General features: G+C 33.3%; 4 protein-coding genes across 4 annotated transcripts; all 4 read left to right on the plus strand.

Annotated features, from left to right (window-relative positions):
* The first annotated feature begins 1,340 nt into the window (after positions 1 to 1,340).
* On the plus strand, positions 1,341 to 2,542 carry LOC134254064 (angiopoietin-2-like). Its single transcript, XM_062736630.1, has 2 exons — positions 1,341 to 1,907; positions 2,034 to 2,542. Exons 1-2 carry the CDS (start codon positions 1,493 to 1,495, stop codon positions 2,249 to 2,251), a joined length of 633 nt encoding a protein of 210 aa, XP_062592614.1. The 5' UTR covers positions 1,341 to 1,492; the 3' UTR covers positions 2,252 to 2,542.
* Positions 2,543 to 28,974: 26,432 nt separating this feature from the next.
* Positions 28,975 to 32,887, plus strand: LOC134254063 (fibroleukin-like). Its single transcript, XM_062736629.1, has 5 exons — positions 28,975 to 29,281; positions 29,581 to 29,720; positions 30,317 to 30,413; positions 30,834 to 31,001; positions 32,376 to 32,887. The coding sequence occupies exons 1-5, from the start codon at positions 29,044 to 29,046 to the stop codon at positions 32,636 to 32,638; spliced, it is 906 nt and encodes a 301-aa protein (XP_062592613.1). The 5' UTR covers positions 28,975 to 29,043; the 3' UTR covers positions 32,639 to 32,887.
* Positions 32,888 to 61,676: 28,789 nt separating this feature from the next.
* Positions 61,677 to 63,706, plus strand: LOC134254061 (carboxypeptidase A4-like). The gene is made up of 4 exons (XM_062736627.1): positions 61,677 to 61,940; positions 62,261 to 62,394; positions 62,632 to 62,761; positions 63,566 to 63,706. Exons 1-4 carry the CDS (start codon positions 61,836 to 61,838, stop codon positions 63,704 to 63,706), a joined length of 510 nt encoding a protein of 169 aa, XP_062592611.1. The 5' UTR covers positions 61,677 to 61,835.
* A 3,707-nt stretch (positions 63,707 to 67,413) lies between these two features.
* On the plus strand, positions 67,414 to 71,975 carry LOC134254062 (fibroleukin-like). Its single transcript, XM_062736628.1, has 6 exons — positions 67,414 to 67,844; positions 67,932 to 68,080; positions 68,935 to 69,031; positions 69,879 to 70,046; positions 71,371 to 71,481; positions 71,965 to 71,975. Exons 1-6 carry the CDS (start codon positions 67,766 to 67,768, stop codon positions 71,973 to 71,975), a joined length of 615 nt encoding a protein of 204 aa, XP_062592612.1. The 5' UTR covers positions 67,414 to 67,765.
* The last annotated feature ends 114 nt before the right edge of the window (positions 71,976 to 72,089 follow it).

The following is a 72,089-nucleotide window of genomic DNA, read 5'->3' on the forward strand; positions in this document are numbered from 1 at the left end:
TGTAATCAAACACAGTACAACAATATAATATGCTCTGCCAAAAATATAGAATATGCCTTTAAAAAATAGAATAAAAATACGTATTTTTGAAAAAAATTATGTAAGCATGCATCCAACCACTTCAAAACTAAACATGGCGAATACCAATTCGAATATCATGCAAGTACATGTATTTATAAACAAAAAGAATCAAAATTTCAATTGCCAAAATGTAAAACATGCATAAAAGACACATTTATACATCTTCTGATGTCATAAAGCAATTCAAATCAATTTGGGGAATTTACAGTTCCAAAAACAATCGAAAAAAATGAGACTGTTTATTAGGATACAATACCTCATGAAAAGTAATTTAAGCGCATAAAAGATAAATTTGTTCCTAAAAAGGACGGGGTTTGTTAAATAATATATACATTTTCCTCTGCTACAAGTATATAAAATGCTTGTCTTTAAATATTGTGTAAACAATGATTTCGTCATGGTCAGTTCTAGTAAGATCAGCTCAAATAAATTGCATTTTTAAAAAAAAAGATAAGGAAATAGAGAGTGGTTTTGTGGCTGAACAGACAAGATACTTATTACAAGATTATCGATTGTCAAGAAACACGCGGCGGGTGTGACCGGTCATCAGGGGGTGCTCACTCCTCCATGGCACCTGGTTCCACTCTGATGCTTTGGAGGCCTGTTTGCCCTGATCCTTTTTTATAATGTTTAATGGTCTTTTGAGCTGGAATATTGTTCTTTATCTCCATACATTTCATTCTTTATATGAGGCCATTCTATAAAACTGTGGCATTGGTACCTTTTGAATAAACTCATATTCGAATTGCTTTTGAGAATTGAAAATAAACCTTTAAATTATTCTTTAGAATTACAACCAATCTTTAAAAAGTATTAAAGATTCCACATGTGTGGTAATTGTAACTTCAAACGATTAAAAAAGTGAATATAAAGAAACACAAAAGACTCAATAAGTATTTATATTTATCAAATAAAAATATAGTATTAAAAGCAATATGTCCATTTTTATTTTTTAAAATTGGTATACTGTAGAAGTATTTTTTTCCGCGTGGTATTAATTTACGCTATGTACGCGGTCACAAATTTCCGCGGAAATTTGTCCAAGCGTACTTAATGTTAATGTAAGGCATTAAGTGACAGGCTAAGAAATCCGCGTAATTTTCTACCCGCGGATTAAACAGAAATTGAGATTCCGCGGAATTATGACCCCGTGGAAAAAAGCACGTCTACAGTATACAAAATAGTGTTTTATAATGCCATCCACTACCAGCATTACTTTGTATTCGACCTATGACCCATGCATCCTGAATATTTTATTTTTTCTTGAGTGTCGAATGAAATTCCCTGCTGAACGACTAAGTGTTGGGGTATAGTCATATTTTAGGGAAATTTTTAATTTCCCGTTTTAAGGGTATATAAACTATGGATTATTTTAGGGAAGCTTATTTTCAGACAGCGCGCAAGAAAAATCATGGCAGGATTTTTGGCGGCTATCTTCGTGTACGTCTTGTTCGTTTGTGCGGCTAGTTCTCAGCAAATTCATCTCAATGAAAAACATGACTGCGACCGTAATGATCAGACGATTAAAATATTGAATGAAAAGATTGAGTACCTAAAACAGGAGAACGCGAGACAGGCAGATTCCTTAAAACGAGAAACCGCCAGACAGATTGAATCATTAAAACAGGAGATCGCGAGACAAATGGAGTCTTTAAGAAGAGAAAATGCGAGACAAATCGAGTCCTTAAAACCAGAGAATGCGAGAATTAAAGTTAATCAAACAAACATTCAAGGAGAATTTTACGAGATGTTTAATATCCTGATGAAAAATGTAACCAACATCCACGAAGGTTTGAAGAGCAGTATACTGCAAACCATCAAGTCAGGTATTTATCTCTATCTCTATCTCTCGTTTTCTCTCTCTCTCTCTCTCTCTCTCTCTCTCTCTCTCTCAGAGTAAATTTTATATAACGATTATTATCATATCATGTATTTATTCTTTTCTCTTTCAGAGTTACACAAATATAAAGATTGCAAGGACCTCTATAATAATATAAATACAGTATCTGGTGTGTATGCGATCTATCCATTTGGTAATAACAGCAAGGTCAGCGTCTTCTGTGACATGGTGACAGAAGGTGGAGGGTGGACAGTAAGATATTTTATCCTTCTCTCTCTCTCTCTCCGTTTTACTCTCTCTTTATCAGTTTCTCTGCCCCTTTCCCTGTGATAGAAGGTGGAGGGTGGACAGTAAGATCTCTCTCTTTCTCTCTCTCTCTCTCTCAACGATCAATATTAGCTTTTATTTCTTGTACTGTACGTGGAGAGTGAACAATAAGATTCCTCTCTCCTTCTTTCTCTCTCCACCTCCCTCCGTTCCCACTTTCTCTCTCCTAATTTCTCTCTTCTCTTTTTTCTTTATCTTTCTCTCATTCCCCTCTCTCCGCCACTCTCTCCCCCTCTTTTTATTTTCCTCTCCCCATCTCCCCTTTTCTCTTTCCGTTTTATGCCCAACGATCAATTTAAGCTGATATTTCTTTAAGGAATTATAAATCTTTTATTTGATATTAAATCTCTTTGCTGAAATCAACAAAAAATGGCGATGAATGAATGTAACCGGTTTCAAAATGGAGTGAGTTCTGAAAAAGGAGGAGGAGACAGTATAAATACAAACGACGTTTATTGGCTCATATATCTTGAATACAAAAATTATTATGAACATTCTTGAACACATTAATTTCATATATGACTAGAGACTGATACATGTAATAATCAAATAACAATACAGATACATGTACAAATGTATGTGGAAAGTAAACAGTTAACTTGTAATTTCAATGTAAACAAAATATTGACTAGACATGTGACTTAATCTTTGGTAATCCTGAGACTTTGACTAATGAACTAATGAACTTGACTGACACCATATGACTGACAAAATAATACTGACATCTTATGACACAAAGTATCACAACCACAGAGTAGCTACCCTAAACTTAATACAGATTGAATTACTATTAATAATCACTGTGATCTGATGCACTGATAAACATAACTCTGAAATATTACACTAAGATATCCTACAACATCAACTTGACTTATACATGGCTATAATTATATTGATGGTGATGTAAAGAATAACATGCGTATGGGCGCAGCCATCTTGGAAATACCCGGATGTAGAAAGTGCGGGAATCTTGACATTTCACTTTTACATCAACTACAACCTAACTCAACTTAATATTATGCTATTAATAATATTACTTATATGACTTCCCCAAATCATAAAACTAAACATGAACTGACATAAATGTATGCATTTTAGCTATACACTGTAAAACTCTTATCACGTGACCTAAAACACATGGTTTTGCACTGATCGCTTCGGAAACTAAATATGCAAGATAAACCTCAAATGCATCAAAAATAAACATGTACACAATTAGCGAAGTATCTAAAATATCATTTTGTGCAATATCAATCACATCTAATATAAAATAATCTGATAATTACCTGAAAAAGGAGGAGGAGACAGTATAAATACAAACGACGTTTATTGGCTCCGACTCTTGAATACAAAAATCAAGTCGTACCAGGAATCGTCGACAACCATCCAACCGTGCTATATTGTTAAAGTGGTATACATTAAAAATAATTGTACCCCCTTATTTTCTACAGTATCACACTCTCCCCCTACAAATTAAATGTCGTCTCGACATTTGACAAATACCAAAAAATTACAATTAATGAAAAAAAATTTGATTACAGATCATTTATAAGTACATTTCTCAAAAATCCTTACTCTTAATCTTAAATCAAACATCTGATCATCATCAGGAAACTTGAACCATATATTCCAACATATACTTAATACAATACATGTACTACAAATACATTTACACTGCAATTATGATCTAAAGCTGACATATCATAATCATTCATCGACATGGTTCCACTTGTATTAGCATCAAAATCAGAAATTGCAGTTGATAACCATTAGTTGAACACTAATATTTTCATTAAAATATGTACATATCAGTTGGCCACCTGACATGAATACAGAATAAAACAATTCTGAAAAATATCTCAACCCATGAAAAAAATCATTCTTTCTGACCATAATACAAAATACAAGTTCATGTATAAACTGAAGGTATAATGACCCTAATGGCACACCATAGTAACCCTACATATACAGTTTTAATTCAATGTTAATATCTCGTATACACATCACTCTAGACCATTATTTCCTGTCCGCATAAGATAACATTGGTCCAGGGATAGGAGCAGGTTTTTCCCATCTGATCGTAAGTCAACCGTGAAGGCGGCCTTGACACTCGCTGTCCCCTACCTCTGCGTCTACCATTACTGTCACTGCTGTTGTCACTGTTAGCCTCTTCAGTTCTCCCTACATCTTCCGGTGAATTCTGAGAGTCCTCGTCATCATTTGACTCAGCACTGATGAATTCGGATGATGATCTTGATCTACTTGACCCTTCAGAGTCCTGTATGGTAACATGTCCTGGGTCAGTCACATCCATAATAATTGGTTCAGTGTCTTCATCATTCGTTGACCCTCCAGATGTAGGTGGTGCATCACCAGGTGAACTTGGAATAAATGTCTGAGCATGCGGATTCAATTCACTATTGATGACGATGTAGTCACTATTGATACTGGAATCTGACACAGGATCCTTGTGGTCTTGTGACTGTGTTGTTCTTGACCGTGCAATGTTTTGTGATGATTTCTTAGACTTTCTGTTCTTCTCTTGCTTCTGCTTGGACTCGGTGATCCTCTTAGCACTCATTGTTGAAAGTAAATCATTACACTGAAGAAGAAGGTTTCTGTGAAGGCGACGAATAGGTCCCTTTCCGTCTTCAGATTGGATTTCATAAACAGGGGATGTGCTATTCATCCGACCAATAACTACGTGCACTGTGTCCTCCCAGTACGATCTCAACTTCCCTGGGCCTCCCCTCTCTTTGAAGTTTCTGACAAGGACTCGGTCTCCTGGAGCTAGTGCTGCACTGGTAGCTCTCTTATCATACTGCTGTTTCCCCTTTTGTCCGGCATTCCCAGCCCTCTGACACACAACGTTGTATGTTTTCTCCATTTCTGAAATCCAATTGTTGACATACTCTGTATGTGACTTAGTCTTCAGGCTTTGGTCCCCATGTGCTTCCTGAAAAATGACATCAATAGCTAGTCTAGGCTGTCGTCCGAATAGCAGGTAGAAAGGCGAGAATCCTGTCACATCATTCTGTGTGCAATTATATGCATGGACTATTTTGTTCAAATGTGACTTCTAATCGGCTTTTGCATCAGCAGGTAACGTACGCAACATCCCGAGGAGGGTGCGATTTAAGCGTTCCACCTGGCCATTCCCCTGAGGGTGGTAGGGGGTAGTCCTGGATCGTCGCATGCCACATAATTTCTGAAGAGCATGGAAAAGTTCATTTTCAAATTCTCGGCCCTGATCATGATGAAGTTTATGAGGGAATCCAAACCTCATGATAAAATCCTGAAATATTTTGTCTGCAGCTGTTTTCCCAGATTTGTTACGAGTTGGATATGCCTGTGCAAACCTGGTAAAGTGGTCCATCACCACCAGTATATACTCATAACCCCCTTTGCTTTTCTCCAAATGTAGAAAGTCTATAGAGACAAGTTCAAATGGAAAGGTTGTTGTAATGGGCTGCATTGGCGCTAACTTCCGACGAGTAGGTGGTTTATCCTTGATACAAGAGCACACTCTGGTAATGAAATGTTCAATTTCAGCTGCCATACCGGGCCAGAAGAAACGTTCACGGATTAATGCAGTTACTCTGTCAGTACCTAAATGTCCCATCTTAGAGTGTAACTCCTCTAACACCATTCCATGGTACTGTTCTGGAAGTACAATCTGGAATCTTTGCTCCTTATCTGGTCCTCGAACCACTCTCTTTAGGATACCAGTTGAGTCTATCTGCAGTTTGTTTTTTTCACGTAGTAGTTTCTTTGACCTTTCTGGAAGACTAGAAATCACTTTCCCTGAGATACTTGTCTTATCCTTTATCAGGTCTATCACTGGGCTGATATCTGTATCTGTCCTCTGTGCTTTTACCAGTTCATCAAGTGGTATCGACTTAACATCGTCTTCACCTGACTTTATCAGCTGGAACACATCTGCTGTACAAGAGAGTGATGCAACTAATGGCCAGTCCCCATTGCCCTTGAACGTAGCACAATTCACAATGGAGTGGATTGTCCCAGGAGACAGTTCCTCTGTATAGTCCATGATATGGTCCTCAACTAAAGGCATTCGGCTAAGACCATCTGCATCCTTGTTATTCTGGCCAGGCTTATAGCGAATCTCAAACTTGAATTCAGCGAGTTCTGATACCCATCGCAGACGAGTAGCGTCGAGCTTTGCTGTGGTCATGACGTACTGTAACGGATTATTGTCACTATACACAGTGAAGAAAGGTGCATAAAACAGGTAGTCACGGAACCGCTCTGATACTGCCCACTTCATGGCTAAGAATTCAAGCTTACTAGAATGGTAGTTCTTCTCAGCTGGGGTCAATGTTCTCGATGCATAGGCGATAGGAGCTAGTCTTCCATTCTCTTGTTTCTGGTACAGAATTGCTCCAAGGCCTTCTCCTGATGCATCAACATGCAGGGTGAAGGGTTCCGCGAAGTTCGGATATGCCATGACTCTCGGTTCCAGCAGAGTCTCGATGAGACTATCTAATGTAGATTGGTGTTGTCCAGTCCAAGTAATATGTTGACTTGATGGTGCCTGTCCACTCTTCTGGGGTGATTTCTTCTGTTTTCCACTTGATTGTTTAGACCCTGAACATTGTAGTAGGTCGTATAGTGTTTTGGCACGACGCGAGAAGTTAGGTATGTACTTCCGGTAGTATCCAATGAAGCCAAGTAGTTGCCGTAATTCACCAATAGTCTTTGGACTTTTGTCTTTCAGCTTCAGTACAGCGTCCTTATCCTTAGGATCCATCATGTAACCTTCCTCTGTAACCAAGCACCCAAGGTATCTGACAGACTTACGAAATAACTCGCACTTCTTTGGTTTCAACTTAATACCCTTATCCTTTAGTCTCCTTAAAATTGCTCTGAGATGTTCCAAATGCTGTTCAAAGGTCTGGCTGTAGATAATGATGTCATCTAGATATGGAATACAGAATCTATCACGATAGTCATGAAGGATCTCATTCATGTATTTCTGGAAAGTTCCAGGGGCCCCAGTAAGACCGAACGGTATGCGATTCCATTCATATAATCCCCATGGAGTCACAAACGCTGTCACTGGCTTGCTCGATTCAGACATGTTTCCTTGGTGATAGGCTTTTCCTTGGTCCAGAACTGTAAACCATCGACTTCCTGCCAGCTGGTTTAACGTATCTTGTATTCTTGGAATTGGTTCTGCCTGTTTCACTGTCTTGTTATTTACCTTCCGATAGTCGATACACAGGCGAAGGGTACCATCACGCTTGCGCACACATACCATTGGACTCGAATATGGTGAATTTGACTTGCGTATGAAATGTTTGCCAATGAGATCAGTTAAATAGTCCTTCACTTCCTGGTAAAGTGGGCTTGGGATCGAATTATATGAGGCCTGTACTGGAGTAGTATCTTTCAAAGGAATGTTAAGTTCCAGGTCAGCAGCATGGCCAATGTCGTCGTCTCCCCTAGAGAAGGCGTCACATTCCTCCCTGAGCACCTGACGGATCTTGCCTTCTTGTTGTGTGCTAAGGCCTAGTCCTTCTAAGCTAACAGGTGGATCCCAGTTCTCCTGTGACTGGTGTGTAACTTCAGGTACATGAGGTGACACAGCAAGTTCTATGATTGAACTAACACTATTGACAGTTCCCACCACTGTTCGCTTCGGGATCGAAAGTTCATGGTTAGTCTCGTTATAAAACATCAGCTTTACCCCTTTCTCCATTTTGACAACACACTCACATAGATGAAGTCCTTCAGGTAAGTTTTCTACAAACGGTTCTAAATGTCCAACGGCTTGATCAATGTTATTATTGGTTCTCACTTGAAAACGCACTTGTTTCCAACTCCTCGCCGGAATTGTGACAGTTCTGTTTCTTGTTTTAACAGGAATCCTCTCTCCACTAAGGTTTTGTTTGATTGTCTGTACTAAGGTGACAGATGCAGTAGAGGGTAGTGAAGGAAACGCCGTGCGGAGATCAGTATCTACGTTAGAATCACTATCACGGATGTATTCCTCAATCACGTTGTAACCAATAATGGGATAATCCTTTGCGGCAGCTGACGTAACCAAAAATGGAGTAGTAATCACTTGGTTTCCGATTGTCACTGCACACTCGACCCAACCACTGAAGTGAATGCTTGATCCATTAGCTGAAAGTACAGTCAAGTCCTCACTCATAAGTTCTTTCAATGGCCTCACTCGGTCCTCAGGGAATGCATCCTTCCACCACTCTTCATGGACCAGAGACACTTGAGCTCCTGTCTCCCAGAGAGCCTGCACGCTATGGTGATTCAATTTGCAGTTGATCAGACACGTTTTTCCAACAACTTTTGTTATCTTAGACCGGAAGCGAGGTGAAAGTCTATACACATGGCCAGTCACTGAACTATTACTCTGTACTTGAACACACGGAGAACTCTGGGACTTTTCATCCGGTTTTACTGCCCGTCCCGTGGCAGCAAACCGAGTCCGTTTTCCGAAGTTGGTTGGTCCTGACGACGGGATCTTATCCTATTGCGGCATCCTCTGGAAAAATGTTCACTGCTGCCACAATGCCAACAATGGTTACAGGTAGGGGCATTGTTGTCTGAACATGTCCTACACTTCCTAGCCTGTGACTTTCGTGACCTTTGTTGAGGTGTCTTGGTGATTGCTTCCCTTAGCTCATGGATCTGTGTTCTCAACTCCTTGACTTCTAATGACAATTTTCCTTCTTTAAAGTCTTTTTTCTTTTGCAGCTCAGGTGTTTCGCTTTCTTGCATGCAGGCGATTTGATATCCCTTTTTCTTCACCAGTTTGGCGGATCTTTCTTCTTCCTTCATCGTAACTTTGCTCATGAACTGGATAAGTTCTTCTTCTTCCAGATGGTGCATGCCTTCTAAGAATCCAGTCACTTCCTGCCTAATGACTTCATTTGTTAGTCCGGTGTCCAGAGTACGGTAAAACACCTTGTCCACTAAGTTTTGTTCATATTTCCCTTCCGCCTTTTCTTCCTTTGATGCAAAGAGAATTTTCTGTCTTAAATTTAGAGCACGCAACAAAAAGTCATTCGGTGATTCCTTGTGATGTTGAGCCAGCTGACACAGTTCTGAGTATAATTCTGTAGCGGATTTTTCTTTATAGTGCGCTCTTAAAATCTGTCGCAGTGATGGTAGGCTTAGATCTGACTTGCCCTCCAAGTAGCACCTCATCCCCGTGCCCACAGGAACAGCTCTGATGACAGCGTCTGTTATCTCCACTGTTGAAAAACCCTTCTGTAATCCTGTCTCTATTTGTCGCACTAGAGAAACGAAAGATAGTCCCTTCTGTAAATCTATCTGGCCATGAATCTTAAACTCCTTTCTGAAAGAAGTAACTGCAGACACGGTTGGTTTCACATCTGTCTTCAGAAAAAGATTTGGAATGTCTTTTGGTTCTGACTTTTCCGTTTTAACCGTAGTCTTCCCTGATTTTACTTCTTCTGCAAACACTTCCAGAGCCAGAACGGCAACTTGTCCCTTAGTCTTATCTTTGAACTCCTCTCCTAGCCAGTTCTCCACTGCCTTGATGGCCTTGCTCCTTGTGTCTAGACCTTCCTTCTTCATGCCGACATCTTCACAAAACCGTAAGATGGCCTCCAGGGTCGCTAAACACAACATAGACCTCCCCTGCAGCAGACGATCTTCAAACTCTGGTGTCTCCATCCCGGACGAGCCCCCAAAAAGTGTAACCGGTTTCAAAATGGAGTGAGTTCTGAAAAAGGAGGAGGAGACAGTATAAATACAAACGACGTTTATTGGCTCCGACTCTTGAATACAAAAATTATTATGAACATTCTTGAACACATTAATTTCATATATGACTAGAGACTGATACATGTAATAATCAAATAACAATACAGATACATGTACAAATGTATGTGGAAAGTAAACAGTTAACTTGTAATTTCAATGTAAACAAAATATTGACTAGACATGTGACTTAATCTTTGGTAATCCTGAGACTTTGACTAATGAACTAATGAACTTGACTGACACCATATGACTGACAAAATAATACTGACATCTTATGACACAAAGTATCACAACCACAGAGTAGCTACCCTAAACTTAATACAGATTGAATTACTATTAATAATCACTGTGATCTGATGCACTGATAAACATAACTCTGAAATATTACACTAAGATATCCTACAACATCAACTTGACTTATACATGGCTATAATTATACTGATGGTGATGTAAAGAATAACATGCGTATGGGCGCAGCCATCTTGGAAATACCTGGATGTAGAAAGTGCGGGAATCTTGACATTTCACTTTTACATCAACTACAACCTAACTGAACTTAATATTATGCTATTAATAATATTACCTATATGACTTCCACAAATCATAAAACTAAAAATGAACTGACATAAATGTATGCATTTTAGCTATACACTGTAAAACTCTTATCACGTGACCTAAAACACATGGTTTTGCACTGATCGCTTCGAAGACTAAATATGCACGATAAACCTCAAATGCATCGAAAATAAACATGTACACAATTAGCGAAGTATCTAAAATATCATCTTGTGCAACATTAATCACATCTAATGTAAAATAATCTGATAATTACCTGAAAAAGGAGGAGGAGACAGTATAAATACAAACAACGTTTATTGGCTCCGACTCTTGAATACAAAAATTAAGTCGTACCAGGAATCGTCGACAACCATCCAACCGTGCTATATTGTTAAAGTGGTATACATTAAAAATAATTGTACCCCCTTATTTTCTACAGTATCACATGAACATTGAGTAATTTTTTTCTTATCTAATTTACATGAAGAAAATAATAATAATAATAAAAATAAATTTAAAATAACATTATTTTTTAAATAAGATTTTTGTATGAAGCTTCTTTATTAAAAAAAATCATTACGTAAAAATTGATTACTGTGGTTTCATCAATTTTCGTTGGCATCAATTTTCGTGGATTTTGTAAAACAGACAGTTTAAAAGGATACGTAATTTCGTGGACAAAAGCATTTCCTATAAAAGTGAATGTCATATTTCGTAATTCGATGGACATTTGAATTCGTGGATCTGCTCAACAACGAAATCCACGAAAATTGGTGCTCAACGAATATTGATGAAACCACAGTATATTAAAAAAAAATAAATAGGTTTTGAGTGATTGTTTTAATGAATACCCTATTTGAAACATTGTTCACAGTAAAACATAGCATAAAAACCACTCTTCACTACTTTTTTTTAATAAACCCGACATAATTCATAAATTCTTAGGCTATACAGAAACGTGTCAGTGGTGTAGTGTCATTCGACAGAAACTGGACGGACTACAAAACGGGATTCGGGAATCCTAACGGATCCTACTGGATTGGTAAACTATAAACAGTTATAGAATGACTACAGAGGACATAGCAAATTTATGGCTCCCCAAGGGTTAATTTTCCAGATGTAGAAATATTCCCCTCCCTCGGGAAACCATTAATTTGCTATTTACATAGTACCCATTTTATAACTCTGTAATATTTAATGTTGTTTTAGGGGATGATAATTCTTCTAATTATTAACAGTTTAAATTAGCATTTAATTTTTTAGCAGTTAAAATGAAGTTTATAACAATTTATGTAAAATACAATATATAACGATTTCCCTACTTTGATTTCAAAACATGTATGTTCATTGCTGCATGCACTACACAATTAGAAATTTCTGCATACCTTCATAATCATATGTTGAATTATATGACAACTTGAAATAAATATGTTTTGCTTTATTAATTCTTTATATATTATACGCCGATAAAATATTTAAGGAAATGACGTTATACATCATCTTACTAAGAGAAGTAACACCTCCCTCTACGTATCTATCACACTGACTAATGGGACAAGGCTCTATGAATTATACAACCAGTTCTCTGTTGCTGACGAAACCAACAACTACCGACTTTTTCTTGGCGGACCAGCCACCAGGACCCTAGGTAGGTAAACGGAAAAAAAGAATGTACGAATGACGACCTATATTAAGGAGAGAGAGGGAGAAAGAGTTTAATTTCTTGTGACAGATAGACAAATGCCAGTTTTTTCTGTGAGAATCAACCCTAGAATTACGTAATTAATGGAGGGGGATGCGTGGATATCAATATTTTGAAAGTAAAATTGTCCTTGTATATTGAAAATCAAGAGTCCCTACTGTATGGGCCAATCAGTAATAAATTGCTAAAAGATTGAACATTTTCACGTCATAAACATTACATGCATACTTGTACGTAATGTTGTCAGATACATAACTCATACAGAGAAATCAATGAAGGTGTTAAACGATTATTGAATTAAAAAAAACAACTTGCATTGGAAATGTAATTAATTACAGTCGATAACAATGACTTTTTGTAATTATCCCGCTTTTGTGTTGCAGATATGCATAGTAGACTTAAGAAAAGCAATACAACAATAAAGAAAGAAGTTAACTACACAAATTGTATCTACTTGTAGTCGCACAAATTTGAAGAATTCTAATGATTAATGTGTTGATAAAATGGAAGAAAAGCTATTGTTTCCTGTACTGTTAAGTTAAAGAGGTGCACCCCCCCCCCCCAAGAAAAAAATCAAACCGTTATTTTCTTGTGTTATATCAATTGGCCAATATTTATTGGTTCATGAAATTATTTTTTTGAATATCCCTTCTTCATATGTACGTATATAGGCTTACCCATTTCAATGTTAAAGAAGGCTTCACATGAATGAAATAATAATAATTAAATTTATTGACTCATCCGCGTGGCGCGGTGGTTAGATCTGCGAAGTAAGGAATCTTTACGTCGCGGGTTCCAATCGAACTGTAGGACGTACAGACTGGTCCTTCGGATAAGATAGTATAAATCAAGGTCCATTGTCGTAGTTGATGCTGGCACGAAAAACATAGCGAACTGCTCAATTGCCGTGTATAACATGTATTATAAAACAAAATTTCTAGTTCTCAACCGGCAAGTAATGGCGTCACCATATGAGTGGAAAATGCTCGAGAGGGACGTTAAACTACATACATTCAATCAATCAATCAATCAATCAATCAATCAATCAATCAATCAATCAATCAGTCTTTTATTTCTGTTGAGACTCATCAACAAGTTCGTATACAAAAAGAAATCAAAATGACGACAAAAAACAACGTTAATATTAAACGAAAACAGTGTTCATCTATTGTAATTGAAAGTAATGCAATTTAAAGTAATTCAAAAAAAAGTTTTTATTGTTGAATACTATAGATGCTTTAAGCTTTAAATGTTTAGTAAATAATAATGATCTAATCTGAAATAGGTGTTCATGTTATATTTTTCTCTGATAATTTTACAGGTGACTCTATGTTAGACACTGGTTACCCCAATGACTACGATCTGTCTGGGATGTCCTTCAGTACCCCAGACAGGGATAACGACGGGTGGAGTGGTGGTAACTGTGCTGCTGACAGTTACTTTAGAGGAGGCTGGTGGTTTAACTTCTGTCACTTAGCCTTCCTTAACGGTCAATGGTCCCCGGGGTCCTGGCGCAAACCATGGTATCCCACAGTGACTGATAGTAAACAGATAAAGGAGACTCTAATGATGATCAAACCTACCTGACTTTTTATATCTTTATATCCATACTTGTTCACGCATGATATGAAAAGTTAAATACTTTTATTATAGATGATGAAAACTTAATTTTTAGACATAATGGGGGTTTCTATAATATATACATTGTAACAAATATATAGATATAATGTTATTATGTGTAATGAGTTTATTCAAATGTGCTAATACGTATTATGTTTAAGATAGTGTTGTACATGTAACGTAAATTACTAAAAACAAGAAAATCGCATTAAATATTGTTACATAATAAAGGTTGTGTTTTTATTTTATTAATTGTAGTTTTATAATTAATAGTCTAATGATATAAAGTATGTTAACAACAAAGACAATGTTTTTTTAATACATTCCTTGAATTTCAACTGATCTCCGTGAAAGGTCACATAACTGGGTAGAAGTAGTATCCATCAGTCTGTCATCTCCGTACATGTGTGTTGATAATTAGAATTTCATTCTGTTATAGTTTATAAATGATGTAGAGATGATAATTACGTAAATTTTGTTTTCAAACACCAATATTTCTCGTTACCTGTTCGTGTATTTTATATATACAGTGTGTGGAAAAGGCTGCATGTAATGTCAAACCAATGAATGGGAAAACAAAGTATTATATGATGACTTTTTATCACATTAACGTTGAAGGCCTTCACAGAGTAACGTCATAAGCGAAAATCAAATTCCCCGCTCTTCTTGAGCAGTTTGAAGTTTTATAAGCCACCTTTAGAAACCTTAACGTCACACTGAAATATATTTGAGTCTCTTAGACAAAAATGCTACAGATCCCTTGAAGCAAATGTTATTCATTTTACGGCGCTAAATTTTGCGCATGGATAGGGATATAAAAAATGCATGGTTATTGTCTTGAAATATAAGCGATATTTCGAGGGTGAGAAAACGTGATAGAGGGCGAGGCTGGCGTTTTCGACGCTATTCCCAAATATCGCTTATATTTCAAGACAGTTATCATGTATTTTGTTTATCCTGCAACAAAATTTTACATTTGAACGTCCAAAACAAGCTTTTTCCGACTGATTAAGGCACATGTCTGCAGTTGAAACTACGAAGCCATGGCGTAAACATTGCAATAAATGTGACGTAACAATGCTTTTAGAACGTCGGAATACATGCGCGATGCTTTATTAGGGCAGTGACCGGATAAAGCTTTGGTTTATTAGGTTAGCTTTATTAGGTCAGTGCAAGGGGTAGTTGCAGGATAATTTTTTTTTTACTTTCCTGCATTATTTTGTAAACCACCTGTCCTTTCCTAATTTGAGAAACACTCTTTAACAACCTGTATGTTATATCTACCTTCTGACCCTTTATAATCGTCCATTAAACTTTATTAAATCGTTTTTTTATTGATAAAAACATTTTTTTTCGGGGATCGGGTCACAGGAGAAGCCTATAAAGGGAATGGGGGCGGATACAAAATACAGGTTGAAAAAAGAATATATCTTACATTTGGGAATGAAAGGTAATTGATCGTTTAATGCTGAAATGAAGAAAAACATATCCCCAAAGTTGGCAGAAGACGTCGTTAACTACTCAATACTTACTTTAGGAGATCGGTTGCGTTTTCATCAATAATAAAATATAAAACATAACCTTACGCTTTCTGTAGCTAGAAGTAGATTCATGTTTCAAGGCTTTTAAATTATAAAGTATTGTAGACAAAATTGATAAGAGAATTGAGAAAAAAGGTACAGTTTCAATGCTGGAGGTATAAAAATAAAAATGTTCGCATTTATTTTTTTTATATCTTCCAAAAATATGCTTAATTATAAATCATCTTATAAATATTTAATGCCCCCAGCCCCCTCCTCCCAAGGATTTTTTTTTAAAAAGCGTAAATATTTACAAACTGTTACCCGCGTTCAATGGAATGGCTCCATTGTACTGAATTCTAGTCATGTCATATCTAAAGTGTATTAGTTCTAGTCAATTGATAAGTAAAACACGCTCGTGTATTAAGGAAATAATGCCATTTTGTGTTCTTATCTTACTGATATAAATGTTAATATTGCCTGGTGTATTACATTTTGTGTTCTTATGTTACTGATATAAATGATAATATTGCCTGGTCCATTAGAAGACTTTATTCATAGCCTGAGTACGTCTTGCTTACCATAAAGTTGGCATGATTACAAAAAAGTATATGTCTAATAAAGTTTTAAAATTCTGCCATTGCCACATGTGTATCATCTTCTCCCTTCAGTTCTCCAGGTAATACTTTAACCGGATAATGCATATTGACTTATAGCGACACAATGCAATCAATATATATGACTATATATGGTTTTCCTTATAACAAAATTATAATAAATAGGCAAAAACATAGATCATCAATGCTGTAGATATTCTTTCTTATTTATAGGTTTAATCTTGCTCAACAAAAAAAAATTACATAATAAAATTACCTAATTATAATACTTTAAGTGGACAAGATATATTGACTTATTAGGACATAATGCAATCAATATTTATGACAAGATATGGTTTTCCTCAAATCTAAATTATAATAAATAGGAAAAAACATACATTATTAATACTTTAGATCTTCTTACTAATAGATTTAATCTTGCTCAACAAAATTGAATTACATAGTAAAAAAAAAACAACCTATATTCTCTCGAACTCTTATGTAAATACTTGGCGCAGCCATTACGTTTGAGGTTAGGGTGCACAATTAAGGTCAAAATTACTCAGTAATCAAATAAATATCAACATTTTTTTTTTAATTCCAAATCACTTAATGCTATTAATTAAATCTATATTCTCTGTCACTTTATACCTAAAGAGCCATTCGTCCTAACAGAATATATATATGTAAATACATATGCATCTATAAAAATGACAACACTTGTGTAACCACATATAAGCAACTGTTTATTTGCTCACTTTGCAGTCTATAACACTAATTCATACATTCTCATATCGAGTCACAACATGTTCCTAACATAAACTTCAATCTCGTTCCATAGATAAAAGACGTAATAAACTGAAAATAATAGAATATCACCTGAAGAAGATGACATATATGTGACAATTGGAGATTTATTTAACTTGGGGATTCACCGCTTCTAGTCAGAGGAGTTATTCCGCTTTCTCCAAATATTAAAATAAGTCCCAGTCGTACATTAAACCATTATCAAATAAACGGAGTCCTCTCTGAAAACTGGCTAAATAATTAAGAAGAGAGAAATGATAACAGGCTAAATAAAGTTGTAGAGAAAAATGAAAAAAAATATTGCTGAAACATTTGTAGAAAGACAAATTCTATTATATTTTCTAAAAGTAAGAAATATGAATTAGAAAATATTATTTTTAAGTTGTTGTAGGCTAAAGGCAATTGACAGAATCCATTGACAGCATGAAGTCAGTTATATCGTATTATAAAATATTATATTTTTTTTACTTTAAGCAATAACATTATAAGTTAATGTATTCAGAAAATAAGGTTTTGATTTTTTAAAGCCTTATGAGACTTTGTATTTTTGCCTCAAACATGTTTTTCCGTTTAAATTGACACAGATGCGAAAGAGTGCATATTTCCGATAATGACCCAGAGACCATGATTTTAGAACAGAAAAAGATTTTTAAAAAAGAGTTACACATGTAATATCTTTTCCGTGTAAAAATAAAATGTAATCCATTCATGAAAAAAAGTACGAAAATGATATTGTGTTTTGTTTCCAATAACATCAAGATTGGAAAATGTTCAAGGTACGCCTTTCGTATTGTAAGTGAGTTATTGCTATCTGGATTTGTAGTATATATTATGTTTATGCTATTGTGTAATCTTTTGATACAAATGTACGTAGGTATAAAATATTAATGTATTCTATGTTATTAAGCATTTATACAATTTGTAAGAAACAATGAAAAATATATAAATATATGTGTATTTTTCTTTGATTCTTTTTATGTTTTTATCAATGATTTAAAAAGAAAGTTTTAATTTTGCAGACGTACTATTATTTACCTGTTCTCTGTAAATCATGTTTTTTTTTAAGAAAGCCATTATAAACATGTAACGCCTTAACTTCAGTACTTGTACTTAGAATAGAACATTTTTGAGAATGTTTGTTTAAGTAATGAGTGAATCACGCAGTGGAGCACGTGTAAGATTATACAATAGAGGAAAATCGGCGAAAAATAATATATGTAAAAAGAGGAACGTTTAAGATAAAAAAGGAGAAAAAGCAAAATGATAGTTATATCAAACTTTTGCCCCTGGTTATATTATTTTCCTTTTTCCATGCATGCTATCATCAAGTTTTCATAGACCATGCAGTTAAATAGCAAAGATATTAATAGGATGTCGGTGAACCATTTATTACTTTTATTTATTTTTTAATATGCGCCTGCGCGCCGCAGTGTTTGGAGTCTAAAGTAACGAAGTAAGAAGTCCCACTGTGTGACCTGGAGACCGGTCCATTGGATGAGACTGTATAAAACGAGGTCCCGTGTCGCCGTATGCACTGACACGAAAAAGATTCCTCCCTGCTTAATTGCCCTTAGTACCGAGTTTAGGACAAAATTCGCAGCTCTCAACCGGCAAGCTGTGACGTCACCAAATGAGTGGAAAATACTAAAGAGGAAAGTTAAACAATTTAATATTTATCATATTTAAATAAAACGCTTATACAGGCAACATCAATTCAGTATATCAATTTTATAATGCTGTCATGGTTACTCTATCGTTTTTTTATTCCTTCAAATTGTTTCTACAGTCTTGGGATTTGGTTATACTTTGTAAAGAAAATACAATCCTTTTCTATCATATTCATTCTTATTCATATTTTAAGATTAGTTGTTTTAACCTTCTTTGTGTTGCAATATATGAGTATCTGTTGAATTATAAAGGTTAGGAAGTCAAACACACATTCATGTTTTCGGTCACATCCTTCCTCGTGTTTTGACTTCGAGCAGCGTCGCCTATGGTTAAATTTTCAAATATGGAGAACCCTGTGTCAAAAATATATCATGGACGAATCCTTTGAATTCATAACACCTTGAAGTAGAAAATTACGAATAGGGTACAGTCTACTAATTGTTTTCCCATAGGCGACAATGTCAACGTTTCTTCTCATGGCGATGTCCCTAATTTTCGTGCAGCAGTGAGTGACCCCTTAGATCAAAGCACGTCAACTTGTCTTTCCTTGGTTGAAATCTCGAGGTGGCATGTCAGATTCATTTTCCGGCAAAATGCGTCTGCCTGCGGTTACTTCTAAAAATGAAAGTGAAAGTAGGGGAATTTCAGAGTTCTCACTGTGGTTATAAAGCACAAAATAATTCGGCTGATCTTCTTGATAAATTACATTTGCCAAGCTTTTTGATGGGAAAAATACTCTTTATCAACAAGTGTAAGGCTTAGTTAAGTACAGCTGCACAATTTTTTATGCAAGTCTGCAAAATTAAGGAAATTGCAATTTATTCTGCAGTACTTTCTTCTCCTACCGTTTCTAAAAATAATACGTGGGATGTACACAGTAAAGTTCCTTTTGCTATCAATTTTATAATTTCTATTTTTTTATTTCTTAATCTAAAGGATAAATATAGCCTAAGACTTGATATATGCAGGGACTAGCCACGTGGGTTTTAAAATAAAAGCATAGTAGGGTTGATTAAAAAGTTTGTAAAATAGATTTATTAAATCGTCGTTGGGGGAAAAATTAATATCTTTAAAAAGTAAAAAGTCGATATTTTATCTAATTGTGACATCAAAGATCCTAAAGGAGACCTGCACAATAGTAGCAAATTAAATCTCTGTTTATGTTGGTTTAATGGTGATATTTTACCTTTTCTGAATGAATTCTTGGTCCGGATTTATACAATTATTTCATGTGGTCAGTAGTAAGATACACGTATGACAATATTGTATTGAACTCAGAGTTTCAAACAATGGTTATGTGTTGTTTTTGATTATTTCCGCAGGTTGTGATATCTCAGGGTTTAATTTTTGATTCTCTGATTTATGAAAGAGTGACAAAAATAATATGGGATTTCAGGTTTCAAATTAAAAGAAATAAACCCATCCAATATTTCCGACAGCAAAAATAATAAAATACCCAATTAAAAAGATAATTTTTGTTATCTGTTAAAAAGATATCATTTCTTTGAGAGTTAAAATAGCAAATTAATTTTTCTATGAAAAGAAATCATTTACATTGGAGCAGAATCAAAGTAATAATACTATTTTTGCCAGCATAATAGTAAAATATCTCTTTTTGATGATGCTTTTTTCGAATGGGAACATAGGGTACAATTAAGGACATATATATATTTTTTGTCAATAATTAGTATTGGATAGGTACGTCTTTGGTAATAATATAAAGTTTTATTTATTTCTAGTCTGCGCTCAATATATTCTGAAATTAAAATACTCGATAATAAGCAGTTTTAAACAAAATGTACCAAATTTGTGGGAAAACGTGGACTTTATAATGTTATATTTCTAAATTAACGGCATTTTGATTAAATTAAAAATTACCACTAAATGTTGCATGTATAGCTTTACAAACCAAAGCTATGTATCAAGTAAAATTAAGATATTCATTTAAGGGGCCATTTGATACACTCATGTTTCTTAAGTTTATTATAATATATTGACAAGCAAGTTTATGAAAACAAAGTATCATAAGTCTCGTTAGCAACGTATACAACGACCTTGTCATAAAATACAATTCATTATTGAGTCAAATGCTGAGTGACGTTTTTTTTTCATACTTATTGTTTGTCCATTATTTAAACACTGAATTTACGACAGATTTTCCGTTATTTCCCGATCATGTCAGAAAGCACACGGCAGGTGTATCCCGTAGGCAGGGGATGCTCACTCCTCCATGGCACCTGATCCCATTTATGATGTTTCGGAGGTCTGTATTTTTCTCTTCTCCTGTTTTGTTAAGTTTTATGACTTTGATATTGAATTCTGTTTGTTATCTCAATATCCTTCTTCATGTAACATATATTGCTCTTTAATTTGTATTGTGTAAAATTTTGCGACAACTTGGAGGGCTTACACGTTATGAGGATGGCAAAATTTATAACGTAAATCCTGCAGAATTTGAACGTCCAAAGTTTCAAAATGGCTGAGAAATCGACGTCAGTGTTCATTTCATCAGAGTGATTATCTTTCAAACCCTGGCTATATTGGTCATGAGTAACCACGCAGAAAAATAGGTCAAACGACACGCGCATGCTCCAGTTAGAGGAATACAACAGGAAGTTGACCGGCTCAAAAAACCAAATTGCGGAGTCGTTTTCTTTCAATTTTCGTGTGAATGTTATGATTATAATAGTCAACTGTATAAATCGCAGTTTTTGTGGTGGTAAGGTGGCGATTTAAGAGATGGTAGGACGAGTAACCCGCTCATCACATGACTCTGCTTTGCGTTAACGTCATCGTCACGGATGATTGAAAACTATTCCAGGCCCTTTCTGACAACGGGTAACAAGTTTTATTGGGAAAAATTTACAAGATACTGCTTCGTCAACCGTTGTTGCCTATTTCATTAAATAGGCAATTCGAAAACAAGACCCCATTGAACTTCCGTTAACCGTACCAAGATTGGAAGATATTCATGTTGTCTCTAAATATTGAAAAACGATGAGTATACCTCAGGTGCATCAAATAATGCATCAAAATTTGTCGACAAACTCTTCGTCATCAAATTGCACGTGTTTTTGGCTTTTTAGCGCTTTCCCTTTGTGACGTCATAATTTTACGGTTGAGTAATTCTTAACACTGATTTTGGTGCACAGTAACTAAAATTCTCTTCTGAGACATTTTCGTAATTTTCGGTCATGCGGTCAAATTTTTATCGAATGTTATGCTACCCTGCGTTTCTTTTTCCTTTCAATATACTTTAAAGTCGTTTTTTAGGCAAAGAGAGGCTTGTATTTAGATTTTGACTTTGGGTAAAGTCACGGATTTTCGTTTTATTCCTCTTGGTGTGAGCTTGTGTCTTTTTTGTAACTAATTAAAACAACTATTTATGGGTTGTTTTAATTAAAGAATCATTGTCTAGTTAGTATGGTATGTCGGGGCATCAATGATAGCCGGAAACATTGGATAATTTCCATGATGGGCGAAATTATCCCATGTGGATATTCATATTTTCATTTCATTGTTAATTTATTTTTTAGATTTAGATTTTAAAAATGTAGACATAGATTTATATTACACGAGGACTCCAATGCCAGTATCAAGTAGTCCTTGGCCACTGACATCAAACACAATGGCAGCGGCAGGAGATTTACATGCATATTTTGCCTCCTAAGCGTCAGACACAGAGACTGATGCGTACGAGATTTGTATGCACATTAGGGCTTCTGAGCTCCTGACCTATCGCCCTGCCTAATTAACATTCCGGTAGAATCATCAAGAAATCAATTCCGCCAATTTTCATAGAGTTATCACAGAGAAAAAAAATTAGAAATGGGAAACATTTCCTTTAAAACACGCATATCAATAAAATGAAACACAAATTGTATGAAAATAAAAGTTTAATAAATTGTATGAATGTTTTTTAGAAATTATCAATGTTGTCAACTTATTTTACGGACAACCCTCGTAAACGAGACCCTGCCCTTTAATGCAGCTCTTACAATGCTTCGTTGTACTACGTTATTTTTTAATTGCATTTCAAATTTTAAATGCAATATAATTCAAACATTCATAAAGAGGATGAGTCTTTTTGATCGGTTCTTTAACTTTTAAATCCTAACCTTTAAGAAAAACAAAATCTAACATTTGTAAATCTATTTTAAATCATGTCAATTTGGATATAAATTAAACTGATAAAAGGATTTAAGAATGTGAACAATAAAGTAATGTTTTATGTCCTTGCTTAAACCCTTTCTTTCATAGAGAACACCTGATTGTACCAAAATAATAAAGCACGTGCTTAAGTATTTGAAAATAAATACAAAATCACACAAATTTTAGTTTATTACTATGAGAGAGAAAGAAAAAAGGGGGAAATGTTAACAAAAAAGGAGACTTATTGATTGAGCTATGATACTCAACAATGTCTTTGCATTTGTTAGAAAATGTGCAGTGTTAAATGAATTTTCTTTTGAACATTTTTTTTCAGTCATAATATTAACTTTTAAATATTCGATGGATATATGATCATTGGCAATTACTTTGTTTTCACTGTTTATAACACCGCATGTTTCATCTATATTTAAGCGTTTTAAAGTTCAAGGTCATGGTCATATTTTAGAGGTGCCTGTACAATTCGTCACCTGAGGAAACCGGTTGACACAATGAAGGTTTATTGAAGGTTTTTTTTTTTGTAGTACGTCATCAAAAGTGGTGTAATGAGCCTCCTCAACTAAGAATTACATCACCATACCGGGTCTCTGTCATTCAGAATCACATATCTACACCAAGTCTCCTTAATTCGGAATCACATATATATACCCAGTCTCCTTAAGTGAGATCTACATTTCTAGCCTGAGTCTCTTTATATCAGATTTAAACGTTTAAAACAAGTATCCATAATTTAGAATTTTATCTCGATATCAGAAATCCATAATTAAGAATTACGTATTTATATCTCCTTAACTAACAGAAGATAAATTTAAGTAGTCCTGTTTTATAACTTATTTATTTTATAAGATGGTGTTCATAGCAACCATATCACCAATTATTAACACTAATTATTTTAACTTTTTTTATTCGTTTAATAAATTATCATTCATTATCACATAAATGGTATATGCATCTTCAGAAGTAGACGTGTGGAGGGTGGCTTTAGATTCCGTGGACAAACAAGGGTTGTCCGTTAAGTTCGTGGACAACAATGATAATTACTGACAAACATTGACAAACATTGGTAAAATATATGAAACTATTTTTTTCATTAAATTCATGTTTCATGTTATTAACATGCAAGTTTTCATAAAAAAACAAAGCACAAATAGCTATATTTTAATAGATTAAAGAAAGACATACACTCATACCCGGAGCATTAAAATGAAAATTCTTGACGTAACCCGCCATCAAAAGCATAACGAGTACATGTATCTTTTCTCAACATAGTCACCGTTTGACTCAATACATTTCTTATGTCGCTTTAACTACTCATAAATATGTGCATAAAATGTTCAGGTTTTACTCGTAAAGTAATATTTAACAATGCCTGTCTCATATCCTATAATCCTGTAAACATCCAAACTCTGTCCACGTAAAAACGATTTTATTTGCGGAAATACACTAAAGTTGCGTTATGCAAGTCATTTTTACAGCACTGCAATTTCGGAATAACGATTTCTCCACGCATGTAATCCTATAAACTGTTCCTTCCGTCCGAAAATATTATATGCCATTTAAATACAAATATACAGCCTTTTTTACTATGTTTTCCGGATTGTTTACAAAATGTATTGGTCCCTGTATGTGTTTATCCGATGCAGAATTTTATCACTGTTCACTGCTCTGACTATTCGGAAAGCGTTTCCTTTTTGGACAATTTCAATCCTGTCTCAATATGTTCTAACTTTGATTGCTCAGCCATTTTACAACTTTAAGCGTTCAAATTTTGCATGTTTGACGTGATCGCTTGTGTCAATTTCATAATGTAATAGTAATCCAGATTTCGGCAGAATTTTATGAAATACAAATGAAATTTTTAAATGGAAACATAATTTTTGTAATTGAAATTTTGCGGTGTTCCAGCTCTCCGTTCTAAGTCTAATTATGAAGCCATAATTGAAAATAAACATTAGAAATTGAATAAGATTTTCATTTTTTAATTCACATTTAATAATGGATAAGAAATCTGCTAATAATAAATATCAATTAGGCAATATTTCAAATTCAAAAGAAAAGATATGCATAATGGTGCTATAAATTAAAATAAAAAAAACTTCAAATGGTTTATATAAATTTTATAAAAATAAAACGACTGTTTACATTTTTATTTATCCGGGTTTTCTTCTAGGATGTGATTTTTTTTTTATTTTTCTGCTTCTTAATTCAGTAAAAATTCCAGTTATTAAAGATAGTGGGCCTTAACAAGGGTTGAAATTGTATAAACTCTAAAATAAAGTCTTGTAATTAGAATGATATTTTTTTGTAATAAAACGAGTCAAAAAGGTAATACGACAGTAAATCGAATAAAGAATTAAATGTTTCACAAATAAAGCGACACCTTAGTGACGCTAACTAGATGGAAAGTGAGAATATAAACCGAAAACAACAGGAAGTATGTTTCAAAAATAGTATGTTTAATTTGACGTAATAATCAAAACGTTTTTCCTGGAACATGCATTGCTAGATATGTGTATTTTTACTTTCCATACATGGTGCTAGAGAGAGTGACTAAAAAGAGCTTTTTTTTACAAATCTAAGCGTCATGACATACTATTTTTTAAAACCAAAATCATTAAAGGAGCAAATTGGGTACACCTCAAATCACAGATTACAATATTGTTTTAATCGGGACTTTTGCTGTCTTTTTTTTCCATATATCTCATTGTAGTTCGACATAAATTCTTTCCTCTTTCCTCCTCCTTCAATGATTTTTTTTTATTAAATAATACTATTAAGAATTATTTTCCTTGAACATTTTTGGAGTCACTTTCTCCTGTTTTGTTAAGAGATACTATATAAGTGTACATTATAGACAGATATTTTTATGCCAAAAATAATAAATATTTCAAAATTATTTCGTTTTATCCCACAATTTAGGAAATGGTGTGCTTTTATTGACAATCAAATCATTGCAATATTTGAAGTACAGAAATGCCTTCTATTACCTAAGTCTGAGAAATGTGTGTGGTGAAAGAATATTGTCTTTCAAACGCATTACATAAAATAAAAAAGAAATATTTAAATAAGTGTTTACAGAAAGTGACCTGTCATGTGTTGCATAATCTGTCTATTCCATCTGCATCCTGTCTTGTGTTTTTTGAAAGCATGTTGTATCATATTGTAAATAACAGGGGGTTATGATTGCACTCAGTACCACATGTATTTTCTCAGTAATGTGTTCATGAAGGACCCTCTGTTTATTTACTCTTTCATCGTTTACAAAATAAATGACATTATTCATTCATTCTTATATAAGTATTCTATTTTTGTCTGTTCATATCCGATATCGAAATTCATCTCTATTGAAAAGTTATACAGACAAAGAACCATAGATATGTACTCATGACACCAGGCTTATCTAGATTCCTGTTTTTATACAAACCACAAAATGTCTTCATTGTACCCAGGAGGAAACATTTCCCAACCCACGGTCAATGATACACTTCCAAAAAATACTGCATATTTCCAAGAAAACTTTAAAAGCCGAACTTCAGACACATTTTAATCCATATTTAATATTTAAAAAAAAAAAACAAACAGTATAGTCCTGATTTTTTTCTTGCTATTTTACATGTCAATACGTTTTACTACCTTAGCTACATGTTTATGAAAGACTCCTGTTTTTTAGCATTTACAAAATAAATGACTTTATTCATTCTTTTAAGTGTTCTATTTTCTCATGTTTTTATCTGAAATGAAATCAATATCCTTGGAAAAGTTAAAGAAACAAAGAACCATAGATATGTTCGCGTGACAAGGGGCCGATCTGATTCCTGTTTTTATATAAACCATAAAATGTCCTCATTGTATTCAGAGAAAAAACTCTACATATTCAAAGAATACTGCATTTTCCGAGAAAAAAAACTTTGAAAGCCGTATTTCTAACACAATTTAATCAATATATGATATAAAACTACTAAGATAAGAGTCTTGAATTTTTTCTTGCTGTTTTATGAATATAGTATTGGACATTTGCTCAACATTTAATAAAACGAAAATAACGCGCAGAAATAAAACACATATATTTTGCCCACGAAGAATCAGACAACCACTCTACCCTCAAATGTTTGGAGGTCCATGTTTGCTCTTCTCCTATGTTGTATTGTTTAATGAACTTTTGATCTTGAATACTGTTCGTTATCTCCAAATTTTCATGTCAATGCCCAAACACGAAACCATGACCATTAAAACGATTTTCTTATCTATAATCATAATAATGCACTTCCTATCTATAATCAATAATGTGCTTCCATACATTGTAAATTGTACAGGTTTAAATGTCAAAGTAAGCCGTCAGTGCTTCTCGCAAAAGTGCACTTATATCATGTTACTCTTACCATGGTGATACCACTATACTAGGGCTTTATCACTTGTATCATGTTACTCTTACCATGATGATACCACTATACTAGGGCTTTATCACTTGTATCATGTTACTCTTACCATGATGATACCACTATACTAGGGCTGTATCACTTGTATCATGTTACTCTTACCATGATGATACCACTATACTAGGGCTGTATCACTTGTATCATGCTACTCTAACCATGGTGATACCACTATACTAGGGCTGTATCACTTGTATCATGTTACTCTAACCATGATGATACCACTATACTAGGGCTGTATCACTTGTATCATGTTACTCTTACCATGATTATATCATTATGATAGGGCTGTAACTTGTATCATGTTACTCTAACCATGATGATACCACTATGCTAGGGCTATATCACTTTGACCCTGTTCCTACTGTCATTCGTACGTGTATAGGAATTTCAATTGAGATACCAATAGGGCTCACTTCTACAGTTTTCGTTGCAATGCATACAACCAACTAAATCTCCACCCCCACTTTATTTACTTCCATTTCTTTCTTCAAAAGATGCTTTGAACCCATCCTTTCTTGAAATAAACAAGTGTGCTTGAAAAAAAAGTCTTTAAATTCTTTTTTTAATGACATTTTTCCAGTATGTTTATTTTTTGTTTGTATTTTTTTTGGGGGGGGGATATTTTAGCTTTGACAAATGACACATTGTATATATTTTATATGCAATATGTATTATATTTCTTGTAACAACCTCCTCCCCCATATTTTCTCCCTTAAATCAATTGGGAATCTTCTTCTTCTATATTACAACAACACTTCAGAGTGCTGACGATTACTTGCTAGTAATGCATGTGACGGTGGTACGTACATGTCTATCAAAAGCTTATCATAACAATCATCCAAAATAATCTTTACATTGATTAACATTTAAATGAAAAATGTAATTGATTAATCACAAATAATTTGATGTTTTTATAAAAAAAAAATTTAAAAAACAAATTGTGTAACTTTTTCATTGATTTTAAATTAACTTAAGTATAAAAGCAAACATCTAAAATATCAATCCCTCTGTCAGGGATTTTTTTTCTTGATATAATTTTTGATCGACTTTTTGTTGATTTTTTTATATCTAATGTCAGGATGGAAAGCTATCAACAAATGCAAACATCGCTAATGAGTTTTGTTTTATTTTCCTTTTCTAAATGAAAAAATGCATTAGATCTTATATAAGAATCTTTCATACTTAAGGTTTTACATTTCAACATTTCTATGAAATAGTCAAATACATAAAACAGAAAAGGTTATACATCTGGACTATAAATATGAAGCTTTCAAAAATAGAGACTTCTAAAAATTCCAATCTATATATTCTTTAATCAGTGAGGAAGGGGGAGGGCTATTAATTCCTTATTTATCAGAGGAAAATTTGATAAAACTCTTTGAGGCTGGACTAAAAACAGACATTTGCATTCCCTCAAAAGACTTTCTCTAACTAAATAAACATACACAAAAACCGGATGAAAAAAAGAACTTTTATGAATAACCCTGGTATTATGATTAACTGGATTTTTTTTCTTTAAAGCTTTTTTCACGAGGTCGTCTTTTTAAGCGATCATTTAAAATTGTACAATTTTGTAACAAGAACAAAAGGTACTAAGAAATCCGTTGTGTATTGTATTTGTTTGTTTATTTTGAATTGTCTGAACTTATGAAAAGCTAATAATTATTGTTTAAAAAAAAATAGGTTGAGTAAAAGCTAACCTCCTCTCTGATATAACGACTGTGATCCATGCTTAATAAGCTTATCTGACTTTAACAATTATTCCATGAATATAAAAAAATTAAGCTCAACATTTAAGTGGCGTTAAGGGGTTAAAGGCAATGATATATTATTGGTTGAATATAAATCTTCCGTGTTTAGGGCTATATATAAAGCTGTGGATATTTTCAAGAAACACTTTATTCCAGAAACACTTTCGTTAAGAAACAATCAAGGAAGTTAAACCATGGCTATGGTGTGGGTAGCGCTCCTTATGTCCGGCATCGTATGTACAAGTTCCCAGTACATTTACTCGAAAGATCGTTGTGCCAGTAATGGAGAGACAATGATGCAGATTCGAGAACTTGTGATGCAGCAGGGGAGGATCCAAGAATCTTTAGATTCGCTCAGGCGGATGGTGAAGAAACTTGAAGAAGATGTAACCAAGACCAAGACCCATGAAGATGTTAGAATTGTCAGGAAAGGTAAATCTCTCTCTCTCTCTCTCTCTCTCTCTCTCTCTCTCTCTCTCTCATTCTCTCTCTCTCTCTGCAGTTTGTCTGGATGTTTATTGATATGATAATTACATAATCATGAATGTATTTCTCTTAAATTAAGGTTTAAAACATTATACGGATTGTTGCGATAACTGTTTACACAATCACAATAACTCTGGCGTTTATCTCAAAGATCCCCTGGGTAATAAGAGTCAGGTGCACGTGTACTGCGATATAGAGACATAGAGAGGAAGGTGGCCATATATTTTTTTTCTTTTCTCTTTCAGAGTTAAACATATATAAAGATTGCAAAGACTTCTACATTCGTGGTAATACAGAATCTGGTGTGTATGAGATTCATCCATTTGGTAATAACAGCAAGGTCAGCGTCTTCTGTGACATGATGACAGAAGGTGGAGGGTGGACAGTAAGATCTCTTTCTTTCTCTCTCTCTCTTCAGTTCCACCATCAATTATACCTACTCCTTCTTTAACAATTTATTAATCTTTGATTTTAACACTGATATCAAATCTTTTCGCTGAATGAACATTGAATGATTTTTCTAGCCTATTTTACTGGAAGATAATGAAATTCCGAAATAAATATTTTTAATTGAAAAGTAGAAAAAAAAAATCATATAATATCATAAATTTGATAACAAAGATTTTATCTTCTTTAAGTAATTGTTGGGATTAATATAATACGCAAGTTTCGAGTTTATGACAATTTGAAAGACATTGGCAGGGAATAGTTGAAATACTTTTAAAAAAACAATTTACCGTTACTTATTCTAGAAAGTTTGGGCCCCACATCTTCCTCTCCCTCTCTTTCTCTCTACATAAACTTTTACACTAGTTTTTATTACCTCTTTTTTTGTTTTTGCTTCATTTCAAACTGTCTTGTAAATTTATTTAAAGATACGTCTGTTTTGTATTTGTATAATTTATGTGAAATTAAAAATAAACTATCAAAAAAAAAACAAATAAATAAAAAAATAACCTCCTATACTTCATAAATCCTTAGGCTATCCAGAAACGTGTGAGTGGTACAGTGTCATTCGACAGAACCTGGACGGACTACAAGACGGGATTCGGGAATCCTAACGGATCTTACTGGATTGGTAAACTATAAACAGTTATGGAATGACTACAGAGGTCATAGCAAATTATGGCTCCCCGATTGTTAGGGTTCCAGATGCAGAAATATTTCCCTCCCTCGGGGAACCATGACTTTGCTATTTATACTGTATCTATTCCATAACTGTATAAAAGCTTATGTTTTTTTAAGGGATGATAAATATTTTTTATTATTAACTGTTTTAATTAGTATTTTATTTTTATCAGTTTAAATGAAGTTTTTAACATTTAATGTTGTATACACAAAAATGATTTTCTGTACTTTAATTTTGAAACATGTACATTTATTGCCTAAGCAAATTTCTGCATGCATATACAACTGTGTGTTGCTTTCTATGACAACAATCCCGATCATGTTTTGCTTTATAAATGCTGATATATAGCACGAAAATATCATATTTAAGGGAATGATGTAATACATCAACTTACCAAGGGAAGGAACTCCTCCCTCTACGTCTCCATCACACTGACCAATGGGAAAAAGCTCTATGAATTATACAACCAATTCTCTGTTGCTGACGAAATCAACAAATACAGGCTTTTCCTTGGCGGACCAGCTACCGGGACCCTGGGTAGGTGAAAGGGAAAAAGAATCTGTATGAATGGCGACCGATAAGGAAAGAGAGAGAGAGAGAGAGAGTTAAATTTCTTGTGACAGAAAGACAAATGTAAACTATTTCTCTGAGAATCAGCCCGATTGTTACGTAATTAATGGAGGGGGGGGGGGTAATGTGTGGATATCAATATTTAGTAAGTAAAAGTAAAACTTTCCTTGAATATTGAAAATCAAGAGTCCATACTATATGAGCCAATTGCTAAAAGATTGAACATTTCCACGTCATAAACACTACATGCGTACTTGTAGGTAATGTTGTCAGATACATAACTCATACAGAGAAATCAATAAAGGTATTAAACGATTATTGAATTAAAAAAAAAAACTTGCATTGGAAATGTAATTACTTACAGTAATGTTGATAACGAGGACTTGTTGTAATTATCCCGCTTTTGTGTTAAAGATACACTTAGTAGACTTAACAAAAGCAATACAACAATAAAGAAAGAAGTTAATTACACAAATTGTATCTACGTGTAGTCGCACAAATTTGAAGAATTCTAATGATTAATGTGTTGATAAAATGGAAGAAAAGCTATTGTTTCCTGTACTGTTAACTTAAAAAGGTGCACCCCCACCCAAAAAAGAGAAAAAAATCAAACCGTTATTTTCTTATGTAATATCAATTTATTGGTTCATAAAATTATTTTTTTGAATATCCCTTCTTTATATGTACGTATATAGGCTTACCCATTTCAATGTTTAAAAAAAGGCTTCATGTGAATGAAAAAATAATTAAATAATAATTAAATTTATTGACGTCACCCGCGTGGGGCAGTGGTTAGAGCCGTGAAGTAAAGAATCTTTAAATCGCGGGTTCCAATCCCACTGTAGGGCGTGCAGACTGGTCCTTCGGATGAGATCGTATAAATCAAGGTCCAGTGTCGTAGTAGATGCTGGCACGAAAAATATAGCAAACTGCTCAATTGCCGTGTATAACATGTATTAAGAAACAACATTTCTAGTTCTCAACCGGCAATTGATGGCGTCACCATATGAGTGAAAAATTCTCGGGCGGCACGCTGAACTACATACATTCAATCAGTTAACCAATCTTTTATTTTATTTTTTTTTTATTTCTTATGAGACTCATCAACATGTTTGTATACAGCCAAAAAGAAATCAAATGACAACAGAAAAACAACGTTAAATATAAAATGAAAACAGTGTTCAACTATTGTAATTGAAAGCAATGCAATTTAAAGTAATTCAAAAAAAAGTTTTTATTGTTGAATACTATAGATGCTTTAAGCTTTAATTTTTTAGTAAATAATAATGATCTAATCTGAAATACGTGTTCATGTTCTATTTCTCTTTGATAATTTTACAGGAGACTCTTTGTTAGACACAGTTAATTCTGCCGGTGATCTGTCTGGGATGTACTTCAGTACCCCGGACAGAGATAACGACGGGGATAGTGAAGGTAACTGTGCTGCTGACAGTAACCGTAGAGGAGGCTGGTGGTTTAATGACTGTTACCTCGCCTTCCTTAACGGTCAATGGTCCCCGGGGTACTGGTCCGACCCATGGTATCCTACAGTGAGAGATAATAAACAGATGAAAGAAACTCTCATGATGATCAAACCTCACTGACTTTTTTATATCTTTATATCCATACTTGTTCACGCATAATATGAAAAGTTACATACTTTTATTATAGATGATGAAAACTTTACTTTACTTTTAGACATAATGGTGGTTTCTACAGTATATACATTGTGATAAATATATAATGTTATTATGTGTAATGAATTTATTGAAAAGTCCTTATGTGTATTATGTTTAAGATAGTGTTGTACATGTAACATTAATTACTAAAACAAGGAAATCGCATTAAATATTGTTACATAATAAAGGTTTTGTTTTTATTTTATTAACTGTCGCTTTATTATTAATAGTGTAATGATATAAAGTATGTTAAAAACAAAGACAATGTTTTTTTTTTTTTAATACATTCCTTGAATTTCAACTGATCCACGTGAAAGGTCACATCACTGGGTAGAAGTAGTATCCATCAGTCTGTCATCTCCGTACATGTGTGTTGATAATTAGAATTTCATTCTGTTACAGTTTATAAATGATGTAGAGATGATAATTACGTAAATTTTATTTTCAAACACCAATATTTCTCGTTACTTGTTAGTGTATTTTATATATACAGTGTGTGGAAAAGGCTGCATGTAATGCCAAACCAATGAATGGGAAAACAAAGTATTATATGATGACTTTTTATGACATTAACGTTGAAGGCCTTCACAGAGTAACGTCATAAGCGAAAATCAAATTTCCCGCTCTTCTTCAGCAGTTTGAAGTTTTATAAGCCACCTTTAGAAACCTTAACGTCACACTGAAATATATTTGAGTCTTTTAGACAAAAATGCTACAGATCCCTTGAAGCAAATGTTGTTCATTTCACGGCGCTAAATTTTGCGCATGGATAGGGATATAAAAAATGCATGGTTATTGTTTTGAAATATAAGAGATATTTGGGCGAGGGTAAGAAAAGGTGATAGAGGGCGAGGCTTGCGTTTTCGACCCTAATCCCAAATATCGCTTATATTTCAAGACAGTTATCATGTATCTTGTTTATCCTGCAACAAAATTTTACATTTGAACGTCCAAAACAAACTTTTTCCGACTGATTTAGGCACATCTCTGCAGTTGAAACTACGAAGCCATGGCGTAAACATTGCAATAAATGTGACGTAACAATGCTTTTAGAACGTCGGAATACATGCGCGATGCTTTATTAGGGCAGTGACCGGATAAAGCTTTGGTTTATTAGGTTAGCTTTATTAGGTCAGTGCAAGGGGTAGTTGCAGGATAAAAATTTTTTCTACTTTCTTGCATTATTTTGTAAACCACCTGTCCTTTCCTAATTTGAGAAATACTCTTTAACAACCTGTATGTTATATCTACCCTCTGACCCTTTATAATCGTCCATTAAACCTTATTAAATCGTTTTTTTTTTTATAAAAACATTTTTTTCGGGGGAGGGGGTCACAAGAGAAGCCTATAAAGGGGTTGGAGACGGATACAATATACAGGTTGAAAAAAGAATATATCTTACATTTGGGAATGAAAGGTAATTGATCGTTTAATGCTGAAATAAAGAAAAACATATCCCCAAAGTAGGCAGAAGACGTCGTTAACTACTCAATACTTACTTTACGAGATCGGTTGCGTTTTCATCAATAATAAAATATAAAACATAACGCTACGGTTTCTGTAGCTAGAAGTAGATTCATGTTTCAAAGCTTTTAAATTATAAAGTATTGTAGACAAAATTGATAAGAGAATTGAGAAGAAAAAAAGGTACAGTTTTAATGCGGGAGGTATAAAAATAAAAATATTCGCGTTTATTTTTTTTTTATCTTTCAAAAATATACTTAATTATAAATCATCTTATCAATATTTAATGCCCCCTCCTCCCAAGGATTTTATTTAAAGAGCGTAAATATTTCCAAACCGTTACCCGCGTTCAATGAAATGGCTCTATTGTACTGAATTCTAGTCATGTCATATCTAAAGTCTATTAGTTCTAGTCAATTGATATAAGTAAAACAAGCTCGTGTATTAAAAAAATAAAAAAAAAAAGAGGTTTTGTTTCAATCCTGGAGGTATAAAAATAAAAAAAAATCGCGTTTTTCTTCTTTTGCGAAAACTATAAACTCATAACTGTACCTGATTTTGTCAGTAAAGAAACTGAGCATATATCGTTGCAGTCATGAGACAATATCTTTGAAAATTATGCTTAATTATAATTATAAATCATCTTCTAAATATTCAATGCCCCACTCCTCCCAAAAATTTTTCTTTCAAGAGCATAAATATTTACAATTTGTTATCCGTGTTCAATGGAATGGCTCTATTTTACTGAATTCTAGTCATGTCAGATCTAAAGTCTATTAGTTCTAGTCAATTGATAAGTAAAACAAGCTCGTGTATTAAGGAAATAATTTTGTGTTTTAGGTTGTTCTATACTCGGACACAATAAATGGGATCGATCTTAAAAAATCTGCTTTTAAAAGATAGACATACATCCCAGCAATGGATAGATACAAGAAAAATGATATTTCAACATGTTTACTTTTCCGCTATTGCCTATCAGAGTATATGAAATGTAAAATACTGAAAATTTACCTATCCTAGATGTTGTTGTATTTAAATGGATTCAAGTCTAAATATTCGACTTTAATACCCTAAAGAGAGTAGAAATATGTTAGTCAACAATATATAATCATTTTTTTGCACAATTATTATAAATAGATGCACTTTGTTATGGCTAACGTATTAAAATTGAAACCAATCTCATGTATTAGGGAAATAACGCAATTTTGTGTTCTTCTATTCCTGATATCAATTTTAGTGTAGCTTTGAGATTTATAAGGTTTTATTCATGGCCTGAGTACGTCTTGCTTATCATTAAGTTGACATGATTATATGTCTGAAGACGTTTAAAAAATCTGCCATTGCCACATGTGTGTAATCTTCTCCATTCAGTTCTTTAGGAAAAACTTTAACCGGATAAGACATATTGACTTTTTGCGACACAAAGCAATCAAAATTTATATTTAAGATATATTTTTTCCTTAGAACAAAATTATAATAAATGAGCATAAACAAACATTATCAATGTTGTAGTTATTCTTTCTCAAAAAAAGGTTTAATCTTACTGAAAAAGATTGAATTACATAGTAAAACAACTTATTTTGACTCGAACTCACATGTAAAAAAAAAATGAGTGTATCCATTACGCTTAAGGCATGCTGGGATGCACAAATTAGGTCAAACTTACTCAGTAATAAATAAATATCAACATGTTTTTTTCAAAATCACTTAATACAATCTATTAAAACTTTATTCTCTGCCCCATTATAACTAAAGAAACATTCGTGTTAAGACAGTATATACATGTAAACACACATGCATCTATAAAGCATGACAAAAGATGCGCACCCACATGTAAGCTATTGTTTACCTACTTACTTTAAAGTCTTTAACACTAATTCATACATTTACAATTCTCGTACTGAATCACAACATGTGCCTAGCATAAACATCAATCTCGTCCCTTAGATAAAAGTGTAAGGAAGGATATGGAGATAACGAACATATTCAATATCAAAGTCTATAAAAGATACAAAACAGGTGCAGAGCAAACAAATAAAAGACGTAATAAGCTGTAAATAAGAGAACATCACCTAAAGAAGAAAGAAAAATATGACACGTATGTGGCAATGAAAGAATTATTAAACTTGAAGACACTACTTCCGGTGAAAGGAGTTGAAAAATATTAATAGAGTTATCCTGCTTTCCCCAAAAATAAAAATCCACCCCTTCTTATTCGTATATTAAACTCTGATCAATAAAGCTATACCATCATCTGAAAACAGGCAAAATTAAGTTGTAGAGAGAAATAAAAAAAAAATATTGCTGGAACACTTGTAGAATCTACTTTTATTATTTATTTTCCAGAAGTTAGGTATGTGAATCATAAAATATTATTTTTAAGTTGTCAATTGACAGAATTTACTGATAGCATAAAGTCATTTATATCTCATTATATAATGATATATTTTTTTTTATTCTTAGAGCTAAAAATTATAAATAAATGCATTCAAAGAAAAGATTCTCGTTTTGTTAAACACTATGGTACTGTTCATTTTGCACCAAACATGTTTTATGTTCAAATTGACACATATACAAAAGGGTGCGTTTTTTTTATAACGACCCAAAGACCAATAAATATGCAGGAAGTAGAAAACCGGCAGTTTCCTCTTTCATAGATTAATGTTTTCACTATGATTTTAGAACAGAAAAGAAGATTTACACATCCTATATTGTTTCAAAGTAAAAATAGAATGTAATCCCTTTGTAAAAAAAATGTACGAAAATTATATTGTCTTGTTTCTTATCACATCAAGAGTGGAAAGTTTTCAAGGTAAGCTTTTCGTATTGTAAGTGAGTTATTGCTATCTGGATTTGTAGTACGGATTATGTATATGCTATTGTTCTCTTGATGCGTAGGTATACAATATTAATGCATTCTATGTAAAAAGTATTTTTACAATTTGTAAGAAACAATAAGAAATATTCAAATATATGTATATTTTTTTATTATATTTATGCTTTCTATCAATGATTTAAAAAGAAAGTTTTAATTTTGCAGACATACTATTATTTACATGTGCCTTTTCTCTGTAAATCATGTTTTTAGAGAAAGCCATTATAAACATGTAACACATTTACTTCAGTAATTGTACCTTAGAATAGAACATTCTTGAGAATGTTTAAGTAATGAGTGAATCACGCAGTGGAGCACGTTGAGAATTATACAATAGAGCAAAATCGGCGAAAAATAATATATGTTAAAAGAGGAAAGTTTAAGATAAAAAAGGAGAGAAAGCAAAATGACAGTTTTATCAAACTTTTGCCCCTGGTTATATTATTTTCCGTTTTCCATGCATACTATCAGCAAGTTTTCATAGACCATACAGTTAAATGTCTGAGACATTGATAGGATGTCTGTGAACCATTTATTAGTTTTATTCATTTTTTATTTAGTCGCTCGCGTGCCGCAGTGGATTGAATCTAGAGTCGCCAAGTAAGAAGTCCCACTGTGTGACATGGAAACCGGTCATTCGGACGAGACTGTATAAACCGATGTCCCGTGTCGCCGTAGGTGATGACACGAAAAAGATCCAAACCTGCTTAATTGCCCTTAGTACCGAGATTAGGACAAAATTTGCAGCTCTCAACCGGCAAGTTGTGGCGTCTCCATATGAGTGGAATATTCTAAAGAGGGAAATTAAACAATTTGAAATCAATCATATTTGAATATAACGTTTATACAGGCAACATAAATTCTGTATATCAATTTTATAATGCTGCCATGGTTATTCTATCGTTTTTTTATTCCTTCGAATTGTCTCTACAGTTTGGGATTTTGTTATTCTTTTGTAAAGAAAATATAATCCTTTTCTATCATGTTCATTCTTAGTTATATTTTAAGATTAGTTGTTTTAACTTTTTTGTGTTGCAATATATGAGTATTGATTGAATATTAAAGGATTGGAAGTCAAACACACATCCATGTTTTCGATCACATCGTTCTTTGTGTTTTTCGCCTTCGCACAGGGTCGTATATGGTTAAATTTTAAATGTGGAGAACCCTGTCTAAAAAGATATCGTGGATATTGTATTTTTTAAAGGACAAATTGTAACAAGAATATCAACATATACACGATGAATCATTAGTTTTATATCGAGAAAAGTAGAGTCTCGTGATGATAGAGGTCTTACAACTGTCCAGTTTCCTGTTTATTAAAAAAGTAAGATGTTTGATTTTTAAAAGCAATTGCCCTATTTTATTTCAAAAGCCTGCAGAAAAATATACATCTTATGAAACATTTCCCAGAACTTTCATGTAGACTTCTTGCTTTTCCAATGCGTTAAAAACGCGTTGAAGTAAAGGAATAAAAGTTTTATTTTTATTTTGCTATCAATTTCGTAATTTCTAATTTAACGTTTCTAGATCTAAAGGATAAAGATGGCGTCAGACTTGATGGATGCAAGGGGAGTGGGTGGGGGCACGTAATTTTGAGACAAAAGCATACTAGGGTTGATCAAAGACGTTTGAAATGTATATTTCTTAAATCGTTGTTGGAGTAAAAATTAGAATTTTAAAAAAGTAAAACGTCGATATATCGAAATGTCACAATCACAATAGAATAGCTGTTTTTGAGTAGCAATTTCAATCTCTATTTTATATGGGTTTAAGGGTGATATTTTACCTTTCCTGAATGTTTTGTGTGTCAGGATTTATACAACTATTTCATGTGATCAGGAGTAAGATACAGGTATGACAATATTGTATTAAACTCAGAGTTTTTAAAAACAATGGCCAAGTTTTATTTATTATTTCCACAGCTTGATGGTATATCACTGTTTGATTTTTGATTCTTTGATTGATGAAAGAGTTCACCAAAAAAAAAAAATAAATAAAGAATAATGTGGCATCTCAAGTTTTAAATTAAAAAAAAAGAGACTTAAATATTTCAACCCTTCCGACAGGAAAGATAATAAAATCATTAATAAAGAGATACCATTTGTTTTCTTTAAAAGATATCATTTCCATTTTTAGATTTAAAATTGCAAATCTGATTAAAAGTATTTACGATAATAGTATTTCGCTTCTATATAATGATTATGCTTTGTCCTTGATATTCCATGGTTTTACAATATAGTAGACTCTCAAAATGACATAGCTTCACTCATAGTGATGTAAGATGTCTTGACAGGTTTCCTTTTTTACTCATAATTAGTAACGTTAAGCGGAGACAGAAAACACTTAAATAAAGATAAGTGTATGTTTAAGGGTGCTTGTGATCTGTTATAAATACTCATCTAAAAGAGGAAAACCCTCAGGATTGTCATGTCTTCAGAATGTGTTATGTTTTTTATTTATTTTTCAACAACTTATAAAACATGTGAGGCTTAAGAACTATATATCAGCAACTGATTTCCAATGATTTTGAGTTAAATAAGAATGACAAAAATACAAGAATAATGTGATATTTTGGTATTAATTTTAAAAAGGCAAATAAATCATGCAATAAATAATGAAAAAAAAAATTGTTATATATTTTATTTGTCAAAAACTGATGATTTGATTTTATATAAAATGTGAATTCTACTGGGTATACATATCAGGGATAAAATCGTGAATTAAAGGCATTGGACTTTTCCCCATTTTATCTCAAAATTAATCTCCAATTGTCATTGAAATTTGGTGGCATGCATTATTTAAAAATGGTGAGAAATTTTAAATCTATAAGACAAAGTGTTCTTGAAAATTAAGTTGCCATTCCTCTGAGTATGACAAGTCAAAACAATAGAGTGTCTAAATTGACATAAATGTTCATGTACATCTAAATGTATGTTATATATAAATTGTGCTGGTACAATCTCATGAGTTGCTACATGCCTTATTCAGTTTCTGTGCAGAAAAGGTGATACCTTACGTATAAATTTAGTCAAAGGTAATGGCATATTTTACCAACACAACAAGAAACGAAACGAAATACTTGATGCTCGATACTTTTTCAAAATTCATTTTAGATTTTAAAAGGCATAGGAAAATAGGGACTTGTACTGTATTACTGGCTACTGTGGTTTTATTTATTTTATTTTTTCCCTAATATCTATTTTAAAATAACAAGCCTAGTAAGTCAAATCCCAAAATATTATACTTACAGAGATTTCATACTGTGATTCATTCACAAAGACAATAAAATTCCCATCTTCTACAGAAACATGCACCGATTCAAATCTAGGTTTTTGTAATTATGGTATTCCATAATCGATCTTAAATAAAGTAATTTCAAATCCAACATCGATACAATCAGAAAGATTTTCTTACAGTTAATCTAAAAAGGCGGAGTGTTCAACTATTGTTCAATTGTTTTTCTATAAGTAGGTTTCAAAGTATTAGCATTCAGCTAATTGTCAGCCTGCCATTTCATTCAAATCAGTTGATCACTTTTCAGAAAAGAATTCATCTCTTAATGTCAACTGTTTTCACGTTATCAGTTGCATAGTTGACTGCTAGTTAACGACTTTTGATGGTCAACTGCACCATTCCGTATGGGTTCTATTTAAAAGCAGATTTTTTCAAGATATTGAAGAAGGATATGGAGATAACGAACAGTATTCAATCTTAAAGTCCATTAAACAATATATAAAATCAGAGCAGAGCAAACACGGACCTCCGAAACATCAGAGGTGGGATCAGGTACCATGGAGGAGTGAACATTCACTGCCCACCGGTCACATCCTGAACTGAATATTCGAAGACAGGTCCCACTTTAATATAACCTTCTTGGTGAATCTGGCATGATCTGGTTAAGTGTTTTATTTGTTAAGAAGTAACTTTTAGCTGCAAAAACCCGTTTAAATTCATCTTTAAGAAAGTTCTTAATTTATAATTATTGTAAATTAAGTGGACTTGCAAGCAAATACAATGTGTCATTAAATCAAATGCTGGCTCGCGTTTTTCATATCATTAGGCTATTATTTACGCACTCAATTATGCATACCACATCTTCTGAACTTGATTTTATAAATGAACCATGCGTCGGACAATATAAAATCCCTTGTAGAATAATATAATCAATGTTGCCCTCAATCCCAAATCAATATTTATACAGTGTATGATGTAATTAAGGTCGATATACTGATTCTTTTGCTACATTTAAAATATAAATAAGTTTTGAAAAAAAATATAAATAACTACATTGATCCATACTGTTGTGAGGTGTGTTGTATTTGTATTGTTTCATCGTGTCTATTATTAGTAACATTAAGTTTCTTGAACATTCCAGAGTGGTCAACATGTTCGGTAATTTTCTAGAACATTCTTGAACTTTGTATATCCAGAACTTTCCAGTAATATCATGTACTTACAACTTCTAGAATATTCTAGATTTATATTACTGTATAAATACCCTGACAATTTGATGCATAGATACGATTGTCATACAAGCATCATTGAGGTACGTATTACTGGGATATAATTTCACTGGGACATTGGGTGCAGCAACGGACACTCTGAAGTATGTATTTTTAGATTTTTGCTAAGTTTGTACTTAATGATTTGTATATTACTGTAAATAAATTATTGTTAAGTTTAAACTGTGTGATTGATCTTTGCTGGCATTTAGGGTTATTCTGACCCATAACAGAATTGGGGGCTCGTCCGGGATAAAGAATTTCTTGCACTTTTGCAGTTTATTGTCAAAATTTTGTTTATTGAACCGTTAAATTTGATTATAAGCCAGCAGAAATCAACATGGTGTTTTCGGTCACAGACTTTCTTAGTTCACCAAGTGTTCAGGTTTTTGATTCGTTAAAAAAGGATGACTTGATCGCATTAGGTATGCATTTTGGGTTAGAAGTTAAATCCTCACAGAGAAAGCAAGACATTAGAATTAAGGTTGCAAACAAACTAGTAGACGAAAACATTTTTGAAAAATACGATCTTCCAGAATATACAGTTAAATCAGAGTTAGGCTCTTATAAAATGACAGAATATCAGTTTCAATTAGAGTTAGAGAAAATGCGATTTGAAAGAGAAGACAGAGAAAGAGAGAGAGAAGAACGAGAGCGTGAACGAAAATTTGAATTAGACAAATTAGAAAGAGAAAGAGAAGAGCGAGAAAGAGAAAGACAAGAGCGAGAAAGAGAGCGTGAATTGAACTTTGAATTAGAGAAATTAAAATTACAGAATCAACCAGGACTTTCAGTTGTCAAAACTGAATTTGACGCAGCAAAAAATATTAGGTTAGTTCCGAAATTTCAAGAAAAATCTGTAGACAAATATTTTCCCCAATTCGAGAAAGTCGCAGAAAATCTTAAATGGCCACAACACGTGTGGTCAACAATGTTACAAAGTGTACTGGTTGGCAAAGCAGCTGAGGTATACTCTGCACTAGGGGTAGCTGAAAGTTCAGACTATGAGAAGGTCAAAGCAGCAATATTAAAAGCATACGAATTGGTACCCGAAGCATATAGACAAAAGTTTAGAAAGTATAGGAAGTTTGATAATCAAACATTTGTTGAATTTTCACGAGAGAAAGAAGATTTATTTGATCACTGGTTTAGATCTAAGAAACTTGATAAAACTTTTGCTAATTTGCGCCAAGTCATCCTGGTAGAAGAGTTTAAGGAATGTGTTTCTCAAGATTTGAAAACACATTTAGAAGATAAGAATGTGAAAACTCTTGAAGAGGCAGCAGTCATATCTGATACTTATGCTTTGTCTCATAAAAAGAATTTTGTATCAAGATCTCAGACTAGCAGTAATTCTACCAATTCAGACACATATAAAAAGAGTGGTTCAGGGTCTCAGTCTTCCACTATTTCCCAGTCTCCATCACAAGGTGGTTCTAAGTCCGGTCCAGGACATTTTGAAGGATCTTCTGGAATAGGGTCGCTTCCTACTTGTAGTTATTGTAAGAAAAAGGGTCATCTGATCAGTGAATGCTTTAAACTTAAGAGAAAAAATGATTTTGACAAAACTCAACCACATGCTTGTGCGGCAGTTAGAGGTGATAGAGAAGCCTTAGTTTCGATTTGTTCTGACACTCCTGATGTCCAGGTTTCACAGTCCAGTTCTATTGATTCTATGAAGGATTATAAGCCCTTTATGTCTCAGGGATTTGTTTCACTCGGTGACTCTAGCGAAATAAAACCTGTCCAGATTTTGAGAGATACTGGTGCTGCACAGACGTTATTGTTAGAGGGCGTGCTTCCTTTGTCTGAGCAGACTTCTACTGGTGGGTCAGTTTTATTACAGGGTGTGGAGCTAGGCGTCATTGATGTTCCCCTGCATAGAATTAGTTTGAAGTCAGATTTAGTTACTGGACCTGTTATCGTAGGTGTTCGACCTACTCTTCCCGTTCCAGGCATTTCTTTGTTGCTAGGTAACGATTTAGCTGGTGGAAAAGTTGTACCAGATCCTATAGTTTGTGAGAAAATCACTCCAGATGTCATGTGCGATGATGAAGATGATGACATTTATCCAGCCTGTGCTGTAACTAGAGCGATGGCCAGAAGACGAGAGATGGAGGCAGACCATACTCAGGCCTTTGACGAGACGAATTTCTCTGTTGATATTGATTTGAATGACACTTTCTTATCTGACCTTGATGGCACTCAAATAGACATGGAACCACACAAGAAGTCAGTGACGAAGGAACCTTTATCAAAATGTAGTGGTAATGAAGATGAGTCAAATCTACCAGAAAGCCAAGGCAAGGACATCCTCAGCCGAGAACGTTTACTTTCTGAACAACATAAAGACCCAGATATCATTCAACTAAGTAAGAGGGCACTTCCACCAGAAGAGGCTACTAAAGTTGGAGAATGCTTCTATATGAAAGATGGCATCCTTATGCGAAAATGGCGACCACCTGACGCCTCTCCAGATGAAGTGTGGCGTGTTGTTCACCAGATAGTGGTCCCAGCTGCTTATCGTGGAGATGTCATGAGTTTAGCTCACGATACACCTATGGCTGGTCATTTAGGTATCAATAAGACTTATAATAGGATTTTGAGTCATTTTTATTGGCCTAAGCTAAGGAAGGATGTTTCTGAGTTTTGTAAGTCGTGTCATGTCTGTCAGATGGTTGGTAAACCGAATCAGAAGATACCATCCGCCCCTCTCCAACCAATTCCAGCTTTTGAAGAACCGTTTAGTCGAGTGTTGGTGGATTGTGTAGGACCTTTGCCTAGGACCAGATCTGGGAACCAGTATTTACTTACCATTATGTGTACATCCACTCGATTCCCCGAAGCCATACCTCTTAGGAATATAAAGGCAAAGAGCATAGTTAAGGCCCTAACCAAGTTCTTCAGTTTTGTAGGAGCACCCAAGGCAATTCAGTCGGATCAAGGCTCAAATTTTATGTCGGGGTTGTTCCAGCAAGTCATGCGTGAGTTGGGTATTAGGCAGTATAGATCAACTGCTTATCATCCCGAGTCCCAGGGGCGCTAGAACGTTTTCACCAGACCTTAAAAACGATGCTGAAGACCTATTGTTACCAGTATGAAAAAGACTGGGATGAAGGGGTTCATCTTGTGCTATTTGCTGCACGAGAGGCAGTCCAGGAGTCTCTTGGGTTTGGTCCTTTTGAATTGGTGTTCGGTCATACAGTTAGAGGTCCTTTGAAATTGTTGAAGGAAAAGTGGCTGACTGAGACTAGTGATCTTAATCTTTTAGATTATGTGTCTGATTTCAAAGAAAAACTTTACAATGCTTGTAAGTTAGCACAAGAAAATTTGAAGAGTTCTCAGATGAAAATGAAAATGTGGTATGACAAAGATGCCAGAAATAGGGTGTTTAAGCCAGGTGATAAGGTTCTTGTATTTTTACCTATTCCTGGTCATCCTTTACAGGCCAGATTTTATGGCCCTTATGAAATTGAAAGCAAGATCAGTGATGTAAACTATGTAGTTAAGACACCAGGTCGACGTAAAGAGAAACGGGTTTGTCACATTAACATGTTAAAAGAGTATTTTGAAAGGTGTGACCGAAATTCTGTAAAACCAGTTTCCACTTTAGCCAATGCTAAGACTGTTCAAAATTGTATTGAGAGTGATACAAGTGTAGAGATGAATGAGAGAGATTGTAATCAGAGTGTCCGCTTGAAAAACTCAGAAATTTTGGCAAATTTTGATGCCAAACTAGGACATTTGAACATTCACCAAAAAGAACAAGTTAAAAACTTGATGAATGAGTATCGTCAAATCTTCTCGGATGTTCCAAAGAAAACTAATGCAGCTTGTCATGATGTCATAGTTGGCGACGCTCTACCTATCAAACAACATCCGTACCGTCTCAATCCAATAAAATTGCAGTACCTAAGAAGGGAAGTGCAGTACATGTTGGACAATGACATTGTTGAACCTAGTAAAAGTAATTGGAGCTCACCGTGTATTCTTGTACCAAAACAGGACGGTTCCTACCGATTATGTACAGACTTTAGAAAGGTGAATTCTGTTACCAAAACTGATTCATATCCAATACCTAGAATCGATGACTGTATTGACAAAATTGGAAACGCGAAATTTGTCAGTAAATTTGACCTGTTGAAAGGCTACTGGCAAGTACCGTTAACAGAAAGAGCAAAAGAAATATCTGCTTTTGCAACACCAGATGGACTTTACCAGTATAAAGTAATGCCTTTTGGCATGAAAAACGCACCGGCTACATTCCAAAGGATGATTCACTCCCTTCTTCAAGACCTTGAGGGATGCGAGGCCTACATTGATGATGTCATCATATACAGCGACACATGGGACGAACATCTCCGAATCATGCGTGCTTTATTTGACATTTTAGCTAAAGCAAACTTAACTGTGAACCTTGAGAAGAGCGAATTTTGTCATGCTTATGTAGAGTATTTAGGTCATAAAGTAGGTCAAGGTTATGTTACACCCATTATGGCTAAAGTGGAAGCTATTGCAAAGTTCCCGATTCCTACAAACAAGAAAGAATTAATGAGGTTTTTGGGCATGGCTGGGTTTTACAGAAAATTTTGTCCAAATTTTTCCTCAGTTGTAAGTCCACTTACAAATCTTTTACAAAAGAGGGTTAATTTTGAATGGACAAAGGACTGTGAAAAATCCTTTCATAAAATCAAATCGGTCCTTATGAGCAATCCAGTTCTGTCAACTCCAGATTTTTCTAAGCAATTTAAGCTTACTGTTGACGCTAGTGATGTTGGAATCGGGGCAGCTTTGTTTCAAGAACATAGTGATAAGGTAGATAGAGTTGTTTCTTATTTTTCAAAGAAACTTACAAAATGTCAACAAAAGTATTCCACCATTGAAAAGGAATGCCTTGCTTTGTTGTTAGCCTTACAGCATTTTGATGTTTATCTGAATGTTACATTGCATCCAATTCTTGTATATACAGATCACAACCCCCTGACATTTTTGCATAAATTGTCAAACAAGAATCAAAGACTGACTAGATGGAGTTTGTTGTTACAAGAATACAACATAACAATTAAGCATATCAAAGGCAAAGACAATGTTATTGCAGATGCCTTGTCCAGAGTATCATGAACAAATTAGATTTTGTATTAATGTACATATGTTTTAACAAGATAAGTTTTCATTGACATTCAAACTTTTTAAGGGGGGAGGTGTTGTGAGGTGTGTTGTATTTGTATTGTTTCATCGTGTCTATTATTAGTAACATTAAGTTTCTTGAACATTCCAGAGTGGTCAACATGTTCGGTAATTTTCTAGAACATTCTTGAACTTTGTATATCCAGAACTTTCCAGTAATATCATGTACTTACAACTTCTAGAATATTCTAGATTTATATTACTGTATAAATACCCTGACAATTTGATGCATAGATACGATTGTCATACAAGCATCATTGAGGTACGTATTACTGGGATATAATTTCACTGGGACATTGGGTGCAGCAACGGACACTCTGAAGTATGTATTTTTAGATTTTTGCTAAGTTTGTACTTAATGATTTGTATATTACTGTAAATAAATTATTGTTAAGTTTAAACTGTGTGATTGATCTTTGCTGGCATTTAGGGTTATTCTGACCCATAACAATACAACATTTTTTATGAATTTCATGTCGGCTAGAAAGTCATTTTTAAAGAAGCATCTTTATTGTGAAAAAATCACAACTAGAGATGATGTATGTAGAATTAAAAAAAAACACCTTGCTGAACGATAGATATTTTATTGTTGATTTTTAAGTTATTGCGAGCGCATTTGTAGAATTACATTTAATCATTTTTTTGTAAGGATGGGGGTTAATTTGTACAATTTTTCGTCAAGTTTTCATTAGAAATTATTACTTTTTTTATGAATGACAGATCTTTGGATGTTTATTTCATGCAGAAGTTTTGTAGCATGGAATGAGTTTTAGATAATATAAATCTTAATTCATTGAGATATTATTAATTGCCATCTACACTACCTTACCTGTTTCTACAATCGGTCCAACCATAGTAAACATGTCTGATGAGAGACAATAAATAAAGTTGTTTTACATGGGAAAGGGAATGCTTTTTATTTTGATCAAAGAAGAAAAGGTGGAATGTGGTAAGGTGGAATATGTATCAAACCTATCAAGGTAGTGAATATACATTGAATGTCGATGTTATACCTAAATGTGACATCGAAGATCCTTATAGGAAACCTGCTTTTGAGTAGCATTTTCATTCCCTGTTCATGTGGGTTTAAGGGTGATATTTTACCTTTCTTGAATGTTTTCTGGGTCCGGATTTATACAACTTTTCCATGTGGTCAGGAGTAAGTTACATAAATAACAATATTGTATTAAACTAAGAGTTTTAAACAATGTTTATGTGTTGTTTTTGATTATTTCCAAAGATTGTTTATATCTCAGGGTTTGATTTTGATTCTCTGATTTATGAAAGAATGACAAAAATAATGAAAAAAATAATGTGGCATTTTAGGTTTCAAATTGAGAAATTAAACTCATCCAATATTTCCTAATGTCCCTTTTATTTTATAATAATTTGGAAAATAATGAATGTATCAAGCTAAAATTTTCAACATTTCTTTATTTTTTTTTTTTTTTTTATGTTCCTTAGAAATTCTGTAAGCTTAGACAACAAAGTACTAATTTTATCGCCTCAGTCCACGAACATTTTGATAACCCCTCGTAGTAGACTCTCATCATGATTAAGCTTCACTGATAGTGATGTAAAATGTTTAAAAGTGTATCCTTTTTCCTCATAATTAGTAACGTTAAGGGGAAAAAAAGGAAACACTTATGATTATAAAGTGTGTTAAAGGGTGCTTGTGATCTGTTATAATAAACCAATTGAAAGAGGAGATTCCTAGTGATTGTCAAGTCTTCTTAAGAGTATTTTGTGTCTTTTATTTGTTTTAAAAAAAATCAAAAACATTTGTAACTTAATGATTTTATCTCACCGTTTGATTTTCAATTCTTTTGAAAAAAGAAATACTGTACTGGGAAAATGCTAAATAATGTGACATTATGGTTTTAAATTTTCAAAAAAAGAAATCAATCATGCAAGATACACCGACAGGAAAAATTGGATGCTGTCATGAGACAGTATTGCCTGCACTTAGGGTTTTGCCTCTTAATACACGCTCATTTATATTGTGCTTCCAGGGAAAACAAAAAATAATTTAATAATTATCACAGTACGTGCATTCGTCAAATTGAGCATAAAATTTTCAGGTGACTATGTGATTTATGGACCTCTTATATTTATTCCGAATACTTAATATATCACCAGTCTGAAATAACAAAATTTAATTAATGATGTAAATTAGATTTTGATAAATATTTTGCCCATTATTGGAACTTTTTAGAATTTACTTTCTCAACAACATATTATATTATTTAAGATCAAGGCTTTTTAGATGAATTTATCAATATGTGCAAACTGTTTTTTAGTATTTCGTCAGGCAAAAAAAAAAGAAAAAAAAAAACATTGAAAATACTACCCCATCAATTTGTCTATGGCCGCCCCCTCCCCTCCAACCACCACCCACACGTGTTTTGATTTTCTAAGGCCTAGATGGTAAAGTTATGTTAAAACATCATTTATTATCAATAGAGGTTGAAAATCTGTTCATGCACTAGACATGTTTACGTGTGAACTCCTTTTTTGTAAATTTCTGCAACAGATTGGGTTTGCCTATCCCTATTCGGCACACCTCGACTGATTTTCACTTCATCTAATGAAGGCGACGAAATCAGTAAAGGTTTGCCGAATTCGATAGCGTATGCTGTTTGTGTATCAGTTAAAATCATTTTGTGTTCTTAATTAATTTATATGGATTATATTTCATGAAATTGACAGGACGGTAAGTACAAGGTTTAGTAAAGATTGCGTTAAAATACACCGAAATGCAAATGGTTAGATTGGAGTTCAAAAAGGGTAAAAAATCATTGCATGCCACAGTAGACGAAGTCATCACCCGTTGTCGACGTGACTTCAGTACATGTACACAGGGTTAAGTTCAGAATATTTTTTCGGGAGGGGGGGGGGGGGTCACACATCAGTCAAAAAAAATCGAGCTCAGAATTTCCTGAGAAGCAAATAAAAACAAATAAACAAAATGAAACCAAAATTGTGAGGTTCATTTTTTTTTTGGGGGGGGGGGTATCAAAAGTCATTTTTTGTTTGCTTCAGTATACTCCTATTCATTCCAGATGGGAGGGGTGGGGGTCCGATCTCCCTAGTCCCTGTCTGTACCTGAAATGATAAATGATATTGTGATTCCAAGGTAGAATTTTTTTCCCATTTGACTAATATTAAATATTGTTTCTTGTATTTTTATTAGGTTTGTTTCTTTTAATTTGGGATATACACATGGCTTCCACATTTCACAGATATTTAAAAAATCCATGTGACAAGACCTTTATTTTGAGTACCACTAATTCTTACCTCTTGATCTCTTGAACTTGGAGTTTGAACCAATTTTACAGGAAAAATACCAAATTTTAAACTTTTTGCAAGGACTGTCATGCTTGACATGTGTATAAAACTGTATTCATTGTGAACTTTCAACAGATATAAAAAAAAATTGGGATTTCACATTTTCACATCCTGTAAATACCAACAATGCTGACCTTTTAACCTTGGATTTTGACTTATATTTGAGAAACTTGAACATTCGCTGAAAGCTGCAACAGTGTTTTACAAATACATTTTGTCTTCGTTATTTTTAAGGAGTGGTGTCTCCACATGAAGAAAAAAAAAATCCTGAAAGGGATGTTTTCACAACAAACAAACAAATTACTAGAAAAACACAGTATACATGTATATCTTTTATAATCACCTGATATACTTCTGGTCATATTCTCCCTTGAATAAGAAAAGATGATAAAAAATATTTTAAGAATAATTATTATAAGTATTGAAAAGGTTAATAATTCTTATAAAGGACAGATGATACAAACAAATTTTTACTTTGGATGATAATGAAGATAATGATTAATAAAACAAATATAGACAAATCACACTCAGTAAGTGTTTAAAGATGAAAACAAATTAAAAAAAAAAAAATGTTTGTATCATCTGTCTTTAAAATTGAATTAGGTTTGCGCTTGAATTAGTTATACCAGTTTTAGCTTTTATCACCCTAATTTACTATTTTAAATCATGAACTTTTATTTTAAATATACATTTTTAAACATGTATAAATTTTTATACATTTTTTATATATATTTTTCAACAAGGACACATATGTCATACATTTTCAGCTTTTCAACAGAAATAATGCATGAAAATAACCAACAGCTTTTCAGAAACAGTTCTTAATACTCTAGATCTGACTGACGTTTTTCATACCAATTGTTAGTCCATTATTTATACACTGAATTGACCACGGATTTTTTCCGTTGTTTCCTGATTATGACAACGAGCACACGGCGGGTGTGACCGGTCGGCAGGGGATGCTCACTCCTCCATGGCACCTGATCCCACCTCTGATGTTTCGGTGGTCCGTGTTTGCTCTGCTCTTATTTTGTATATTTGTTTAATGGACGTTGAGATTGAATACTGTTCGTTATTTCCATATCCATCATAGGTTTTGACTCCTTTAGCTTTTCTGGTTTCCTGATCAGATTTTGTAAATCGTCTATCTGTTTCTCTGCAAATGTTATATATTTTTTTTAATTCTCTAGAACAATTTCCTTTGTCAATTATAACCAATTTACATAGAAATATGCAGAGGACTTTTTCTATCATAAATCTTCTTCTCAAGAACAGCAAGGACATTAAGCCAGGTTTGCTGTTGCGGACCCAGAACTGACCCCGTGCAAACGCGGATCGAACCCGGAGCGCACCCACAGCGGTCCCAACATTTCTAAAAGCGAACCTGAAGCGGACCCCGAGAGAACCCGACAAGGAAACCAGAGGTCTTCTTCGGGTTTGCTCTGGTGTTAAGTTGTGTCCGGTCGGTACTGCATGTCAGTCTGTTCGTCTGTCTCAATATATTCAACCTTGGCCATCATAGTCATATATTTTGAATGGGAAGAGACAGGAATTTTCTCATTAAACATGTGTATTAGTATTAACCAGTGACAATACCATTCTAAATACATGATGTTTTTTTCACGACCTTGACCTTTAAGTTTGACCTATTTAAGAAAATAAATTGTTTTAAATTGACTATTTTGAAAGAGAAACGAAAATATTCATTGGAATTAATACTAGTCTTAAATAAGCACTAACACATTCTAAAAGTATAGTAATTGTACTTTTAACATATTAAAGAAATGAATGTTAATATATACAAAATCATATTAAGTATTGTTTATTTTTTTTCATATCTATCAATGAAAAATAACTCATTCAAAAACAATGTGTCTATTTTTAGTCTTAAAATTGGTATATACAAAATAATGTTTTATGATGCTATCCACTATCAGCATTACTCTGAATTTGACCTATGAACTATTTATCCTGAATCTTTTATTATTTTTTGACTGTTCATTAAAGTTCACTGCTGAGCTTTAAGTGTTGCGGTAGCGAAACATAGGGGAAATTTTTAACTTCCCATTTAAGGATATATAAACTGAGGATCTTTAAAGAGACGCTTATTTTCAGACACCGCACAAGTAAAACCATGGCAGGAGTTTAGTCGGCTTCCTTCGTGTGCGGTTTGTTCTTCTGTGCCGCTAGTTCTCAGCAAATGTATTTCAATGACAAAAATGATTGCGTCCGTAATGATCAGACGACACAGACATTCAATGAAAACGTTAAGTACTTAAAACAAGAAAACGCGAGACAAATTGAGTCCTTCAAACATGAGATCGCGAAACAAATTGATTCCTTAAGACGAGAAAATACGCGGATTACCGCTAATCAAAAGAACATTCAAGAAGAATTCGATGAGATGGTTAATATCCTGAAGAAAAATGTAACCAACATCCATGAAGATTTGAAGAGCAGTATACTGCAAACCATCAAGTTAGGTAACTCTCTCTCTCTCTCTCAGTATATTTTATATTACGATTATTATCATATCACGTACTTATGTACTTATGTTTTTCCAATGTTAAATCAATTTATTGGTTCATGAAATAATTGTTTTGAATATCCCTTCTTTATATGTACGTATACAGGCTTCCCCATTTCAAAGTTTAAAAAAGGCTTCACGTGAATGAAATAATAATTAAATTTATTGACGTCACCAGCGTGGCGCGGTGGTTAGAGCCGTGAAGTAAGGAATCTTTACGTCGCGGGTTCCAATCCCACTGTAGGGCTTGAAGACTGGACTTTCGGATGAGACCGTATAAATCAAGGTCCAGTGTCGTAGTAGATGCTGGCACGAAAAACATAGCGAACTGCTCAATTGCCGTGTATAACATGTATTATAAAACAAAATTTTTAGTTCTAAACTGGCAAGTGATGGCGTCACCTTATGAGTGAAAAATACTCGAGAAGGACGCTTAACTACATACATTCATTCATTCAATCAATCAATCAATCTTTTATTTCTGTTGAGACTCATCATCATGTTTGTATACACTCAAAAAAGAAATCAAAATGACAACAGAAAAACAACGTTAAATATTAAATGAAAACTGTGTTCATCTATTGTAATTGAAAGCAATGCAATTCAAAGTAATTCCAAAAAAGTTGTTATTGTTGAATACTATAGATGCTTTAAGCTTTTAATGTTTAGTAAATAATAATGATCTAATCTGAAATAGGTGTTCATGTTATATTTTTCTTTGATAATTTTACAGGAGACTCTATGTTACACACTGGTGATTCTGACTACGATCTGTCTGGGATGTCCTTCAGTACCCCAGACAGGGATCACGACGGAGCTAGTGATGGTAACTGTGCTGCTGCCAGAAGACGTAGAGGAGGCTGGTGGTTTAACGTCTGTAACTTTTCCTTCCTCAACGGTCAATGGTCCCCGGGAGACTGATGCAAACCATGGTACCCTACAGTGACTGATAATAAACAGATAAATGAAACTCTCATGATAATAAAATATAACTGACTTTTTATATCTTTTATCCATAGTTGTTTTTTTATAGTTGTTCACATATCTTAGTTAAAGTTAAAAAAAGTTTTGAAATTATGAGAAAAAAAAACTTTTCTGAGAGAGAAAAAAATATCGTAAAAAAATTCTTTCATAAAATTATTAGATGGTATTCGTGGGATTCGAACCCTAAGGCCAAAATAATATTATAGTTTGTGTGGAATTGCCTCCCGCCTCATTGAAATGTCCCCTCCTGAAAAAAATTTAATTAACCAAAAGTAGGAAGATTTTTTTTTTATTTTATCAATTTTTTCGCCCATTACATTTATCACATGTCAGACCTATGTAAAATTAGGTTTTATTGTTGATGGTAGATACTTTTTTAAAAGTAAGAAAATGTATACGTATTTACTGTTTACTGAGATTTCTATAAAAAAAAAATTAATTAATCTTCAATTAAAAAAAAATAATTTTTCTCCCTTCCTTCGGTGTCTGAAACCCTTCAGGCGGCAATTCCAAACAAACATTTTTTAAGGATGGCCTAAGCCAAGATAAAAATCCGACGTATCAAAAGCATACTGCTTTGAGACTAAAGCATTAACCATTATGCTACACCGCTCATGGTGATTTTAGGCATTTAAATCATGTTTGTGATATGACCCGCGACTTAATGGACTTGAAGTATTTCTCGGAAAGATGCAAATGTTGTGTAATAAAATTGTACTTTTAAGGTATAGTGGGTCTTCGCTCCATGTTTTTGAATACCACAAAATGTGTATTTTATAGCACACTTTTAGGATCATCTTTCAAAAATAATGGAGGGAAGACCCACTCATGTTGAAAAATTTTGTTGAAGTACAAGAAAATGATCGTTTTTGTTCTTTTTAGTGTGTGTAAGCATTTTCATAGGCAAATATTTTGTCTTTGTGGGTATTTGTAAATTGTAGAGATTTTACATAAAGTATACATTAATATTAGATGAAATATCAAGTAAAATTTGGATTCAATTGAGATTAAAATTTTCACTTCTTATCTGTCGCACTATAGGCATTCTGTTTGCCCTATTCACTTAACTTCTTTCCTGCATCGATTAATCGACAAACTTTCCTTTTCTTATTTGAGAAATACTCTTATACTAAATTGCATATTATTTCCCCCTTATTACCCTTTATAATTTTATTTATTTATTTATTTTTTTTTTGGGGGGGGGGGGGGGGGGGTGGTCTCAAAAGAAGCCTTTAAAGGGTTTGGGTGGCGGATAAAATATACAAGATGAAGAAATAAAATATCTTACATTAAGAAATAAAAGGGATAGTGCAATGCTGAAATGAAGAGAAATATACCCCAACGTTGCCAAAGAAAGATGTAACAGGCTCAACATTTACTTGACGGAATCAATTAAGTTTTCATAGATAACTAAAATATAAATTCATAACTCTAAATTTTCTGCAACTAGACGTTAATGCATATTGCAAAGGCTTTTTAATTATAGATATTTTGTTGATAAAAAATAAAAAGAAGGTGTTTTAAAGAAAAAAAATACATATAAAATAGTGGGTAAAAAATGATAATGTTCGCATTAAGTTTATTTTTTTATGAAAACTATCAACTCAAAACTGTTCCTCACCTTCGGCAAGGAAACTAAGCAATACAATTTTGCAGTTAAAAAACGAGGTCTTTAAAAATTTGCAAAAGGAATAATCATCTTAAAAATATGTAATGCCCTTCCTCCCAAGAAAAAACAAATAAAGAGCCTGAATATTTACAAACTTTACATTAAAATTTATTTTATTTCTATTCTGACTGAGAAAAGACACATAACTCCTATGAATAAAGTTGGGCCTTCTGTGAATCAGCGTGAAAAAAGGTTGCAGAGAGAAATGAAAAAAAAATACTGCTGAAACAATTGTGGAAAGACTGAGACAGGGTTTTCGTTTTCTACAACCCTATGATACTGCTTGATTTTCCCCAAACATGTTTCCCTTCAAATTGACACAGACGCTAAAGGGTGCATATATTTTTTATATTGACTCAAAGACACCAAGGAAAATACATATATAACCGGGAAGAAAACATAGAGGGTTTCCTCTTTAAAAGAATCATAATAATTTAAAAAGCAGAAGAAGGGAATTTTTTCTTTTACATATTCATGCGCAGACCGGGGAGAGGGGGTAGGGGGTCTTGAACTTGGTTCCCTTTAAAAAGCACGGACCATCCTTGGATGACCTGTTACGTTAGTAGTATAAAAAAAATCATAGATATAAAGATTTGGAATTCAATGGGACTAACCCCCCCCCCCCCCACTACACACACAACCTTACACACAAAATTGAATTTTCACGTTTAAACGAGTTGATTTTTTGTAGCTTGTCAACAAATTTCTGGGGTGGATTTTTTTTTCACTGGGTTGGACCCCCTCCTACCTGTAAAAAAATAACCTGGTTCCGCGCCTGACATCTAATATCTTTTCCGCGTATAATAGAATATAATCTGTCTGTGATTAAAAAAAAATGTAGGAAAATGATAACGTATTTGTGTATTATTTCCTATAATATCAAGGAAAATATGCATTTATTAAGTACAGATTAATTAAATGAATCAGATGCCGTGACGTGAAAGTGAAAATTTTTAATAGAAATGGAAAATTACTTAAATTGCCATTGAACATTTCGAAATTTATTTTTTTTTAAAAACACATTCTGATTGTACACAAAAGTACTCTGAGATTGATTGAGTGTCTGATTGAGAATATCTATGTAGTTTGTTTTAGACAGATGGATATGAAGATAACGAACAGTATTCAATCTCAAAGTCCATCTTACAGCAATCTATTAGAATTCCAATTGATACCAATTGTCTTCCGTTAAAAGCAGGCTTATTTCCTGTACTCATATGAAGTCTTATAATTAAAAAAATGCTGTGGCCTTCAACTCAATATTAAGATATATGAGCGACGTATTGTCAATTAATAACGGTAATTTCCATTACTACGTCGATACAATACGATACGATATATCCTGTTGAGCTTGAGATAAAAGATACCACAGTCTGACACATCTGTATCATACTTAGATATTTTACTTGAAAAAGACGTTAATTGTAATCTTACCACCAAGCTATATGATAAACGTGGTGACTTTAAATTTTCTGCTTGAAAAGGGGGTCGGGACCTAATTAATATATAAGGGAAATGTTTAGTGTGACGTCACACAAAAAAGGTACATGTTGTATTCCTCATAAATTGTCTAATAGTATTACTACTATGAAGTCATTTGATAAATAAAGACGTAGTTTTCTTCATTTGATTCACAAGTCAAAGGATAGATCCAGAACATCAGATAATATCTCAGTCGATCTTTCACAGAATGTTTTTGTTGGGATTATTAAAAGAAATGAAGACGTAGAACCAGAGGAATACGACGTTTTGAGACAACAAAGAGAAACAACTCATAACAATGATCTCTATGACCACGCAAAGGGACAGAGAAGTGAAATTTATGACGTCACAATTAGGGACCAGTCATTATTACATGATAAAATGATAACGGACAATCTCTACGATATTAGAATAAAGACAGCTGTTAAACATGATGAACGTGATATAAATTTATTTGAAGTCACAATCAGGGACCAGTCATTATTTCATGATAACACAATAACGTAAAATCTCTATGATAGTAGAACAAAGACAGCTGTAAAACATGATGAACTTGATATAAATTTATATGACGTCACAATCAGGGACCAGTTATCGGACAATCTCTATGATAGTAGTATAAAGACGGCCGTAAAACAGGATGAACGTGATATAAATTTATATGACGACTCAAAAAGGACAGCATGGGACACCTATGATAATCCGACAAAACTTTCTACTGTAACACAGCTTACTGACAATATGTTTGGACACGTGAATGAGAATTAAAACACGATACATACGATGACCTGATCCTAAAAAAATACAGAATTTCATCACAAATCTAATCAATGATGATTATTTACCAACTGCAAAATTATTTCTTTTATTCTTATTGTAAACTGTCTGTCTCTCACCAGAGCGGGAGGCCCGGGTTCGATTCTCGATCGCGGCGCCGCGTCATACCTAAGACGTAAACAAAGGTAGTGACTGTTCCTTCGCCAAGCGCTCGGCACTAGAAGTGAAAGTCACGGGTCTTTCGGATATGATCTTAAAAACGTAGGTCCCGTGTCACGGTAGGCGCTGGCACGATAAAGAACCCTCACTGCTCAATGGCACTGAGTGCCGAGTATAGGTCAAAATTTGAAGCCCTTCACCGGCATACGGTGACGTTTCCATATGAGTGAAATATTCTCAAGAGAGACGTTAAACAATATACAATCAATCAATCAATCTCACCAGAGACTGCCATGCGTTGTTTTCTTTGGCAAAATAAAATATAGTTCCAGATTTTTGCACTCTAAAATAAAAAAAAACATCACTGTCACCACCTTTAAAGTATGCCATTCCTGATACGGTTTATAGCTATGATTTTTTTTTAGAAATAAAAAAAAATCTTCTCATATAGCTTAACTTAAAAAAATTGGAATAAGTGTTTATCTTACGTGTGAAAGGTACATTTCACTTCATTTTCTTGCAGTTTAATCTTACCTAGAATGTTAAACACGAAAACCTTACTCATATTTATTCAGAATTTATCAATCTGGAAATGATTTTATTTTTCATTTATTTATTTTTTTTGTAAAGCACTTAAAACAATATTTTTGAATGAAATAACTTTAAATTACTGTGCAGTTATCATTGAGAAATCGTTTTGCAAACGTCTAATGTTATACCCAGTGAAGCGAACGGTAATAAGATATTATCTTATATCAGGATGATCATGGGAGTAGATGCTTAGGAGGAGTACTCTGTGGTTAATTTTATTTTAAACTCATTGATTTTAATCGAGTCCCCATATAAATAGAAGTAATAAATGTCTATTGACAATATGTCTTCTAAATATTCACATATCACGTTGAATGAAATACCTTGAGATAACGAACAGTATTCAAGATTGAAAGTCAATTAAACATTACTAAATAGAAGCAGAGCAAACATTGACCTCCAAAACATCAGAGGTATATAGGGTGATATGGTGTCCCTGTCATGATTGGTGTCAAATACTTCATTATTTTTAATTACATGGGAATAAACGTAAATAACTGTTGATATAAAGTTTTCAACTTCAATTACTTATATACAGCAATATATATTGTACCTTCATCACCTGCAGACGGGGATCATTTCTCCCAGTTTTTTTTTCCTTTTCTCCATATATTTTTCCATATATACCATTTCAATAAATGCAATGCAATATCATCAATTCCTATTCTATCTTCAATTCCTATCTAATGCAATATTTACTCTGAACATTAAATGAAAGTTTCTATGTGTCAAACACTCAATGATACATAATTACGTACGTGTATCTCAGTTATATTAAATAGAAAACGTATAAACTGCATTTCATCATTATATGGGAATCTCAGATCATTAAGACAGGGATAAAACCAGACGTACAAATATCTAAACCATCACTGTACAAAATGGAGGGAGAAATTTGGACGTTTGTGATCTTAGTGATACTGTCTGTAGGATCAGTTCCGATCCAGAATCCCAGAAAGACATATCACCTGCAAGTAAATACTGAATATGAAATAAATACATAAAAATAGCTAATATTTGTGAGTGCAGAAAGAGTATTCAAAAGAGTTGCTATCTGTAAGTGCAAAAAGGTATTTAAAATAACTATTATTTGTAAGTGCAAAAAGAGAATTAAAAATAGCTACTATCTGTAAGTGCAAAAAGAGTATTCAAAATAGCTACTATCTGTAAGTACAAAAAGAGTATCCAAAATAACTACTATCTGTAAGTGCAAAAAAGTTTTCAAAATAGCTACTATCTGTAAGTGTCAAAAAAGTATTCAAAATAGCTACTATCTGTGCAAAATAGCTACTATCTGCAGGTGCAAAAAAGTATTCAAAATAGCTACTATCTGTAAGTGCAAAAAAGTATTCAAAATAGCTACTATCTGTAAGTGCAAAAAAAGTATTCAAAATAGCTACTATCTGTAAGTGCAGAAAAGTATTCAAAATAACTACTATCTGTGCAAAATAGCTACTATCTGTAAGTGCAAAAAGTATTCAAGATAGCTACTATCTGTAAGTGCACAAAAAAGTATTTAAAATAGCTACTATCTGTAAGTGCAGAAAAGTATTCAAAATAACTACTATCTGTGCAAAATAGCTACTATCTGCAAGTGCAAAAAGAGTATTCAAAATAGCAACTATCTGTGAGTGCAAAAAGAGTATTCAAAATAGTTACCATCTTTAAGTGCAAAAAGAGTATTTAAAATAGCTACTATCTGTAAGTGCAAAAAAGTATTCAAAATAGCTACTATTTGTAAGTTGCAAAAAAATTATTCAAAAGAGTTACTATCTGTGCGTAAAAATAAGGTATATATACAATTAAGTATATGGGGTAGAAATTGAGGAGAATTTTTAGCACTGCACGGGTAAAGTAAGGGTTGATTTCTTAAATATGTTTTTGTTATTGAAAAGGAAACATAGAAAATAAAATATCAATTTTTAAGAAGTAGGCTGTCCTTATTCATACAGAAAAAAATTAATTCAATTTTATATTTTTTTTATATTGTTTTTTTTTTAATTAAAAATATCAGATTATAAACGAAATAAATGATTTGAAACATTGCACTTCATAAAGTGTCGTTAGACAGAGAAAGAAGCACCTTCAGTGGCGACATGTTGAATACGTAATATCGCGAGTACCTCGCAGTTATCTAACTTACTACCGCTCTTTTGTGGGGAGAGTCGAGAAATCTCTAAATCTCGCGAGATTACTGGGGCACATGGCATTGTTTACAGTAGTGACAATCGAATGATTCGAACAATTTTATGCCGAAAGTACAATGTATTGCCAAGAATTAAACTCCAAATAGTAGAATGTTAAATAAGGAAAGCTGAGAATATTTTTCCAGCTTTAAAATGTGACGATTTTTCAATGAAACTTTAATGAGAAGGGCCCGCTTAGTTAAAACTATCGTTAAAAATGTAACATTTTAGGATTAACTCCTCTCAAAAATTAATTAGGCTGGTTCAGCGATTGTTTAGCAAGGTATTCTACCAGGATTTTTTGCTTATCTGTCCTTATGAATTCTACAATGATCGATCTTGCATTGAATTCAATAGCCCATTTGCCCCCGTCCAACAGACGTTTCCTACCTCCATCGCGAAAGAGTTCCGCTAAGTTAGGTAATCGTGATATCAATAGCCCATTTGCCCCCGTCCAACAGACGTTTCCTACCTCCATCGCGAAAGAGTTCCGCTAAGTTAGGTAATCGTGATATCAAGTATTTAGTTGTCAACCTTCATATTGCATTTAAAATTTGTCAACCTTCAATGGCAATTGCTGCATGTTGTATTTAGTTTTCAACCTTCGGTGGCTGCATGCTGAATAAAGTTGTCAATCTTTTTACTTTTTTCGCTCATCGTTTTTTCATCACCACTGGAGTCTTCCTTGCAATGGCGGATTAGTTTCCAATCTTAAAACATTCATTTTCCTTTGAGAATGTTTATTTCTTCTTAATAGAATGTGTGTGAGGGTAAGGGGTTAAGGTTGGGGAATGAGCTATGAGATTATCAAGTAGTGAGTTGTTATGCCATATTGTATGAATTACAGAGATAAGTTAATCCGTGTTCACCCCACAACTAATGACCAGGTGATAATATAACGTAGTGAGTTGTTATGTCATATTGTATGAATTACAGAGATAAGTTGATTCGTGTTCACCCCACAACTAATGACCAGGTGAGATTATAACGTAGTGAGATGTTATGTCATATTGTATGAATTACAGACATAAGTTATTGACAGTTAATCCGTGTTCACCCCACACCTAATGACCACGTGCAATTATAACGTAGTGAGTTGTTATGTCATATTGAATGAATTACAGAGATGAGTTGATCCGTGTTCATCCCACAACTAATGACCACGTGCAATTATAACGTAGTGAGATGTTATGTCATATTGTATGAATTTCAGAGATAAGTTGATTCGTGTTCACCCCACAACTAATGACCAGGTGATATTATAAAGTAGTGAGTTGCTATGTCATATTGTATGAATTTCAGAGATAAGTTAATTCGTGTTCACCCCACCACGAATGACCAGGTGATATTATAAAGTAGTGAGTTGTTATGTCATATTGTATGAATTTCAGAGATAAGTTGATCCGTGTTCACCCTACAACTAATGACCAGGTGCGAGCCCTAGAAAGACTTCAGGACAATCCGATTCTCAAGGTATGATCCTGATTTTCCTCTTTATATTCAGATTATGATTATCTTTCAGTGTCAATATTCATCCTAGTGCATACAATTTCTTGACCATTCTGACAATTTTCTTTTCCTAATATTTATGTCCGGGTTGAGCCCCCGTCTTCAAACTGGCAAATACCCTTTCCTTTTATAACAATCTTTTTCTTTATTTACCACCTTAAAATTAGAAACATTTCATATGGATTTTTAAAGATGAAGTAGAATACCTCCACCCTAAGTAAATGATTTGTTTGATTTTTATTTTACTTCAAAGTTTCTAAATAACCAAAACTTCATTATTTCAGATGGACTTTTGGAAGAGACCGCATTTAAACACTGATGTAGAAATTCACGTGCCAATTAAAATGTACAATTACGTCACAAAGAAGCTGTCACGTGTTGGCCTACAGCCAATCATTTTAGTCCATGATTTACAAAGGTATGGATTACACAATTTTTGATGCCTCGTCAGGGCAATCATTTTGTATAATTTCTCTTCCAAAACAAAGTCAAAATTTTGTCTCGCGATTTTTTCTACGTTTGGATGAGTTTTGTCTAAAACATTTGAATTGTTCAATGAAGAAAAAAGCTTGGATGCATTCATTGTGTCAAAAATCGTAAAATCTTAGATATTTCATATGTTTTAAAGCCATAAATAATTTTAATTATTCTTTAGTGTAATTGACCAGGAACAAGCATCCATGCAGAATCCTGATTACGTCATTGACTCAACAGGCGCCATTATGACATCATTAAGTCATTCCAAAAACCAGGATATCGTGGGGAAATTTGCAAGACATTCCGAGGTAGACAACTTTATAACCTAACAAAAGACACAATGCCTTATTTATGTCAATATTTTTGTATCCATAAATTTGCTTTTATCTCTTTCAGACTTTTAATGTACATTGTATCTTTTGGTTACTTTGAACGACACGCATGTTAGAAACACATAAATATGCATAATATTCATTTGTTATTCGTGTATGGCATATTAACTAATAGAGGAAGAACTGGATATATAACAGATGTTACATGTATATTAATTTAATGAACATTTTTCACCATTGTATTTATTTTATTTTTATATATAAAGTAAGAAGAATGAGAAACCTGAATTTACAGAGAGGGTTTCTTCTTTTTGTGTTTACTTTTCTTGAATTAACATGCTTGTTTAGATCGAAAACTGGCTTACCAGCATGGCGTTACAATAGCCTACACTCTCTAATTAGATTGACAGTTGGCTTACCAGCATGACGTTACAATACCCTACACTCTCTAATTAGATTGACAGTTGGCCTACCAGCATGACATTACAATACCCTACACCCTCTAATTAGATTGACAGCTGGCTTACCAGCATGAGGTTACAATACCCTACACTCTCTAATTAGATTGACAGCTGGCTTACCAGCATGAGGTTACAATACCCTACATTCTCTAATTAGATTGACAGCTGGCTTACCAGCATGATATTACAATACCCTACACCCTCTAATTAGACTGACAGCTGGCTTACCAGCATGAGGTTACAATACCCTACACTCTCTAATTAGATTGACAGTTGGCTTACCAGCATGACGTTACAATACCCTACACTCTCTAATTAGATTGACAGCTGGCTTACCAGCATGACGTTACAATACCCTACACTCGCTAAAGTGGAGTCCCTGGGATCGTCCCATGAGGGTCGAGACATGAAGATCATAAAGGTATTTCTCATGAATTCTTATGTTTTTTTAAGAGGATAAATGAATTTAATTTTTTTTTTGCTTAGATCGACAGCTGGCTCACTAGCATGGCGTTACAATACCCTACACTCGCTAAAGTGGAGTCCCTGGGATCGTCCCACGAGGGTAGAGACATGAAGATTATTAAGGTATTTATTACGTCTCGTAAATCAAATTTTTTTTTAAAACATTCGAATAAATCGCCTGGTTGGGTAACGTTTAAGTGGACAATTAAATGAGATATAGAATGAGCTACTTACCCCAAAACATAATGTTAGCAGTTTGTTAAATCTAGAAATAATAGAATAATTGAAGAAGAATAATTTTTAAGCAATATTAACTTCATTGATCACAGAACCAGTGCATATAATTTTACCAAAATAAATCCTTGATAAAATTCCACTTTTTAAGTACATTTCGAGTAGACAAAAAATTGCTTTCATTTTAATTTCAAAATTCCACGTGATATTTTAATGCTATATAATAATAGATTGTCAATACCATGATTTTAATCCTGATTAACGAGCATTCAAATTTCAGCTTGGCAAAAACGATGAAGGACGGGCTAAGCCAGTGATTTGGATCGAGGCTGGGATTCATGCTAGAGAATGGATCGCACCTGCCACCGCCATTTACACAATAAACAAGGTATATGCCGCCATTTACACAATAAACAAGGTACATACCACCATTTACACAATAAACAAGGTACATACCACCATTTACACAATAAACAAGATATATAACACCATTTACACAATAAACAAGGTATATACCACCATTTACACAATAAACAAGGTATATACCACCATTTACACAATAAACAAGGTATATACCACCATTTACACAATAAACAAGATATATATCACGATTTACACAATAAACAAGATATATACCACCATTTACACAATAAACAAGGTATATACCACCATTTACACAATAAACAAGATATATACCACCATTTACACAATAAACAAGATATATATCACCATTTACACAATAAACAAGGTATATACCACCATTTACACAATAAACAAGGTATATATCACCATTTACACAATAAACAAGGTATATACCACCATTTACACAATAAACAAGATATATATCACCATTTACACAATAAACAAGGTATATACCACCATTTACACAATAAACAAGATATATATCACCATTTACACAATAAACAAGGTATATACCACCATTTACACAATAAACAATGTATATACCACCATTTACACAATACACAAGGTATATACCACCATTTACACAATAAACAAGATATATACCACCATTTACACAATAAACAATGTATATACCACCATTTACACAATAAACAAGGTATATACCACCATTTACACAATAAACAAGATATACACAACCATTTACACAATAAACAAGGTATATATCACCATTTACACAATAAACAAGATATATATCACCATTTACACAATAAACAAGGTATATACCACCATTTACACAATAAACAAGATATATACCACCATTTACACAATAAACAAGGTATATATCACCATTTACACAATAAACAAGATATATATCACCATTTACACAATAAACAAGGTATATATCACCATTTACACAATAAACAAGGTATATATCACCATTTACACAATAAACAATGTATATACCACCATTTACACAATAAACAAGGTATATACCACCATTTACACAATAAACAAGATATATACCACCATTTACACAATAAACAATGTATATACCACCATTTACACAATAAACAAGATATATACCACCATTTACACAATAAACAAGATATATATCACCATTTACACAATAAACAAGGTATATATCACCATTTACACAATAAACAAGGTATATATCACCATTTACACAATAAACAAGGTATATATCACCATTTACACAATAAACAAGATATATAACACCATTTACACAATAAACAAGATATATAACACCATTTACACAATAAACAAGGTATATATCACCATTTACACAATAAACAAGATATATATCACCATTCACACAATAAACAAGGTATATATCACCATTTACACAATAAACAAGATATATAACACCATTTACACAATAAACAAGATATATAACACCATTTACACAATAAACAAGGTATATATCACCATTTACACAATAAACAAGATATATATCACCATTCACACAATAAACAAGGTATATACCACCATTTACACAATAAACAAGATATATACCACCATTTACACAATAAACAATGTATATATCACCATTTACACAATAAACAAGATATATATCACCATTTACACAATAAACAAGATATATATCACCATTTACACAATAAACAAGATATATACCACCATTTACACAATAAACAAGGTATATACCACCATTTACACAATAAACAAGGTATATACCACCATTAACACAATAAACAAGGTATATACCACCATTTACATAATAAACAAGATATATACCACCATTTACACAATAAACAAGGTATATATCACCATTTACAGAGTAAACAAGGTATATATCACCATTTACACAATAAACAAGGTATATACCACCATTTACACAATAAACAAGGTATATACCACCATTTACACAATAAACAAGGTATATACCACCATTTACACAATAAACAAAGTATATATCACCATTTAACAATAAACTAGATATATACCACCATTTACACAATAAACAATGTATATATCACCATTTACACAATAAACAAGATATATATCACCATTTACACAATAAACAAGGTATATATCACCATTTACACAATAAACAAGGTATATACCACCATTTACACAATAAACAAGGTATATATCACCATTTACACAATAAACAAGATATATATCACCATTTACACAATAAACAAGATATATACCACCATTTACACAATAAACAAGGTATATACCACCATTTACACAATAAACAAGGTATATACCACCATTTACACAATAAACAAGATATATATCACCATTTACACAATAAACAAGGTATATACCACCATTTACACAATAAACTAGATATATACCACCATTTACACAATAAACAAGATATATATCACCATTTACACAATAAACAAGATATATATCACCATTTACACAATAAACAAGGTATATACCACCATTTACACAATAAACAAGATATATACCACCATTTACATAATACACAAGATATATACCGCCATTTACACAATAAACAAGGTATATACCACCATTTACACAATAAACAAGATATATAACACCATTTACACAATAAACAAGATATATACCACCATTTACACAATAAACAAGGTATATACCACCATTTACACAATAAACAAGGTATATACCACCATTTACACAATAAACAAGGTATATACCACCATTTACACAATAAACAATGTATATACCACCATTTACATAATAAACAAGGTATATACCACCATTTACACAATAAACAAGTTATATACCACCATTTACACAATAAACAAGGTATAACCTACCATTTACACAATAAACAAGGTATATACCGCCATTTACACAATAAACAATGTATATACCACCATTTACACAATAAACAAGGTATATACCACCATTTACACAATAAACAAGATATATACCACCATTTACACAATAAACAAGATATATACCACCATTTACACAATAAACAAGGTATATACCACCATTTACACAATAAACAAGGTATATACCACCATTTACACAATAAACAATGTATATATGCTTATTTTCAGACAGCGCGCAGTAAAACCATGGCAGGAGTTTGGGCGGCTATCTTCGTGTACGTCTTGTTCTTTTGTACGGCTAGTTCTCAGCAAATTTATTCCGATGACAAAAATGACTGCGACCGTAATGATCAGACGATTGAAATATTGAACGAAAAGATTGAGTACTTACGACAGGAGAACGTGAGACAGGCAGATTCCTTAAAACGAGAAAACGCCAGACAGATTGAGTCATTAAAAAAGGAGAACGCGAGACAAATGGAGTCTTTAAAACGAGAAAACGCGAGACAAATCGAGTCCTTAAAACGAGAGAATGCGAGAATTAAGGTTAATCAAAGAACAATAAAGAAGAATTTTACGAGATGTTTAACATCCTTATGAAAAATGTGACCAACATCCACGAAGATTTGAAAGGCAGTATACTGCAAACCATCAAGTCAGGTAACTCTCTCTCTCTCCCTCTCTTAGAGTATATTTTATATTATTATTATTATATTATTATCATATCATGTATTTATTTTTTTTTAGAGTTAAACATACATAAAGATTGTAAGAACCTCAAGGACCTCTACTTGAATGGTAATACAGAATCTGGTGTTTATGAGATATATCCATTTGGTAATAACAGCAGGGTCAGCGTCTTCTGTGACATGGTGACAGAAGGTGGAGGGTGGACAGTAAGATCTCTCTCTCTCTCTCTCTCTCTCTGCCTCTCTTTATTTCTCTCGTCATTACTCTATCTCTTCATCAGTTACTCTGACCTTTCTCTGTGACATGATGACAGAAGGTGTAAGGTTGGACAGTAAGGTATCTCTCTCTCTTTTTCTTTTGTCAGCGATCAATTGTAGCTTTTTTTCTCCTACGTTGAGAGTGAACACTATGATTTCTCTCTCTCTTTCTTCCTCTCTCTCACTCCTTTCGTTCTCCCTTTTTCTCTCTGTCAAGTTCTCTCTTTCTCTTTTTTCTTTATTTTTCTCTCTCTCCCCTCTCTCTGTCTCTCTCTTTCCCCTCTTTTTCATTCTCTCTCCCCAACCCCCTTTTTTTCTTTCATTCTTTTGCCCAACGATGAATTTTAGCTTATATTTCTTTAATAATTTATAAATTTTTGATTTTGAAACTGATAAATCTCTTTGCTGAAATCAACGAAAAATGCCGTTGATTGAACTTTGAATAATTCTTTTCTAATCTAATTTAAATGAAGATAATAAAAATATGACAGTAAATATTATTATTTACAAAGTAGAATAACATTTTTATAATATAATAAATTTAAAATTATATATTTTTTTCAAAGAGTTAAAATAGTTGTTCGAATTAATATAATTTAAACAGATTTTTATATGAAGCTTTTTTGTTTAGAAATATCATTACTTAGAAATTGCGTACAGAAAAACTTTTTAAAAAAATGAAATCGGTTTTGAATGATTGGGTTAATGAAAAAAATATTTGAAACATTGTTTACAGTACAACGTAGCGGACAAAAACCTCACAAGTTTTATAAATTAACTCCACATAAATCATAAATCCTTAGGCTATACAGAAACGTGTCAGTGGTTCAGTGTCATTCGACAGAACATGGACGGACTACAAGACGGGATTCGGGAATCCTAACGGATCCTACTGGATTGGTAAACTATATACAGTTCTGGAATGACTACAGAGGCCATAGCAAATTTATGGCTCCCAAAGGGTTACGGTTCCAGATACAGCAATATTTTCCTCCCTCGGGAAACCATGAATTTCCTATTTACACTGTACCCATTCCATAACTGTACAAAAGGTTATATTGTTTTAAGGGATGATAGTCCTTCTTATTTTGAACTCTTTTAATAAGTATTTTATTTATATCAGTTTAGATAAAGATATATTTACATTTGCAAATGTTTTCCTTTACATAACACTACTGAAGGCAAGCGTTTTTATAACTGTGTAAATACAGGTTTTGGGTCAAGAGGTTATAGATGTGCGTTTGGATAAACGTGCCACGTAATTTCTCTGTGACGTCATAAAGGGTCGACGCGCGTTTAGTGGATTACATACATGCCGTTGGGTTTGAAAAATTAACGCATTTCACACGTTAAAAGTAACAATCAGGCAAATATAAAGTATGAATAAGTCACAAATGTAAATATAAGTAATGAGGTATCATTTTTTGAGTTTTATTGAGATGTAAAACGGGTTGACACATGATCAAATCTTCCATAAAGCCCGAAGGGCTTTATGGGATTTGATCACGTGACCGACCCGTTTTACATCTCAATAAAACTCAAAAAATGATACCTTATTTCTTAATTAACAATTAATGTTGTATACACAAAAATGACTTTCTGTACTTTAATTTTGAAACATGTATATTTATTGCTTAAGCAAATTTCTGCATACATATACAACTGTGTGTTGCTTCCTATGACAACAATCCTGATAATATTTTGCTTTATAAATGCTGATATATAGCTGGAAAATATCATATTTAAGGGAATGACGTAATACATCAACTTACCAAGGGAAGGAACTCCTCCCTCTACGTCTCCATCACACTGACCAATGGGAAAAAGCTCTATGAATTATATAACCAGTTCTCTGTTGCTGACGAAATCAAGAAATACAGACTTTTTCTTGGAGGACCAGCTACCGGGACCCTGGGTAGGTAAACGGTAACAGAATGTACGAATGGCGACCGATAAGGAAAGATATATATATAGAGAGAGAGTGTTTAATTTCTTGTGATAGATAGACAAATGCCAACTTTTTTTTGAGAATCAGCCCGATTGTTACGTAATTAATGGAGGGGGAAGGGGTATCAATATTTCTAAAGTAAAAGTAAACTTTCCTTGTATATTGAAAATCAAGAGTCCATACTATATGAGCAAATCAGTAATAAATTGCTAAAAGATTGAACATTTACATGTCATAAACACTACATGCGTACTTGTGCGTAATGTTGTCAGATACATAACTCATACAGAAAAAGCAATTAAGGTGTTAAACGATTATGAAATAAAAAAAAATACTTGCATTGGAAATGTAATTAAATACAGTGGATAACGATGACTTTTTGTAATTATCCCGCTTTTGTGCTGAAGATATAAATAGAAGATTTAACAAAAGCAATACAACAATGAAGAAAGAAAATAATAACACAAATTGCATCTACGTGTAGTCGCACAAATTTGAAGCATTATAATGATTTATGTGTTGATAAAAAGGAGGAAAAGCTTTTGTTTCATTCACTGTTAACTTAAAGAAGTGCACCCCCCCCCAACAAAAGAGAAAAAAACAAACCGTTTTTTTCTAATATTATATCAATTTATTGGTTCATGAATTTATTGTTTGAATATCCCTGCTTTATATGTATGTATATTGGCTCCCCCATTTCAATGTTAAAATAAGGCTTCACTTGAATGAAATAATAATTAAATTTATTGACGTCACCTGCGTGGTGCGGTGGTTAGAGCCGAGAATAAGGAATCTTTACGTCACGGGTTCCTATCCCACTGTAGGGCGTGAAGACTGGTCCTTCGGATGAGACCGTATAAATCAAGGTCCAGTGTCGTAGTAGATGCTGGCACAAAAAACATAGCGAACTGCTCAATTGCCGTGTATAACATGTATTATAAAACAAAATTTTTTGTTCTCAACGGGCAAGTGATGGCGTCACCATATGAGTGAAAAATGCTCGAGAGGGACGCTAAACTACAATCAATCAATCAATCTCTTATTTCTGTTGAGACTCATTAACATGTTCGTATACAGTCAAAAAAGAAATCAAATGACAACAGAAAAACCACGTTAACTATTAAATAAAACAGTGTTCATCTATTGTAATTGAAAGGAATGAAATTTAAAGTAATTCAAAAAAATTATTGTTGAATACTATAGATGCTTTAAGCTTTAAATGTTTAGTAAATAATAATGATCTAATCTGAAATAGGTGTTCAGGTTATATATTTCTTTGATAATTTTACAGAAGACTCTATGTTAGACACTGGTAATTCTTACTACGATCTGTCTGGGATGTCCTTCTCCACCCCGGACAGAGATAACGACAGGTATAGTACAGGTAACTGTGCTGCTGACAGTAAGGCTGGTGGTTTAATGACTGTTACCTCGCCTTCCTTGTTCACGCATGATATGAAAAGTTATATACTTTTATTATAGATGATGAAAACTTTTTTTAGACATAATAGTGGTTTCTACAGTATATACAATGTAATAGATATATAATGTTATTATGTGTAATGAATTTATTGAAAAGTCCTTATGTGTATTATGTTTAAGATAGTGTTGTACATGTAACATTCATTACTAAAAACAAGAAAATCGCATTTACTATTGTTACATAATAAAAGTTTTGTTTTTATTTTATCAATTGTAGTTTTATAATTAATAGCCTAATGATATAAAGTATGTTAACAACAAACACAATGTTTTTTTTTAATATATTCCTTGAATTTCAACTGATCCACCGTGAAAGGTATACATAACTGGGTAGAAGTATTATTCCATCAGTCTGTCATCTCCGTACATGTGTGTTGATAATTAGAATTTCATTCTGTTACAGTTTATGAATGATGTAGAGATGATAATGACGTAAATTTCATTTTCAAACACCAATATTTCTCGTTACTTGTATGTGTATTTTATATATACAGTGTGTGGAAATGGCTGCATGTAATGCCAAACCAA

Source organism: Saccostrea cucullata, unplaced genomic scaffold (assembly GCF_032062105.1).
Source record: "Saccostrea cucullata isolate Sc308-1 unplaced genomic scaffold, CSIRO_AGI_Scuc_v1 ctg1436, whole genome shotgun sequence".
Lineage (NCBI taxonomy): Eukaryota > Metazoa > Mollusca > Bivalvia > Ostreida > Ostreidae > Saccostrea > Saccostrea cuccullata.

Bases quoted from the DNA above. Each gene is read 5' to 3' on its own strand.
- LOC134254064 (XM_062736630.1), top strand. From the start codon at position 1,493: ATGGCAGGATTTTTGGCGGCTATCTTCGTGTACGTCTTGTTCGTTTGT. The intron at 1,908-2,033 runs GTATTTATCTCT...TTTCTCTTTCAG, and splicing joins ACTGCAAACCATCAAGTCAG to AGTTACACAAATATAAAGAT.
- LOC134254063 (XM_062736629.1), top strand. From the start codon at position 29,044: ATGGCTATGGTGTGGGTAGCGCTCCTTATGTCCGGCATCGTATGTACA. The intron at 29,721-30,316 runs GTAAGATCTCTT...ATAAATCCTTAG, and splicing joins CAGAAGGTGGAGGGTGGACA to GCTATCCAGAAACGTGTGAG. The intron at 30,414-30,833 runs GTAAACTATAAA...ATCATATTTAAG, and splicing joins TAACGGATCTTACTGGATTG to GGAATGATGTAATACATCAA.
- LOC134254061 (XM_062736627.1), top strand. From the start codon at position 61,836: ATGTCATATTGTATGAATTTCAGAGATAAGTTGATCCGTGTTCACCCT. The intron at 61,941-62,260 runs GTATGATCCTGA...TCATTATTTCAG, and splicing joins AGGACAATCCGATTCTCAAG to ATGGACTTTTGGAAGAGACC. The intron at 62,762-63,565 runs GTAGACAACTTT...CTCTCTAATTAG, and splicing joins AATTTGCAAGACATTCCGAG to ATTGACAGCTGGCTTACCAG.
- LOC134254062 (XM_062736628.1), top strand. From the start codon at position 67,766: ATGTTTAACATCCTTATGAAAAATGTGACCAACATCCACGAAGATTTG. The intron at 69,032-69,878 runs GTAAACTATATA...ATCATATTTAAG, and splicing joins TAACGGATCCTACTGGATTG to GGAATGACGTAATACATCAA. The intron at 70,047-71,370 runs GTAGGTAAACGG...ATAATTTTACAG, and splicing joins ACCAGCTACCGGGACCCTGG to AAGACTCTATGTTAGACACT.